This window comes from Myotis yumanensis, unplaced genomic scaffold (genome assembly GCF_028538775.1).
Source record: "Myotis yumanensis isolate MYYU_CA2020_CCGP unplaced genomic scaffold, mMyoYum1.0.hap1 SCAF_2, whole genome shotgun sequence".
Taxonomy (NCBI): Eukaryota; Metazoa; Chordata; class Mammalia; order Chiroptera; family Vespertilionidae; genus Myotis; species Myotis yumanensis.
The window spans coordinates 54608376-54680464 of NW_027223753.1; the positions used below are offsets into that span (position 1 = coordinate 54608376).

The 72089-nt window shown below is 40.1% G+C and overlaps 2 protein-coding genes across 3 annotated transcripts; one reads left to right on the forward strand and one right to left on the reverse strand.

Annotated features, from left to right (window-relative positions):
• Window positions 1-1995: 1995 nt before the first annotated feature.
• Window positions 1996-25078, reverse strand: CRYZ (crystallin zeta). Of its 2 annotated transcripts, none has more exons than XM_070405394.1 (9): window positions 24991-25078; window positions 19397-19520; window positions 17247-17399; window positions 13271-13434; window positions 9340-9391; window positions 4585-4734; window positions 3479-3580; window positions 3286-3381; window positions 1996-2876 (listed from the first exon to the last, which is right to left on the reverse strand). In XM_070405394.1, exons 2-9 carry the CDS (start codon window positions 19505-19507, stop codon window positions 2712-2714), a joined length of 993 nt encoding a protein of 330 aa, XP_070261495.1. In that variant the 5' UTR covers window positions 19508-19520; window positions 24991-25078; the 3' UTR covers window positions 1996-2711. The 2 variants fall into 2 exon arrangements, with proteins under 2 accessions (XP_070261495.1, XP_070261496.1); XM_070405395.1 differs by lacking the exon at window positions 1996-2876 and adding an exon at window positions 2922-3125.
• Window positions 25079-25173: 95 nt separating this feature from the next.
• Window positions 25174-42211, forward strand: TYW3 (tRNA-yW synthesizing protein 3 homolog). Its single transcript, XM_070403379.1, has 6 exons — window positions 25174-25414; window positions 26524-26604; window positions 28715-28813; window positions 29028-29099; window positions 31419-31552; window positions 41746-42211. Exons 1-6 carry the CDS (start codon window positions 25241-25243, stop codon window positions 41960-41962), a joined length of 777 nt encoding a protein of 258 aa, XP_070259480.1. The 5' UTR covers window positions 25174-25240; the 3' UTR covers window positions 41963-42211.
• The last annotated feature ends 29878 nt before the right edge of the window (window positions 42212-72089 follow it).

A 72089-nucleotide genomic window follows, 5' to 3' on the forward strand; every position in this document is an offset into this window, starting at 1 on the left:
TAATATGATCAGAAACTAGAAATCTCAGGCAAAATGAAACTCAAAAGCAGGCAGTCCCCTGAGTTATATCAAGTCAGGAAAGCCAATGGCCTGGAAATTTCAATTCAGGTTTTTATTTTTTAAAATATATTTTATTGATTTTTTACAGAGAGGAAGGGAGAGGGATAGAGAGTTAGAAACATTGATGAGAGAGAAACATCGATAAACTGCCTCCTGCACACCTCCTACTGGGGATGTGCCTGCAACCAAGGTACATGCCCTTGACCGGACTCGAACCTGGGACCTTTCAGTCCACAGGCCGACGCTCTATCCACTGAGCCAAACCGGTTAGGGCTAAATTCAGGTTTTTATATCAAAAGCCTACTAAACAATGCTGGCTGAGTTTGAATGTACTAGTCATGTGACCTTTAGCATGTCCTTTCACCTTCTTAAGCTCAGAGTGACTGATCTATTCATCTCTAACACATTATATGATTCTAAGGTCAAAGCAAATAGGAACAGAAATTCAGATGGTTGAGACATGACATAATCCTTATAGATTCTACAGGTTATTCTCCACTTTGCACCAGGGACAGCACAAGTCCCTGAGGCTGCAGGCACCAACAGTGCAGTAAATATGTTGGCTGAAAACTGGGACTAGAATAGAACTAGAACTACAAGGTGATTCATACAGGTAACATGTCCAATGCTATGAAATCATGAATGTGGTAGTTAATACAGAGAGTTTGGCTAGTAACTGAAGTGTATCAAGGGATTGTGAAGTGTGAAGTGGGCAGTATGCTACAGCTCATTCTATAGATGAGAGGTAATTATTCTGTAAAAGGCAGATTTAGAAAAGAGACAGAGGAAGATGGAGAAGAGTCACTTCAAGATCTGAAACTGCTGGTCATTGTGATCCTTGTAGTCCAGAGGATCCACAGGGTTGTAGGCGAGTTTCCAGGTGCCTGTGGGTCCTTGCATTCTAAGGGCTGTAGCTGTCATAGCTTTGGCCTGACAGGAAGGGGGAGACTGGGCCAGGAGGGTCCCAAAGAAGGGCCGAAAGGAGCTGAGAGCCAGGCCCTCCCACTGGGGCACCAAAAAGATTCTCACTTTTACAGAATAATGACTCCTACATCTTTTTGTATGGGAAGGAATCTTTCATTTTAGGATGTGTATAACATACTAGTTTCTAGAATCATGATATTGTTTTGTTTTTACTCCTCACCTAAAGATATGTTTTTGTTTTAATTGATTTTGGAGAGAGAGGAGGAGAGGGAGAGGGAGGGAGGGGGGGAAAAGAAAGAGAGAGAGAGAGAGAGAGAGAGAGAGAGAGAGAGAGAGAGATATTAATTGATTATCTCCCATACATGCCCAGACCGGGAATTGAACCTGCAATCTAGGTATGTGCCCTGACTAGAATTGAACCTGAAACATTTTGGTGTATGAGACAATACTCCAATCAACTGAGCCACCCTGCCAGGGCAACGTTGGTTTTTTAACACTTTTTCAAACATGTTATTTCACAGGGTGCTAATTTATAAAAGAAATAGTGAATGGACTTGAAAAATGCTAATAGCACAACACTTCAGCCATGGCACATACAGCCAGAAGCCAATGACAGCCTTCAATTATAGAAGTTAGCAGGGCTTTTTGTTCACTATTAAAGCAGAATTCCATGTTCAGACTAGAAACATGACTGTCATTCAACAGAACAAATCAGGTCAAGAGGACCAACCACATAATGCTACAGCAGATAAGAGGCTGTGTTCACAGGAAGAAAAAACAAGACAGAATTAGCAACCAAAACTCATTTCCTTGGACATAATGTTGATGGCAAGATTTCTAAGCAATCACTTCTTTAGTTTAGATAAAGACTTCCAGCACAGAACACTGTTAGAACGGGACCATTAGGAGCTATGTAAAAGTGAAGTAAGGCAAGTAAAATATACAAACACAGTTCTTAATATCCCACAGAATCATTGCAGGTTACCACGTTATGAAAACAAAAGCAGATCATTCTTAATGTGTCAAATTTATTTATTCATTTTTTAAAAATATGACCCCCATCACACAAATATATAATTCTAAATCTAATTTGAAAGCAAGTCAGTCAAGAAGTATCTATCTGGAGTCTATGCACCTAGGATCATATTACACCAAAAAAAGGCTGCTGTCCCAGAATGTACAGATCACTGGTAATCAACCATGAGCATAGTGAATGTTCTAGTATTTTGGTAAATATTAGAAATTTAACAAATATTGTTTATCTGGCCCTTCCAAGCAGCTTGTAGATCCAGATAAGATTAGCTTGGACAAGGGGTCTTGTTTAGTCCCCAAAATCTGCAGAGTCCAATACAGGTCTGGGCTAATCAGAGATGAAAGAAACTTTCTAAGGAGAAGTAGGCTTGGAAATCAAGCAGTCTTATTTCCAATTAGCACATTTTAATCAAAGGTATGAAACTAATGATCAGGTAACAGGAATATTGACAATGCACCGCAATGTCAATGACCACACATTCTACTTCCTACTGTGACTGCTTGATTACAGCATAGAGAATATCATCAGCTACAACATAAACTGTGCTCCAATGCCCAGGATCTCTAAAGACAAATCTTGTTTTTTAATATAAGAAACTCACTGAATTAAATGAATGCCAATTAAAGCAAAGATAGTGTAAGTAAAACTGGGATAAGAGACCTCTAATTACATAGGAAATACATGAAGAAATTAATTATGACACGAGAAGAATCATTTTTCCAGTAGCCCCACTACTATGGATGATGTTTTCATGAGCCTGGACCGCCTTCTCCAATGGATACTGAGAACCTATTACAGGTTTCAACCAACCAACTTCCATTCCAGCTTGAAGAGCTGCTGCAAATTGCTGAAATTCTTCCTAAAGTGAAAGAAAAAGGTTTTTGCTTTTTTTTGGTAGAGGAACATATGAGTTGATTTTCAGAAGCATTAAATATTTTCAGAATCTAAAAAAGCATAGTTCTTACAAATGTGTGGCTTTTGTCAACTTATCCAGAATTACAGAAAAAGAGTCCTCTATATTTGTTTGAGACAGTATCAGATTACAAAGTACTTACTGTTCTGAAGTGATTACAAATAGTATCTTCTTTTTCTCTCAAAAGTGTCCTGACTTGGAAAATAAATGATATTGTCACCCTCGTTATCTTCTGGTGACTAAGCCTTAATGCACACGTATAGTCAAATAACTAAGTTTAACATCTACTTAAACTTTCAGCCTGCCTGATTAGGCAAATTTAAGTTACCAAAATCACAATGACTTCTTTTCCTACCTTGGTTGATGAATATAGAGCAACTCCAATTATACTAGTTTCCTTTGCCATGGTGTCCCGGGGGTTTATTTCAATAGGACCTCTGCTGCCAACAATCTATTATGAAGAACAACATGCTACAGTTAAAGATTACTGCAACATAGTGTTAAATTATGATAAAACTTCAAAGTGGTAAAAAAAGGGAAACACTTACTATTACTCGTCCTCCATATGATAGAAGATTCAAATCATTACTAAGATTTACGTTAGCTAACATTTCAAGAATAATATCAATTCCTTTTTCGCCAACAGATTTCTATATAATATAAAAGAATGCAAAATAAGTTAAGAAAGCAAGTAAAAAAAAATCTATAAAAGTTATAATTGTCCCGTGTATTACAGAAATGTGTTTTGAATGATATAAGCTACAAGACCTCATGGTCCTAAAATTAGATTACTGCAAAACAAAAATATCTTCTTAAAATAACTGGCTGTTTTTCAAGTTTGTAAATACTCTTGGAAATGGATACCAGGAGTGAATACTCCATTAATTGTAGGTTTCCTAGACACATAACAAAGGAGTGCCTTTACTCAGTTTTGTGGCAAGTTGATTTAGTGGTAATAAACTCTCACTCATCCTTTCCTTAGTTTGTAATGACCTAGTTTACATAGTAATCAGTAACTAGAAAACTCTAATTCTTTCTCAATATGAGCAAGTAGTTTGAGGGTTAGCAAAGTAATAAGTGTTTAGTAAATTGCTACTAGAGCACAAATGGAGAACTTCAGAATCTGCTTGAATTCTATTGTAGCCACGGAACATATGCAACAATTCACTAAATGCTACCTCACTGCTTTGGAGGAAGTAGTGATTAGTCCTCCAAATTTTGGAGTCCAAAGCATCCGGTTAACAAATAAATATTCTTCCCTAGGCTAGACAGATCCAGTTTGTAATCTTAGGATACTTCACCTTCCATGAAAAATTTATACCAATAGAAATTATATTAATAACACCTAACAGATGCAAATATAGAGCTGTGGATTTACTTAAACTGTGACTGGCATTAAATTTTGATAGCTGGAGGACTTGAGAGGCAAAATTTTATTTGGCAAATATAAACAATACAGAAATAAGAGTGAAAGTTTAAAAATTAGACATCTCTGCTTTTTAAATGAAAACATTAAGACACACATAGGCAAAAAAACATATAGGCATTGAAAAAAGAGGCAAACAACTTTAAGAGAGTGGTTAAAAAGAACTTATAAAAATGTGTCTCTCAAGAAACAAAATTTTACTTTTATAAAACTGTAGAACAATTTTACCTTAATTTTATCAATATAATTAGCCTCTCTGTGATTAAACACTTCATGGGCTCCATTTTGCAAAACGATGTTTTTTCCTTCCTCGGTACCAGCTGTGCCCAAAACCTTTAAGCCATAAGCTCGAGCAATTTGGCATGCTGCTAGTCCTACCTGAAAAAAAAAATATGACCCAATAGTTTTATTTATTTTTTTAAGGGGAGGGTGTACATTTTTTATTTGTCAATTACAGCTGACATCAGTATTATTTTATATTGGTTTCAGGTGTACAGCCTAATGGTGAGACATATATGACAATTTATGAAGTGATCCTCCAATAAGTCTAGTACGCACCTGGCACCATACATAGTTATTACAATATACTGTATTATTGACTGTATTCCCTATACTTTACATCCACAAGACTATGTTGTAAATACCAATTTGTACTTCTTAATCCCTTTAGCTTTTTTGTCCAGCTCCCAACCCCCTCCCATCTGGCAACCATCAGTTTGTTTTCTTAACCCAGTATTTTTAGATTCTTTGCATCCTTGCAAACATTTGTTAAGTATAGATAATGAACTCAAGGTTCTTCTAAGTCCTATTCTATTATTAAGGAAGTTCAAGTATAAATGAGGAAATAAGGACAATAGGTAGCTTTTATTGAGCATTTATGAAATGCCAGGTTCCACACTAAATTATATGTATCACTCTGCTTCATCCTCACAAGAAGCCTATGATACAGATTGATTATTATCCTTAGTCTATAGATAAGAAAACTGAAATTATAAACTGTAAGTAACTTGCCCAGGTCACAGAGATGGAAACAAGAGCTGGACCAAATCAGACTGCAAATCTTGAGTTTTTAACCAATGCATCAAAATGTTTACTTAGTTTTGTGCAAAGGTACAGGGTTTAGAGATGATCAAAATATGTTCACAGACTTCATACTTTAATTATACATATAAAAACACTCTATAATAAATGTTAGGCCTCTACCATTTAAGTGGAAGAGACAGATACATGGGCAAATTAATTTATTCATCTATATGATAAACACTTATTGAGTGTTTACTATGTGCATGGCATGGTACTTGACCCAAGAAACTTACGTTCTAAAGAAGGGGGAAGATGATAAACACATAAACAAATACATGAACAACGTAAATTCAGAAAATAAAAAGTATGAAAAAAATAAAACAGCCTACTGGGTTAGAAAGAGATAGGGAGAGGAGGCAGTTCAGTCGTTAGGAAAAGCTGCTGTGAAGAGATGAGGCCTGAATGAAGTGAGGGACAAGCCACGTGTGACGATCTGGGAAGCCACGCGGAGAATGCTGCAGGCAGAATGGTCACGGCTAACTTGGTGGAGTGGGAATGAGCGTGGGGTGCTCAAAAGAAAGAGAGAAATGTGGCCTGAGGGGCACATGGGAGAGAGTAGAAGAGGCCAGAGGGGAACGGAGAGGCTGAGGCACACACGGCCTTGAGGGTGAAGGTTGGGATTATATTAAAGAACCATGCAGAGCTACCAGAGAGCTTAAATTGGGTGTGATTCGATTTAGGCCTTAAAAAGAACACTCAAATTATGTAAGAGGCAAAAAGAAGGTTTCGGGGAAATAAGAGTAGGAAGACCAGTTAGCAGCTGATAGAGTGGTCAAGATAAGAGGTGAAGCTGGCTTGGACTAAAGTGGCCACACTGGAAAGAATAACAAGCTCAGATACAATTTAGAGGTAACCTGAAGGGCCTTCCTCATAAATTGTGGGATGGAGGAAGAAGAAAAATCAAGGATGTCTCCTAGGTCTTTGGCCAGATTAACTGGGTAGATTAATGGGATAAGGAAGATTAGAGAGGATCAAGTTTGTGAAAGCATCAATAAATCACTTTGAACATTCTGAATTGCTCACCTAACTGGTGACATTGAGTAATCAGCTCAATATGGGTATGGACTCAAAAGAGTTTAGAGCTGGAAATAATAAACCTGAGATTTATCAGTTTACAAATGGTATTTAAAGCCATAGGATTAGATGAAATCATTAGATCGCCACAAAAAAAAAATGTGCTTAGGATAAAGAAGAAATAAACATATACAGATATAAGCAACTATTCAAATTACAATACTAGGCCATATATGTTTAATTACATGCTAAATGAATGGTACAGATAAGTGTCACAAACATTTACAGCAGCATTTCTCAAACTTGGCACTATTGACATTTTGGGCCACATAATTCTTCCCTGTGGGGCTATCCTGTGCATTGAAGGATGTTTAGCATAATGTCTGTCTGCCACCAACCAGATGCCAGAACCCTCTACCCAGATACAACAACCAAAAATGTCCCCAGATACTGCCAAATGTCCCTGAAGGAGGGGAGGGATGATGCAACATCACCCTTTATTGATAACAACTGGCTTAGAGGAAGGCAAAATCATTATGGATTGGGCATGATAGAAAACAAGTGAAATGATTATGGAACCTAATAAAAGTTGTCACAGCATCACAAACTCGCAGGCCTGAGATAGACCTGTCATGCATGCAGGCATGATAAGCCCGAACTCAGTTGGGTTACGACAGGAATTTGTTTGATTGAACCAAAACAAACATATGAAACTCACTGTCTGAGTGAGACAGACATTCAATTCCATGAAGTGAACTATGGGATTATTAGCATGATCAATTTTTACTATTTGAGTTTTTAATTTTCAATTAAAAACCTCAGTTAAAAAAGGCCTTTAATAAAACCACATTTTAACCTAGAATTTAATGTAACTGTTTCTCCTTAGCATCTAACTACTTTAAAGGGCACTCAACTGCTATCTTAAAGGCACTACTTATTCTATTCTTGTCAATTATGCTAGCCATACTCCCCCAGTAGAGTATGCAGCACTATGTGTCTACACTTTTCTTCTATTTACTATGCTGACATTATAATAGGGCATTTCCCACCAAAATATCTGGATAATAGCTGTGCTCATAAGTTCCACATCAGTTTAAATACACAACATAATCCAAAAGGAATTTGAATTAAATGAGGACAGAAAGTACAAACAGAAGCAAGAAAAGCCCTGTGGTGCTTCCCTCTAACAGGGCAGGGGGATCAGAAGCGCTTCACACACCAGGTCGCTGGCCGATCCCTGCCAGCCAAGGATGAACAAACTCAGCCAGCACAGAGAACAGCGTGGATTTTGCCTTAAAAAAAAAATCATGGTGAAGCGACTGGGCTTTTTACAAGAGGGTAAAGGGAATAAAAGAGATTTTCTCTCCCCTTCCTATTAAAATTTCTCCCTTCTCTACAGAGTATAAGGTGCGCTCTCTGAAAGCCAAAGCGATTTAAATAAATGTATGTTTGACAGAGCCTTTCATTATTTATGGTTGAATTTAATTTAACCCCAAAATAGCCTCTTCGGTGAAGCTAACCAATGAGAGCTCTTGACAAGATATATTTGTCATGTTTTCTCAAGCCCCATAAAGAGAATCTTGGTGTTTTTTAGCAAACAGTCTGATCTGTGAAATCCTTCAGAATTGATCTGTTTGAGGTACACACAGGATGCTGGGTGTGAAACCTTGCAATTCATCTATCTAAAGTAACAGAGACACAATGGACTGAATTGTCTGCATTACCTGGCCACCTTCAAAGGTAAATTTACATTTTCAGGACGCCACTCATTATTCTGGAGACAATGTACCACTTAATAGGTTACTTCTTTCAATCTCCTGTGCAGAATACCTAGTGCTCTGACAGGGTTAAGCAGCTTCCCAAGGTGAGTCTTCAAGTCCTAGCCAGTGATGGCGAACCTCTGACACGCAAACTCGTTTTTTTGGTTGATTTTTCTTTGTTAAATGGCATTTAAACATATAAAATAAATATCAAAATATAAATCTTTGCTTTACTATGGTTACAAATATCAAAAAATTTCTATATGTGACACGGCATCAGAGTTAAGTTAGGGTTTTTCAAAATGCTGACACGCCGAGCTCAAAAGGTTCGCCATCACTGCGTCCCTTTCTGTTAAGACTGCAAAATCCTGTCTCTAAAATTTCTAAACCTCTACTTGCAGGATAGAGGTTGTATGGATTTCTTGTTCAGTTCCGACCTCAGAGCTCTAACTTTTCCTCTAAGCTCCTCAAAGACAGATTGACAGCAGGTTTCTTGAAGTGGTTTCTGACAGCCCTGCGTTCGGTGACTTCACTAAAGGGCTTATTTCATACATTCTGAGTCCCCATTTCCTGCACCGCCACTAGCATTTTAAGCCACGGGTTGTGGTGTTAAGGACACAGCTGTATACTTTGCGTGGTGAATGTCATCAAAGCGCAGCAGGCAGGCCGCCGAAGAGAGACAGAAAGGACAAAGGGTTTAGTGTGGCTTTGCAGTGCTGTCTGGGGCAACATATGTAAAACTTTAATGAGCCTTAGTTCCTTATCTAAGGGAATAAGGAATTAGTATTCATCTTAAAGAACTGTTTACAATTCTACATAAGCATTCTTATAACATATGCCACTTGAAGGCAAAAACAAAGCCAGTTTATCTTGGTCCACACTCAACACAGGTGAAAAACCTAATAGATATATTTTCAATGGGGTAATCTGGTGAATTTATTAACCAAGAAATGCTAAACTAATGACAAGGAATCACCTTCAGAAGACAAAACTTATAGAAGCTTTACCACATGAAGGAAAAAAGCACCCCTGACGATATTTATAAATTTGTTTTTTAAAATGGACTTAGATGTGCAACCCAAAAACAAAAGCTCACTTAAAAATAAACTTAAAGAAAAATACTTACTCCTCCACTAGCCCCATGAACCAGAACACTCTCTCCAGCTTTCCCACGGGCTCTACAAAAGAAAGCACAGGTTCATCACCTCACCTTAAAGCTAATTAAGCTCAGGTACTTCCAATTATTCTCAAGGAACTCCTACCCTCAGTCCAGCTACCACTTACCCAGAGAGGAAACTGATTGTGAGACATTCTCCAGGCTCCAGAGGATCAAACAATGACTCTTCAGAGCCACAGATAAGAGAAAACCTCAGTTCATTTATTCATTCAACACCCATTTATGGGAGTCTATTGTGTGCCAGGCCCTGTGCTGGATGCGGGATCACCTCATGGTGCTATGCTGAGGGGCTGCAGTCCTTGGAGGCATGCTAGTGAAATTGCTGAAGCTAGAGGAACTGGAGTTTCTCCTTGATTCCCACAGGAAACATCCCAAATCAGGTGCATTATAGCCAGGCACAGAGCACTGCCCAAGTAAACACAGTGGCTAGACTATTTAAGAAAACATGTTTACTTTCCCATGTCTTCAAACATCAGGTTGCACCAGCCTTTAAGCCCTCATTTCAGGAAGCAATGTTGAGTCAGAATGATAAGACCATAATAAGTACAATAAATCTTGTCACAAAGGTTCCCATGTCACCCCTAAAATGTCCAGATCCTCTGAACTCACTGTTTTACTTCTGGTTCACACCACTACTTTTCTAATATACTGAAAACAAGGAATGCGCAGCAAGACAGAGAGGGGATCCTTTATTATTCCAGATGGACAAGTGCTAGTATCACAGCTGTGGTTGGTCCAGATCTGGCTCTGAGAGGATCTCTTGCTTCCTAGAACAATACAGGGTGGCCACAATCGTTCTGTTCAGTCTGGGAGTGAGAACACGGTAACCTGGAGTCCTGCTCAAGGCTGTGTGCCCACAGCTGACAAATGGCAATTATGAGCAGTAAATGAAGCTTTCTCCAGCCCTCTTGTGGGAGATGAGGGAATTGAGGGTAGTGAATTAAACTGAGGGTTTCACATGATAAACTACATAACTATTACTAAAAAACTTCAACATTTTAAAAGTTAAAATTCAAATGTAAGGGAATAGGACCACTAATGTTATACTATGGGATATGAAATACTTCCCAATGAATTTTTAAAAATTCTTAACCCCTCAAACACAATGAGCACATTCTCCTAAATCCCTGGACCTGTGGTGGGTGGAGAAAGGGCAGGCTAACCCTCTCCGAGATCCCCACTGCCATGATCCTTCTACCCTGGTGTGGAGTCACTGTGAAGGTTATTTATGTGTCAGCTTGGCTGGGCCAGGGTGCCAGCTTTAGGTCAAACATTGTTCTGAATGTTTCTTTCAAGGTGTTTTTTGGATAAGAGCAACATTTAAATCAGTAGACTGTGAGTAAAGCAGATTGCCTTCCATAAAATTGATGGGCTCATCTAATCAGTTGAAGGCATTAATAGAGCAAAAGACTGACTTCTCCCAAAGCAAGAAGGAACTCTTCCAGCAGATTGCTTTTGAGCTTAACTGAACTCTTTCCCGAGTCTTTTTAGACTTATCAAGTCTCCACAATCATGTGAGCCAATTCCTTAAAACCTCTCTCTCTCTCTCTCTCTCTCTCTCTCTCTCCCCCACCCTATATAATAAAAGGCTAATATGCAAATCAACAGAACCGTAGAATGACCGGTCTCTATGACTCGCACTGACCACTAGGCATCAGACACTCAATGCAGGAGCTGCCCCCTGGTGGTCAGTGCGCTCCTACAGGGGGAGTACAGCTCAGCCAGAAGCCAGGCTCACAGCTGGTGAATGCAGTGGTAGTGATGGGGAGCCTCTCCTCTCCTGCCTCCGCAGTAGCACTAAGGATGTCCATCAGTCAGACATCCCCCGAGGGCTCCCAGACTACAAGAGGGCGCAGGCCAGGCTGAGGGACCCCCCCCACCCCCCCATCCCCCCACCCCCTGAGTGCAAGAATTTCATGCACCAGGCCTCTAATATATAGAGAGAGATAGATAGATATAGATATAGATATAGATATAGATATAGATATAGATATAGATATATAGATATATACCCTTTTTAAAAGAATAGTCTCCATTCAAGGAACAGATTTCCTCTTCCTTCCTCAACCCAATCAGCTTCTGTTTCACAACTCTACTGAAAACAATCTGACTAAAGTTACCAATGACCTCTTAATTGCTAAGCCCAACTGCTATTTTCCAAATACACCTCGCTGCTGCTTCCCTCCTTAGAAGCAAAATCAACTATCAACCCTGAATTAGTGCTTACTCTGTGCCAGGCTCTATACTAAGAAGTATGCATTACTTCATTTAATTCTTGCCACATGCCTATGAGAAAGGTGCTATTAGTTTTTCAAATCAGTAAACTGAAGCTGAACAGGAAAGTAACGTGACCAAGGTCATATAGCTAGTAGTGGGTAAAGACAGGACTCCAACCCAGGTCTTCCTTTTTTCAAAGCCCATGAGCTTAACAAATGTTTAATGGACACCATGGCTTCTGGACTCCCTTTGTCTAAGAATAACTCCTTTTGGTTCTCTTGGGACTCTGTCTCATACCTCCCGACTATACCCTTAAATGTTGATATTCACTAAGGCTCCATGCTCACTCCACTGTTCTTCTCACTCCCTGAGGGATTTCAATCACTTTCATCTTGTCAGCTCTCACCCACATGCTGATATCCCCAAATGTACACCTCCAGCCTTCAAGCTTCCGACTCTTTCATCCAACAGCCTGCTGAACTTCTCCATTAGGATGTCTGTCTTAGTTTTAGGTCCAAAACTGAACTCAGCTTCCCTTTGAAACTTTTTCCTCTTTTTTTTTTTTTTTTTTTTTTTTTGGTCACAGTTAAACATTACTCAAGCTAGAAAGCTAGAAGTATTCTTAAGCTCTTCCTTTATCTCATTCTCCACATGTAGTCAACCAAGTATTCCCAATTTTACCTCTAAAATTTACCTTTTCTCTTCACCTCTTCCTCCATGACCCTTGCTCTGGCCTAGAAGATACTCCAATAAGACCCTCCCATCTCCTTCTCCTTTCCTATGGTCAAATCCATCCTCCATACAGCTGATAAGTGATACCAATAATACAAAAAGATGACAATATCAGTCTCCTGAATAAAACATTTCATGAACCCTCAATCCCTTACAAAACAATGTGTGAGCTTTATAATCTAGCTTTTACAATCTGAAACCTACAGATGTGGTGATAACAGCTAACATTTATTGAGAGATTACTTATTCTTTCCCAGTCTTTGCCTTAAAATCTTCTATCCAACAAAACCACATTGCTATAGCTCTCCCCAGATACCACGTTTTCTCACACACCAACTATCCCATTGTCTAGAATGCCCTCTCCCTTCCCAGCTCCTTCACCAGGCTAATTCCCTCTGATCTTTTTCAGATACCCAGGGAATTTGATTAAAATAGAGATTCTCAGGCCTCAGCTATGGAAACTGACCAGTGGGTCTAGGGTACAGCCCTATACTGTACTTTTAAACTGCAGTTTAAAAGTTTTCATGGTTGCATAATCATATTTTTGAACCATGGCTTTAAAATAATCCAAGCCTTATACCTTGCCAGGAAGACCTATCTCATCACCATAGGCACATCCCTTGAGATCTCATAAATCCCTATGCACATCTTCATCATGTACTTTTGACTACAGTATATAACTGTTATTCCTCTTATGTCTACCTCCCTTACTAGACTGTGAGCATCTTGAACACAAAGACAGTGTTTGCTCTTCTTATCCCCAGTAATTAGAACAATCTCCTGAGTTAGCAGTTTCCACTTCATAAAAGCTTAATGGTAACTAAATGGTACCCCAAAACGATAAACAGATGATAAGAAGAAAAGCAATTAATACTGCCCTCCTTTGTTGTTGCTGTGTTGTTGATGGTTGTATAGTTGGCAGTGTTAGTACCTGTGGAGCAGAGCTCGGTACGCAGTAAAATAGGGAACACCGAGGGCAGCTCCTTGCTGAAAGTCCAGTTTTTCTGGCAGTGTGTACACAGTGTCATCAGCCGCAACAGCAAACTCTGCATAGCCCCCCGAGATCGTGCCAGCAGTGAAAACTCTGTCACCTTTCTGGGGAAGCAATAAGTCAATACATGCTTCAGGGATTAAAAATGATATCGAAATGGGTACAATCTTTTTTAATGATTCCTTCAAACTTTTTTTTTCAATTACAGTATAATAAAATATAATATTAGTGTACAACATAGGGATTAAATATTTATGTTACTTATGAAGTGAACATCCTGAGCTACAACCCTTTTTAATGCAACTTTATAACAAGAAATAAGTATCTATATATTGTTTTCTACATCTTAGTGTCTCATAAAAATCATTTTAAAATACTGAATATTTAAAAATATTGTATTAATGGGAATCAGTGAGAAGAAAAAATTATAAGAAAGAGAAAAAAAATAAAAAGAAAGTGAACCCCCAGAATGGTATAATGATGATAATGACAATTAACCTTTATTGAGAGTGTACTGTGCTAGGTACTGTATTAAGTGTCTTATGAATATTATCAAATTTGATCTTTGCAACAGCTTAAGGGGTATTTTTATTATTTCCACTTTAGATTAATCCTACTATGTAGATAAGGAAATTGAGGGAAACAGTTCAGTAATTTGCTCAGACTAAAGAGTTAGTAAATGGCAGTTAATAAAACAATTTTTGCCCAAAATACTACGGAGAAGAAACAAATAAAAAGTAAGGTTTCTTCCACACACCAACTACCTGTGCTAAATCCTTTCCATAGATTTCTTCACCCCTGCATTTCCTCCATTTTTCATGTTTACAACAAAAAGCAGGCCACTATGCCTGGATGCTGACAGAGGATGAGCCGGGACAGGCTTCTTCACTTGCCACAGCCCCACGAACAGCAAACTCTCAATAAATGTCCCTGTGGCCCTTACTATTAGAGAGCAGATGCACCGGAGGTGAGATAAGGCACTGGATAAGCATCATAGGCCTGCCCAGAATGACCTGCACACTAGGGAATGAGACTGCCACTACACACACCTGCCCTAACTTCTCTTTTTGAAAAAAAAAAAAGTTAATGTTCCCTGGAATAAGCAAAACATTAAAGCAGTAATTCTCAAAATACTTCAATTCGTCCTTTAATTAAGATCTGAAAAGGTAACAGCAATATGCAGTGGGGTATAAACAAGCAAGATTCAAAAGGCACCTAGGAGTCAAAGACAAGCATTGCTGCTTAGCAGTGTTACCTGTAAATGGTCCAGTATGACTAGGTTAAGAGTAATCTTGTTTTTACAGCTTAAAAACATGTTTCGTTAATTTTAACATAATTCAAACATTTACTAAGAATCCACTATATAGAAAGCAGTACTTTAATTTCTGCAAAAGATCTTAGCAGCAAGAAACTCTCTTTAATCTCAAACATCTTACACTCTAGGAAGAGAGAAAAGCAAATAGCATGGAAATAATTACAAAGTAAGGTAAACATGCTGAGCCATCAAAGACAGAGACAAGAAAAAGAAAGGAATTATTTCTAAGATGAGAGAATCAAGCATACCTTTATTGAGAAGTTAATATTTGAAGTAGTTCTTGAAGAATAGAAAAATAATTGAAAACTAGAATTGGGAAGAGTCATTATGGGTGAAGGAAACAAAGTAAAGGAACAGTGGCAGGAAAAATAAAGCCAGCATTCATTCCCAATGGATTAGTAGTCTAATGTATGGACTGCAATAGTTAGATAAAAAGAAATAAAAGCTGGAGTGTGAAATCCCTTGAACCCATGTTTATAAGTTTCAGTTTAATTCTGCCAAACAGAAGAATCAATATGAATAAAGACACAGAGATGAAAGAGCATGGGCTATGTAGGGGAGAACAAAAAATTATTACTAAGCTCAGGGAGAGAAGGAATGGGGGATAATATGAAAGAAAAGATAGGTGGGAGAGAGAACAGAAAATAACATAACAAGCGGTTTCAACAATACCCTAAAATCTACATGAAACGAATACAGTAATTAATTGTGAAACAATCAGAATTATATTTTAGAATACGCCCCTTACAGAGCAAGGACAGATTCAAAGAGGAAGGAGGGAGGGTGGTAAGGTATGTGTCTATTACAGAAATCCAGGTAAGGGCCTACATAAGACAACCTAAACTAAACTACAGAGGAGGAATGGAAAGAGAGAGAAAACGGTTCTAATAAGGGAGAACTGAGTGAGGGAGAGGAAGAAATAAGCCTAAAACCCGGGAAGTCACCAAGACAGGCATCAGAGAGAGAGGAGCAGAGATGAAGTGAGAGAAGACAGGCTCAGTTGTAGACACACTGAGTAAGCAGTTCTGGAAGATGGACCAAGTGGGTGCCCTGTTCTCTCCTGCATGTCCAACGGGAAAGCCAGACACCTGGGACTAGTGAGCACTGGACAGGTTGCTAGTGTAACTGAGGAACTGATGAACTGATTTTTTTATTTTAAGTTAAATTTGAATTTTCAGTAACCATCAGCCATTTAAATGTGGCTACCACAGGTCCAGAGCTTAGTAGCTAGACGTATGGGGGGATCATTTTTAAAATTATATAAATGTCTAGCCACTATGCTATAAAGCTGAACCTAATATAACATACTGAATGTCAACTGTAATTGAAAAATAAAAAAAAAGTTTGTCTAATACAAAATAATATTTATTTTTTTAAAAAGGAGCCTAAATATTAGGAAAATGTTCATTACCTAAGAGACTTGACATGCCCCTTATGTAAGCATAGGAAATAATTCTTTTATGCAATTAATATTTGGTTGAGCTTAAAATACTACCTCAATAAAAAATTTAGAAAATGTTTATATTAAAAAAGGAAATTCTAAGCAAAAGATACCCATGTGATATGGAAAATGTGGGTGTCCATGAGATCATCTTAAAGAAGGTATCCAATAAAAACAGCAGAGGTTTAAGTATGGACAGGGAGCACTGGGCAAACCAAGATTTGAGGAGCATCTAGAGAAAAAGAGGCTTGAAAAAGGACGCTCCGAAAGGAAGGGCGGGGGAAGAACAGGAGCAATGATGTCACAGAAGCTGTAGAAAAAGTTTTTTTAAGAAACAGTAAGTGACTGAGAGTGTCAAATGTCACAGAAAAGTCAAGAGAGATAATGACATAAAAGGGCCCATTAACTCCAGTAGTATAGATGCTATTAGTGACATTAGCAAGAATCATTTTAGTGGAGCGATGGGGGCAGAAGCCAGATTGCCAGGGCTGAGGCGTGGAAAGCTGCAGGAATCTGCCTGTCTTCCGTTCAGGGGCCACGTTAATCTTCTGTCTCAGTCCAATTTTGGATAAATAAGTGGCCAAAGTTGAGCAGGTCAAGGAATTATGAGGAAAGATGCTAGAACATGAATATGCGCTCTCTGCTTTAAAAGTCTTTTAGAAAATAAATAACAAAGCCCTGATCATAACATTTTCATTGACTCCATCACCTTGTTCTGAGTCAGAGCTCAGAAAATGTAAAGTGACCTTGCAGTTTTTCATTTTTACTTATTATTAGCATTTTCTTTACTTTGTTAAGCTAAATTTAGAGAAAGTATTTAAAAATATGTTGGTTTGTGTATTATCAAGAGTTAGGGAATAGTATAATTTTCTTGCATGTTTTTTTCCTTTACATATTTCTGTTAAATTAAAAGGTTCACCGTTTATTTCTGTGGGGATGTGAAGATATAGAAATGACCTTGCACTTATTCCCAACAATACAAATAAACAGGGCCTCTGGCTAAAAGATAATTTCTTTTGTTACTAGAGGAGTCCCTCAAGTGGCAAAAATGGTGTAATGGGGCCTTTTAAAGCCTTAAATACAGACACATTTAAAAAGTATGTTGAAATCTTTTAAGGAAAAATATTAAGCTAAAATGGAAATAATAAAAAATGTAATACCTTGAAAGCAGATACATTTTCTCCAACAGCTTCTATTACCCCAGCCACATCTGAACCAGGAGTATAAGGTAAGGGTGGTTTCCTACTATAAGAACCAGAGCGAATGTATGTGTCCACTGGGTTTACTCCGCATGCATGGACTTTGATTAGAACCTGCAAAGACAATGTACTAGTTTACACAGAGTGTTCATGACTGCTGGGGCTGTCATGATTATGGGAGCTATAACAATGGAGGGGAAAACCTTGCCTTCCATGAGCTCACATTCCAGTTTTGCAAACCCACATATAAATAAAAGTCTAAGACATAGTAAAAACATTTTGAGAAAAGAGTGATGGAAGTAGCTGAGGGGGTGTGTGGCAGAGACGTCTATGTGCTCACCAGATCTATTTCCTCCTCCTGGGCTCATAGGAAGAACATTGTTTCCTGCCTCACTCACAGTGATGAGGAGCCAAGGGGATGTGAACAAAAGTGATGAGAGCCACTTCCAGGCCTGACCCATAAAGACCTTCCTGCTTCTGCCCTTTCATGTGACCCCAAAGACAGGTGTTGAAAGTGGCAGAGGAACATGATGGAGGAAGCGGGGGTCCCCAACTCACTGTTGAAGGAGAGCGACTCACCAATATTTTAGAATTTTGGAATTTAGTGAATAATAAATAATTTTCTATTGTTGACTCATTGAGATTTTGAGGTTACTGCTACGATAGAAGCTTACTTTACCTTAACTAATACAGAATTACTTCTGCTGTCAGAGTAAGGGAAGGCATTTGAAAGGATGTGGTACTTGTACTGGGCCTTAAAGAATGAGTAGAAATTCTTTGGGAATTGGAGAAAACTGATATTTCAAGTTAAAGGACTATGATGTGCAAAGACAGAAGGAATGAAAGGGCCTTATGGAGAAACCAGATAAAGCTTGATGTTGTTACAGCACAATCTATTGAGAAGGAGAGATAAGAGATAAATCTATAAAAATGGGTTATGGCCAAATTATAAAAACTCTCAGAAGGCTTGCTAAGGAAATTAGACTCAGGAGCCATGGAAGGTACAGTAATAAAAGTACATAATTTTTATCAAAAAAAGTATATGGTTAAAGTTATTGGAAATGATTAAGCTCTACATTTAAATTCTCTTAAAGCATATGTGAAAAGCAAACATGCAGAAGAAAATGGTTTTCTTATTGTACACAAAATAAAAATTGGGGAAGTTTGTAAAAGAATAACTATTCAAAACTACTTATGACTCCATTCAGAAAAATCCAACTATTGCACTGCATAGATGATTGTGAACTTCAAAAAACTCTTATATAGCCCTAACCATTTTGGCTCAGTGGATAGAGTGTCGGCCTGCGAACTGAAAGATCCCAGGTTCGATTCTGGTCAAGGGCATGTACCTTGGTTGCAGGCACATCCCCAGTTGAAGGTGTGCAGGAGGCAGCTGATCGATGTTTCTCTCTCATAGATGTTTCTAACTATCTATCTCTCTCCCTTCCTCTCTGTAAAAAATCAATAAAATATATTAAAACAACAACAACAACTCTTATAACAAGACTAGAGGCCTGCTGCACAAATTCATGCACAGGTGTGTCCCTTGGCCTGGCCAGCAATCGGGGTGATCAGGGCCAGGGAGAGGGACCACAGGAGGTTGGCCTGCTGTGGGAGGTTGGCTGTGGGAGCGCACTGACCACTGGGGCACAGCTCCTGAGGTGAGCATCTGCCCCCTGGTGGTCAGTGAGCATCATAGCGACCGGTTGTTTGGTCAACTGGTTGTAACAGTCACTTAGGCTTTTATATATATAGATGTTATTCCTTTTCATATATCTGCTCCACTAATTATTAGAATTATGTCATCTTTGTCAGAGCTCATAGATGTAAACAGTGTAAATTTTGTCCTAATTCAATGTCTTTATAATCATTGTGAGTCTGCTTCTTTTGAATATTAACTTAATGTACTACAGCAGTAGTTCTCAACCTTGGCTGCACATTAGAATCACCTGGGAATCTTTTTAAAATCCTGATTTCTGGGCCTCATTCCTCAGAAATCAGGATTTTAAAAAGATTCCCAGGTGATTCTAATGTGCAGCCAAGGTTGAGAACCACTATGCTAGAGACTCATACTCTGTAATTATTGACTTTTTTAAAGTAATTATTTCCACCTGGTGGTCTTTTGGAATTGGTACTGCAACATCCGACTGGAATTTCAGCACGTCTGGTCCACCAAATTCAAAAACTCTAATAGCTCTCATCAACTTCTGTCCAGTTGCCATGGTGATCTAGAGACTAAGAAAAAATATTAATGTATTGTCCTATTGTATCTAGGCTATCACTATGTTTTCTCCCCCTCCTGGAAGGTTAGATCAAACAATTTTTCATATGACAATTTAAATCACAAGATTACTACTGATTTCATTTCATGTTTAAACACCTTTCATCTTACAAATCCTTCAGCTACAAAGCAAAATGTTACTTCCTGTAGAGATTCAATGCTTTCAACAAGGGAATCAACATGCACACAAACATCTGGATAGGTATAGCATAATGAATATCATAGGCGTCCTTGTGTGTAAGCTTGGGCTGCAACATCTTGGACATTTTAGAAGTTCATGCAAGTTTTATTAACATTAGATAAATAGATCTTCTCTTGTTAGATTATTTCAAATACATAAAGAAATACAAAAGATATAATAGACACATTCACCTGCCACCCACCTTTAACAAATCTTAACATTTTAAAAACCTAAAACATTATAGATATCACTGAAGCCTCCGGTACCCATCCCCAAACCCACTTCTGTCCCACCCTTCCACGAGGTAACGAGGTAACTATTACCACAAACCCGGTGCTCATCACTCCCAGGCATGATGTTATCTCACTACTACTTGCGAATGCATTACCAAGCAATATATGCTATTGTTTTTGCATGTTTTCAAACTTTGTTTAGATTAGATTGTACTGTACTTAACTCTGCAACTTGCTTTTTCCTCTTAGCGTTATGTTTTTGGTATTTATCAATGCTAAAACACTTTGCTTTATGAAGTTCAGTCAGTTTAACAAAGGAGGAAAAACATTAAAAACTAAAAACACTGCTTTGTATGCCATCTTTTATAAATTACAAGGGTAATTTACAGTTAACCTTTCTGGCCTACCCCCATTAACATTAAAATGAAAAGAAAACTTAAAGTTTTAAAATAGAGTGGCAGAAACTAGAACTTGAGATGAAAGAATTCAGACTTTTATTGAATGGAAGTTCAACACAGGGCTACTCAGAACAGAGTCCATGCTGATTACAAAATGTCATTCCATGTATGGAGGGAGGGCAGGAATGGAGAGGTCAATGGGAAAAAGAGGAGACTTATGTAATACATTAAACAATAAAGAATTTAAATTTTTTTAAAAAAGCATTCTGATGGTGTTCTTAATAGACAGCTCTAAGTATAATTAGTCAAAAGTTGCATCATTAAAAAACCTTTATTTAAATGATTTAACATAGTACCCAGCACAGAGAATAAAGTAACACTTCCATTGCTGAAAGGTTGTTTAGCAATGATATATCCTGAAGGACAACCCTCGAATAAAAGGAGGCAGAAGCAGGCAAAAGGCACAAATCTAAGAGCATGGTAGGGCAGCTAAGCAGTCCCTGAGGGTGGGAAGACCTGTGCAGACTACTTACTCCACGGCCTCACTACCGTATTTCCATCTTCACTTAAGCTGGGTATTTCTTAGACAAAAATAATTATAAAAAAATAAAACAGGGGAAAAAAAGATTGCCTAGATCAGAGTTTACCATTCGGAAAATAAGAACACCACTTCCTTTTTTCATTTCTGCCTTCAGCATGGTGTTAGGGAAAGTGTGGGCTTAGAAATCTGACAGCTCTTAGTATGAATCCCAGCTCTATCGTTCACTGGCCATGTAGCCTTGGGCAAGGCAGTCAAGTTTTTTGAGCCTCTTCATCTGAACACTTTTTACTGTGCTAGTGACATGGCAAGCACCAAGTACAGAACCTGGCCGAGGTTTACTCCTATGTATAGAAGACACCATTATTCCTTTCCCATCTATTTTCTCCTTTCTAATTTATTAATGAAAACATTCTTGATTCTATAATTATATAATCACCTTTGATTTACTATTACAATATTTACAGGGTTATGGTTGTATAACCAAGTCCTTAGCCCCAGAGTTCAGAGTCTAGAGAATGATTTAAGTAAACATTAATACCAAATATTGGTCATTATTCGTTCAACATGTTTTGTTGGTTGTTTTTGTTTGTTTGTTTGTTTGTTTTAGCATCAATCATTAGGGAGGCACTGTGCTAAACTCAGAGAACACAAAGGGCAAAGAGAAAATGCCTCAGCTCCTCCCCGGCTCCTGCTCACTCCCACTCCCTCACATGTACACACACACTGGGTAAGATTTGTAGCTCCTTCTCCGCTTTCAGTATCTACTCACTTCTACCTATTCATTTCTTTCATGCACTCGCATTTATCTTTTCACCAACAGACATCACTATTATCTTCAAAAAACTGTAGCAATAATAAAAGCAAAATTACCCTGAAATAGAATCTGTCAAAAATATCTAGCACGTACATTTTTCCCCTCTACATTTTGACATTTTCTAAATGGGGAGAAAAGAACAAAGTAAGGAGGAGACTCATCCTTAATACTGGGTTTAGAAGATACCCTGCTTTGTCCCAAACTATCACATTATCCTGTGGCGCCGGTAAGGAGACAGGCATGACCTTGACAGCTCTGTCTTCCACTTTGCTTCTGGCCATCTTATTTCCCACTGAGCTTTTGCCACTATGATTGATCAGGCTCCAGTCTTTACTCCTTGCTTTTGAACACCCTCAGCTACCCACAGGGTCATGATCCACTTCATAATACAGGTGCTATGTCAGAAGGTATAATAAAAAGAATAAAATAACACAACACACAAACAGAAATTATGATAATTCTTAAGCCCCCGCAATACCTGATTTCTTCTCAGAAGCACATCTTTCACATCCATTGATGTAATTATTTTCACAATAGGAAGAGAAGCAATGGTTATTAAAACCATCACCTAATTGTATGAAAAAGTGGAAATAAAATCACCATCCATTTTATGGATGAGAACATATTCCAAGAGGTTAAGAGATTCACCAAGGTCACACAGAGACAATGCTAGAACCCAAGTCCTACGTCCTAAATTCTGTTGGATGATTTTATTCTCTTACTATATAATCCTTTTCATCTCACCCTTTGAAATGTTGACAAAGAGGACCTTAATTTCTTAGGAATGTACTTTATTATGATGATAGTGAGACAGACTGTTAGAAATATGAAATCTGGCCCAGCCGATGCGGTTTAGTGGTTGAGTGTCAACCTTTGAACCAGGAGGTCATGATTTGATTCCCAGTCAGGACACATGCCCAGGTTGCAGGCTCGATCTTGAGTGTGAGTGTGCAGGAGGCAGCCAATCAATGATTCTCTCTCTCCTGCTCTCTACCTCTCTGAAATTAATAAAAATATATTTTAAAAAATAAAAAATATATTTTAAAAAAATAAATATGAGCCCTGACCAGTTTGGCTCAGTGGCTAGAGTGTTGGCCTGTGGACTGAAGAGTCCTAGGTTCAATTCTGATCAAGGGCATGTACCTTGGTTGCGGGCACATCCCCAGTAGGGGGTGTGCAGGAGGCAGCTGATTGATGTTTCACTCTCATCGATATTTCTAACTCTCTATCCCTCTCCCTTCCTCTCTGTAAAAACTCAATAAAATATATTTTTTAAAAAAGAGAGATATGAAATTCAACTAACCTGCAGGTAGGATTGCGTATTTTATGACCAAAGCATCTGCTTACAATTTGAATGATCTCAAACGCCCATAAGTTAGAGGATCTACTAGAGATATACAGGACATTACTCTAAAAGGGGAACTAATAATTTCCTTATCTGTAAAATGGGGCCAATACTCCCTGGCATAGAATCCTTGTGAGGAGTAAGAGCAGCGGCCATGGTGTGTGTGTCACAGCACACCTAGCATGCAATAAGCTCTGTCATTCAGAGTAAATCACTTGCAGTCAGCAGATCTGTCACATTGCTTGTGTGTTTTTTTAATTAAAGTGTACTTCAAATGACTTTTTCTATTGATCAAATATAAACTTTTAAATTTTTCACCAGAGTAACTTGGTTTTCATTTTTATTGTTTAATCTGTGAAAGGTTGCTAACCATACTTTGCAAATCTAGGAAATTCAGAATTTAAAATTCTTCCCCAAACAGTGATCTTCTCCATGCAACACTTGAATCCATTAGGTTTAAATGAAAAGTAAAGGATAAAGAAAATGTTAGAAATCTATTTTAACATGGTCAATTTACAAAGCCAGAGCAAAGACACAGAAGTAACATTAAATAAAAATTTTAGGCAAGAAATAAAAAAACAAAACAAAACCTTGGGAAGATAATCAATCATTATATAACTAGAGGCCTGGTGCACAAGATTCGTTAACTGGGGGGAGGGGGAGTGTCCCTCAGCCTGGCCTGCGCCCTCTCACAGTCTGGGACCCCTTGGGGGATGTCCACCTGCTAGCTTAGGCCCAATCCCCCCAGGGGTTGAGTGTCAACCAGGGATTGGGCCTAAACTGGCAGTCAGACATCCCTCTCGCTGTCCAGGACCCCCTTGCTCCTTATGGCTAGCCTGCAGTGGAGGTGGGAGAGGCTTCTGCCACTGCTGCTTCTGGCTGAACGGCACTCCCCAGAGCTCACTGACCACCAGGGGGCAGCACTTGCATTGAGCGTCTGCCCCCTGGTGGTCAGTGCATGTCATAGCCACCAGTCATTTGGCCGTCAGGTCTATTTGCACATTAGGATATAATATATAGGATATAGGATAGGATGTCAGGGTACATGCCCAGTTTACTGCTTCATCCCCATTGAGGGGTGTGCAGGAGGGAGCCAATCAATTATTTTCTCTCATCATTGATGTTTCTCTTTCTCCCTCCCTTCTTCTCTGAAATCAATACAAATAAATAAAAACAAAATTTAAAAAGAAGAATGACTCATGTAAGCATATTATTTATTATTCCTAACCCCAAAGAAATTTTAAAAAGTTAGAAGTGGCCAAGGATAAGTCTCTTCCTGGCTGTGACGTGGGCGGGTGGGTGCTGGCCAGGACCTCCTCCTTCACCCCCCACAGGAGAGGGGGGAGGAGGAGTTAGTGACCTACAATTCTAACCTCCTCCGCCCCCCTTCCCGCCCCCAGGCTCTCCCGCGGGAACTGAACCGGGCAGGCCACCTGCCCTGCAACCTCGGGGAGCTGAGCTCGGTGGGGTTTGCTGCTGCTGACCAGGCCTTCCCACCGCCACCCGCTAGCTGCGGAGAGACAGTCCAAACTCCAGCCTTTCAGTGGTTCAATCATTAACACCCCTCCCTGGTCACGGCGGCAAGGCTCCTGGAGGGACCGGGTAAACATCCAACCATGTGTTAACAGCGTGTTTTGTACTTTTTTTTTCCTTTGAAGATTATTCTAGGTGGGGGAGATCGGAGGAAAAAGGTAAAAAACAAAAACAAACAAACAAACAAACAAACAAACAAACAAACAAAAACACAAACCACACATTCCTCTCCAAAAGTAAGATGGCAAACCTGATGGACAAGCAGGGGGAAGGCCCGGCAGACAGAGCTCGGGGCCCCTGCCGTTGCAGGAACCAGAGACAAACCAGCTCCCAACCAGCGCACAGCCTGAACCTCGGGGCGCTGTTTAAAACCACTTACCGGTTCCGGAGCGGGGAACCCACACCCGCCAGGGCTCCCCAGACCCCACCGAAGAGAGGGCGGGCCGGGCCGGCTCCCACGATCCCGGCTCCGCCCCGCGCGCCCGCCTCGCCCCGCCCCTAGGAGACGGCCTCCCGCGAGCGCGACGCCGCGGAAGTTTGGCCCTTCCCGGCACCCGTCGCTTCAAGATGGCTGCCCCCAGGGCAGGCGAGGGCCGCCGGCGAAGTGCAGACCCCACATCCCTCCCCGCATGGAGCGCCGCGCGGAGTTCAGCAGGTGGAAGGCGCAGTGTCTGAGCAAGGCGGACCTCAGCCGGAAGGGCAGCGTGGACGAGGATGTGGCCGAGCTCGTGCAGCTCCTGAATGGGCGAGAACAGTTCTTTACCACCAGCTCCTGCGCGGGGCGCATCCTCCTCTTGGATGCGGTGAGCCTGCTCGGTGCCCTCCCGGCGGCGCCTGCCGGCTAGTGGGAACCCACCCCGTGCGACACCCCGGTGCAGACTGCTTTTGTGTGTCCTAGTGGGTGGTCTCGGTTTCCTTATCGGTGAAATTTAGAGGATGGATTAGACCAGGGCCTTAAAAACGTAGGTGTGTCTGTGAGTCACCTGGAGATCTTTGGAAAGTCCGGAGTCTGATCCTGTAGGTGTAGCGCGGGGCCTGCTAGTCCGCCATTCTCACAAACCCCAGAGTGACGCCGAAGCTGCTGGCCCGGGAGTGACCTGGCGGTGCAAGGGCTGAGGATGTGATTTTTCCGAAATCGAAGGGAACGTACACTCCAGCCTGGCCCAGCTGGCGGCTGCACCGCGGCCTGCGGGCCTGGGGGGGCGTGGCCGGGTTAAGGTGGTCCCGGAAGCGCAATGTCTATTATCTATCTGTCTGTCATCTATCTATCTATCTATCTATCTATCTATCTATCTATCTATCTATCTATCAATCATCTGTCTATCTAATCTATTTATCTAGTGTGAGATGCGAAGCCCTGAGACTGTGGCGTGATGCCCCGTAGATTCCAGCCTGGTTCTGGGAATTCCTGGCCGTGTGACTTGACACTTATCTAAGCTCACGCCCTCCCTGGGTCATGAAGTGAGGACAATAAAGAGCAGCGATCCCCAGCGACGGGCACACCGGCGTGCCACACTAATTTGTAAAGCATGCACGACCTGGCTGGTCAGGGGCACTGACCTCTTTTCCCGAGGTTGTTAAATACAAAAATGACAACAGCCAGCACAACAATAGCCGTCAGTCGGTGTGAATGAATCAAAACTACACCTGGTTGTTGCTTTTTCAGATTGGCAAAAAAATATAATTTGTGTGTGTGTGTGTGTGTGCTGCAGAATTTTAGTAATTAGTTTATGTGTGCCATGAGATGAAAAAGGTTGAAAATCGCTGGTGTAGAGAAAATGGGGTCATTAATTTAAAAATCACCACTTGGGGATTATTAATTTAAGAAAGCCTACAATATGTTATGTATTCACTGTACTTGTTATTTTTGTAAATGTATGATTACATTGGATTATGTTACTTTTCATTTTAGAATATAAATGGCTTTGAGGTTCAGAAACAAAACTGTTGCTGGCTCCTAGTTACACACAAGCCTTGTGTAAAAGATGATGTGGTAAGTTTTTATATGTAAATTTAAAGAAATCACACTTTTTAATTCGTGGTCACTTTAAATACAGTTGAAAAATAGAAAATTCAAGGTGATTTTTGTACATAATTATAATGACTGAATATTATTCATAAAGCCTAAACAGAATTCATTATGATGGTTTTTCTGAGTTGTGGGAGATAAAAGTAAAAATATGTATGCTAGCATTACTACGGCCGCTCAACACAACACATCCTCTTGGACATAGCAGAAAGTTCATGGACATCGGACACATATTGGATCCAAAGATTGAATTTTATTTGAGCTATTCTATAACTCAGTAACCTGGTACAAATCATAGAAGGAAAAGGGAGAAAGGGAGCCAGGAATAAGTCATTAACATTATCTATGTACTAGAGGCCCGGTGCATGGATTCATGCACTGGTGGGTCACTTGGTCTGGCCTGCACCCTCTCGCAATCCAGGACTCCTCAGATGTCGGATAGCCAGTTTCGGCCCAGTCCCCACAGGCCCAATCTAGACAGGAGGGAGCCCGATCCTGTGCGTTGAGCATCTGTCCCCTGATGGTCAGTGCACGTCATAGCAACCAGTCGTTTGGTTGCTTAAGCTTTATATATATACTAGAGGCCCAGTGCACAAAATTCGTGTGTGTGTGGGCGGGGGGAGTCCCCTTAGCCTGGCCTGTACTCTCTCGTAATACAGTACCGCTGGCTCCTAACTGCTCGCCTGCCTGATAGCCCCTAACCACTCTGCATGCCTGCTTGATCGCCCCTAACTGCCTCTGCCTGCCTGCTTGATCGCCCCTAACCACCTCTGCCTGCCTGTCTGATCTCCCCTAACCCCTTTGCCTGCCTGCCTGATACCCCTAACTGCTCCTCTGCTGGCCTAATCTCTCCTAATCACTCTCCCCTGCCAGCCTGATCACCCCTAATCACCTCTGCCTCGGCCCCCGCCACCGTGGCTTTGTCTGGAAGACGTCCAGTCTATCCGGTCTAATTAGCATATTACCCTTTTATTAGTATAGATAGATTACCATTATACTGATATAAATAAATTATACATTACCTGAATTGCTTCTTGAAAATCTTTGTATCATGCTGAATGATTTAGTTGCCTAAATTGAAATGTTTAAATGAGTTCATATAAGTTTGTATTAATCAGGCACGTACATTACTGGTTCAGGTGCTCAAATGTACATAGGTTGAATGAGTACCTATGGGTACTTATTCTCTTCTGCTACAGATTATCTTTGTGTCAGGAAAGTTAGCTACTAGCAACCCCAGCAGAAAAAGACTTCAGAAGATTCATGTACCATTCCTAAAGGACTCTGAGCCATCCCCCGAGATCAATTATTTTTGCCAATAGAATGGAATGCTAGCCTTGATCAGACCTAGGCACTTGGCATCTCTGATATTATGATAGTGGGAGTGATGAGTGACAGGGCCATTATTAACAGTCCCTTGTGAAAGAGGGAGGCTGCTGCCCAGGAATATTAGGCAAACAGAAATAACAACTGCCCTATATAAATTCTAGCTCAGACATAACAGTCCAACTTCTGTCTAACAAGTATTTTTTTTTATTATATATATTTTATTGATTTTTTACAGAGAGGAAGGGAGAGAGATAGAGAGTTAGAAACATTGATGAGAGAGAAACATCGACCAGCTGCCTCCTGCACATCTCCCACTGGGGATATGCCCGCAACCAAGGTACATGCCCTTTTGACCGGAATCGAACCCGGGACCCCTCAGTCCGCAGGCCGACGCTCTATCCACCGAGCCAAACCGGTTTCGGCGTCTAACAATTATTTAAACAGACCTTCTACTATAGTCTTTACATACCCTGTTCCTTAATGGAAAAATCTGTTATGGAATTAAATACAGTAATAGTTTACTTTTGTAAAACGTGGTTGGAAAGAATGACACAGGAGGTATATGGGAGAATTAGAAATCAAGTCTTTTAAAAGAATAAGCAGATTAATAAGTTTTTGGAGAAAGGACCAAGAAAGCCAAGTGAAAAGTTATTTTGGGAACAGGATGCTGGAGGAATCTAAAAGTCCCGGGGTTCAAAAGAAGAGGGTCATATATTTGTGTCTGATACTAACATTTTTTATTTAGATTGCAGCTCTGAACAAAGCGAATGGTGATGCCACTTTGAAATTCGAACCCCTTATTCTTCATGTGCAGTGTCGAGAGTTACAGGATGCACAGATTCTGGTAAAACTTTGTAATTATGCTTGAATTTATTGGTATGTGGGTAGACTTAATCTTAAGCCTTAAAACTTCTGCCAAAATTTAATGCAGTAGTTTAATCAAGTAGTTTTTAATTAACTATAGGTTTGGGGTTATATATGTTTCTGCAGTTTGTAGAGTTTAATGGTTTGTCTGATTAGTCAGGTTATCAGAATCTAACAACTTTATTTTTTTACAGCATTCGGTGGCAATAGATTCTGGTTTCAGGAACTCTGGCATAACAGTGGGAAAGAGAGGAAAGACTATGTTGGTAAGATACCTTTTGGCAAAAAGCAGTTCTTTGAGCATGAAGTGATCCAGGTTATTGAAATAACTTAGACTTGTACTTAGACTCCTGCCTTTAGTATCTCCTGACTCAGATCTTCTTGCCATTCCCTGTGTCAGAAACCTTCAGTGATTTATTTATTCCTACAGGGCAAAGCCCCAGAGATATTAGATGTACATTTGCAGTCTTATTTCATAGTACTGTATACTCCTCCACTTTTAACCTGATTCTCTGTGCCCTCCTCATCTTAAATAGCCCCAATTTAATAAGCACCATGATATCATGGAAAGAATCACAGATAGGGGATCTGAAGTCCTCTGCACAAATACTGGCTGGCCCCCGGCTATGCTAAATGAACTTGGGTAAGCTCCCTCAGGGCCCGAATTTTCTCAGCCATACCAGGGGTCCAGCAAACTACTGCCATAGGGCCAAGTCCAGCCCACAGGGGTGTCGGATCCCACTACACCAATCGGATGAATCACTGTCTAAGATTGCTTTTGTGTTACAGTGGTAAAATTGAGTAGTTATGCCAGATACTATATGGTCCACAAAGTTGAAAATGTTTACTATCTGTCCTTTCTCAGAAAAAGTTTGCTGATCCCTGGACTGGATAATCGTTAAGGCGCCTTCTAAGCTCCACATCCTCTCTTAGTCTTTTCCTGGCCAAGCTAGCCCCTGGTGAATTTGCCTTATTCTGATCTGCTGTGTATTTACTGATTGCATTTATTGTTTGGCAGGACATGTATTATTTGCTCTTGAACTGGTTTCAGATTGTTCTCCATTCTAGCTCCTTAGACTTTCCTATTTTCTATCCTGCTCACATCCATATTTCTTTCTCCCTTTCTCTTCCTCTCTTTCTAATATCAACAAAAAAAAATACATATATTTTAAATTTAGGGAAAAAAGAAGACTCCTGTAAAGCATGACTAACTAGAAAAGCAGTGCCCATAGTACTGGTTTGTGTCCCCATCTCATTCCCTGCTGCATCTGGTGACCTAGCAAGAACAGAGCCATTCTTCTACCTTCCTCTCCTTTGTCTTCCATATTCAATTAGTTACAAGTCCTATCACATCTGCCTTTTATTTCTCACACCTGAGTCCACCTCTCCAAGCCCTCTGTCATTGCCCCTACTTAAGCCCTCAGTGTCCCTCCCCTGTCTTTACAGTGGGCTCCTGACTGGTCTTCCTGCTGTCCATCTTCTTCAGTCCCTCCACCTAGTACTGTCAGAATCTCCCCTTTTGAAAAAGTGAGGGTCTCCAAATATTTCCCCTGATATTCAAGGCCTTTCCCAAACTACTTTCCATCTGGCTTGTTGATGCTCTTCTGCTAGCATACTTATATCCCAGCCAAATAAAAAATGTATCGTGCTCTGTCACGTCTCCATAACTGTAGATCAGTTGTTCCTCGCCCATTTTACATGTGGTAAAATTGAACTTATCCTTTAAAATCCCAACTCAAATGCCACCTTCCCATGAAACTGAGGCCTGTCTCATTTAGTTGTATCTCTTCTACATTTCTTGAATGGTTTGTGCGTGCACGTGGGCGGACATGTTTGTGTTTTCCCTGTCATAGCACCTATGTCGTGTTACAATTTTTGTTCACTTGTTTATCTCTTATTCCAAAGTGTAAGCTCTTAAAGAAACCATGTTATATTCATCTTGTATCTTCACATCTTGCATAGGGCCTACATTGCAGATGCTCAGTAAACTTTCATTGAATTTATTTTTATTCCTCATGATAGTTTTGGTGGTTGTTCTTAATCTATATCCAGTGTTTGGATTTGCTTGTAACGTGCTGACTATTTCATCAACAGGATTACTAAGGCTGGCCCTAAAGCATCGAGAAAGCAGCCACTTTGTGAGATAGAACGGGCATGGCTTATTCTTATAACCACACTCCGCTCAGGCAGCACTAAGAGGCTCTTTCAAATCCAGTCCATTTTGATTTTCCCTTGAAGCTTCTGTTGAGATTTCATTTATTTCTTTTCTTTAAATAGTCTATTAAAGCTTTCTAAGCTTCAGTGAAATTGAAACTGTTAAAGTTATTGGCTTATTTGATAGTATCTGCTTCTCTGAAAACAATGTGTAGAATGACTTTTTTTAGAAATGACTTTACATGAAGGGAAAATCTATTTAATCTCCTGTGATCCAACTGTGTTTAGCTAACTTATATCAAAGCACAAACCTAAATGCTGTAATGGAGCTAAACTATGTTTAAACACAACCCTAACTTGGGATTTTCTTTAGTTATCTTCAGTATCTCTAGCACATGAGTCATCATGTCTGAATTGCTTGTTCCTTGAAGGCTGTCCGGAGCACACATGGCTTAGAAGTTCCATTAAGCCATAAGGGAAAACTGATGGTGACAGAGGAATATATCGACTTCCTATTAGAGATAGCAAATCAAAAAATGGAGGAAAACAAGAAGAGAATTGAAAGGTACATTTATTAGATATTTTCATGTTATTTTTCTATGCCTAGATCATCTTTGAAAATACTAATATACACTGTCTTCAGTTTAGACTCCCAACTGCTTTTCTATTTATAGCCTTATCGTGAATAATAAAAAGATGATTAAAGTAGGCCAGACTGTAAAGGGTACTAAATGGGAGCATAAGCTACATGGAGGAGAATGGGACGACTGACTTCCAGCAATGGGTATAAGGGAGCTAAACATAATCACTCAGGTAGGAAAGCCCAGTAGCCATGGGGACCATAACTGATCAAGTTAAAAGCAACCATGGAAGAGGTGCACACTGCCCCTTGGTGTGATCCCCTGGAGATGACCTAACCCAGAATCTCCTTTTTAGGAGAATATAGACTGGTTAATTTTTAGCCTGATAAATATTTTACATCTCTGGTGAGTTTACTACCCATCTCTTATCATGGATTAGATCTAGCATTGCCAGAATTGTCCTAGTAGTAAGGATTATGGCTATTAGTTCACATCTTTATACTTCTCCTGTTCTTAAATTTCACTCAGGATGAATACAATTTTTACAGTGCTTTCTTTTTTCAAAGAATGGTTTTTATATACAGAAGTGACTCTTATGTTGCCTTTCTTATATAAAAACTGGAGGGCCAGTGCATGAAATTCATGTACTTGGGGGGGGGGGGGGGGCATCCCTCAGCCCGGCCTGTGCCCTCTCACAATCCAGGAGCCCTCAGGGGATGTCTGACTGACGGCTTAGGCCTGCTTTTGGCTGAGCAGCACTCCCGCTGTGGGAGTGCACTGACCACCAGGGGGCAGCTCCGGCATTGAGTGTCTGCCCCCTGGTGGTCAGTGCGTGTCATAGCAACTGGTCGTTCCACAGTTCAGTCGATTTGCATATTAGCCTTTTATTATCTATATATACTAAACCCTACTATGCAAATAGACCAAACAGCAGAACAGCCAAACAACCAGTCACTATGACATACGCTGACCACCAGGAGGCGCACGAACCATGGCGGGCATTGTCAGGCGGCAGAGAGTAGAACATGGCAGGCATCAGCCACGGTGGGATGGTGGAGCAGGTGAGCGGGGGTGTCAGACCAAGGCAGGGCGCTGGTCACTGTCATTGGGCGAGCCTTTGCTGGTTACTGAAAATTATTTGCTCCCGTGCACCGCAGTCCCACCTGGCACTTGCACCTGCTGCCAACACTGACCCCACTCACACCCACTGCCAGCACCTGACGCCGGCCCCGATCACTTGGTGCCATCAGTGGGTGCAAGCGGCGGCTGCCTGCCCCAATAGCCCCTTAGGGCTTTTCCACCTCCCCCTGCTCCTGAGGGGCAATCAAGGCAGCAGCCACCACTCACACCTGCTGCTGGCGCTGGCCCCAATCACTCCACATCATCAGCTGGTACCAACGGCTGGCGCCGTCAGTGGGTGGGAGCGGGGCTGCCAGCAGACAGGGGACTGGGGGCTGCAGCAGGAGGGGCCGGGCGGGGGCGCAGAGGATGGGCCGAAACCTGCCCCTGTGCCCACCTCAACCTCACAGCCCACAGTTCCTTTCAAGGTGCACAAATTTGTGCACTGGGCTCCTAGTATAGGATAATACCACTGACCTACCATCAACAAGATGTGCATCTCTGAGTTACTCAGGCTGGTGTTGGCTGACTTGGTATCATTTATAATTTCCTTTTCCCCTTCTCCCCACTTCTCTTGGCCACCTCTTAATCAGTCAATCTCTACCCAAGTAACTCTTGAATCATTATCTCTCCCCATCTGCCACTTTCTTCATTCAAGACCATTGCAATATTCACTTGTCTCATTGTAGAATGCTTCCAGTGTGTTTCTCTGCTAAGCGATTCTCCATATCACCATCAGAATCCCATCTGTAAAATACAAAGCAATTCTATTGCTTAACTTGCCTGCTTAAGTTTTTTTTTTTAATACCTAGAATTTTTTTTTGAAGCAGCTAAGGCTGGAAGTGCTGATGGCGGCAGTCTTGTGGTGGAAAGAGGTAGATTTTTTCTCTGGAGGTAGAACTGAGTTCAGATCCAGATTCTACCACAACTTACTCAACTCCCTTGGCTTTGTCTTTCTTATATCTAACTAGGGGAAAATACTTATCTTAAAGAACAATTGTAGTATATATTCAATAGCATACCTATAATGATTAGTCCTGGCCCTGTCGTGTCATGGATTCTCCAGATCCAATAGCCCTTATTCAATGACACATGAAGAGAGTAAACCAATAATCACATCAGTATCACCATCCAGGCTTTCTCAACCAGGGCTCCTTATTTGAACAACAAGATTCACAAAATTATTCAAGTGACTATTTCTCAGTTCTCCCAACAACGGTACTTGTCCCATTCTCCATACATTGGAGAGAAATTAATTATTCTATACAGTGGATGTCTCAAGGCATTAAGCTTAATTTCTAACAGAACTGTGGCTGAGAAAAGGCTAGAGGTTACCTGGCCACAAAATGCTTTGAACAAACATTCTAAATAAAGTAATAATTTCAAGTAAGCAACTGAAGAGTACCCTGTCATCCCACCAGACTGTAGTGTTTGAAATCTATGTAGGTACTTATTGGCACCATTCCAAACACTTACCACATCCATTCGATAGTATTCCGGTGAGGTTGTTGCTAAAGCATAGGAGGTAGCAAATCAGTTTTTCTGTTTCCTTACTTGAATTTCAACAAGATTATAAATATAGCCCAAGATCAAGTAACTATATTAGTACACCTGGTGAAGTTAATTGAGCCATGTTCACCAGCTATAAAATCAAATTATGCTTTAAATCCATTGACTCAAAGATATGTTTTGAGATTATACTGTGCATGCTGCTATCAAGAGAGCCATGCTCATCACGTAAAATCAGTGAAAAATTAAAGAAGGGTAAAAAGTGTCTTAAGATACTGATTAGAAGATTACAAGTGAATTCAGAAAGGCTGTACAAATTAGGGAGCTCCTTTGGGAACAGCTGTACTTTCAACCAAATGCAGAGAAAAAGTTACTCTTCTGATGTTGAAAAGAGAAAAAAATAATAAATACTGGAGGTAATGAGTTCTGCAATCAGACATCGAGTACTAAATTTGGTTTGTCATAGGACCAAAGTTTCACAATTAAAATAGCTATAATAAGAGAATTTTTTAAAGTCAAGATCCAAATGAGTAATATTTCATCAACAAGAAATTTTCTGCCAATGTGAAAAATGAAAGCCAAAGGCTAAAATATTTTTAATAGATAAAAGGTCTTGTTTGTGAAAACTAATTTCCAAGCCCCTTTTATTGGGAAAAGTAAGATAATTTTGTACATAATGATTTCTAGGTGAAAAATGTAAAGTTTGAAGATCTACTTACCAATTACCAGAGGAAGGCTGTCTTTGATTCAGTTTATAAGAGACAGGACTGACGTGGGTCAGATGAAACCACCATTTGGCTATAAGCACAGTGAAAATAGCCATGTTCTTTTTACCAGCTATGTAATAAGAAAAATAAATGTTCAATAAACTATAGAATAAAAGGGCTGAATATATTAGCATATAATGTGGTTGGTAAAAATGAAGTAAATTGGAGAGAAGTAAATAAGTCTATTTTAGTGGTTGGGTGTTCTTTATTATTATTTTTAACTTTTTGTGGTTAAATATACATAACAAAATTTACCATATTAACCGTTTTAGTGTATAGTTCAGTGCCATTAAGTATGTTCAAATTGTTATGTAACCACCTATCACCACTATCCATCTCCAGAACCTTTACATCATCCCAAATTGAATCTCAGTACCCATCCTGTATAATAAAAGCCTAATATGCTAAGTGTCCAACCATTTGTTTGACCAGTCACTGTGATGCGCACTGACCACCAGGGGGCAAATGCTCCAACCAGTAGTTTAGCTTGCTGCTGGGATCCAGTGAATAGGGACTGGGTGAGATGGGCCAGACACGCCCTGGAGCCCTCCTGCATTCCCTCCCCAGCTCCGATTGTGCACCCCTGGGGTCCTTCAGCCTGGCCTGCACCCGCTCACAATTCAGGACCCCTCGGGGGATATCAGAGAGCCAGTGTCAGCGGACACCCAATCCCTGCAGGCCAGGCCGAGGGACCCCACCAGTGCACGAATCCATGCACCAGGCCTCTAGTTAAACAATAATTCCCCATTCTCCAAGCTCCCAGCCCCTATTAATCACTATTCTATTTTTACTCTCTGAATTTTAAATACTTCATATAAATGGAATTAAAATTTTTTCCCTTTTGTGTCTGCCTTATTTCACTTAGCAAAATGTCTTCAAGGTTCATCCATGTTGTAGCATATGTCAGAATTGCATTTGTTTTTAAGGCTGAATAATACTCCATTGTATTTATATACCATATTTTATTTATCGATTAATCTGTCAATGAAAAATCAGATTTTTCTTTTTTCTGTTCACCATTGTGAATAATACTGCTATGAACATGGGTGTATAAATATCTGTTTGAGTCCCTGCTCTTGAATCTTTTGGTGTATACCCAGAAGTGGAATTGCTGGATCATATGGTAATTTTACATTTAATTTTTTTTAAGAACCACCATACTGTTTCCCACAGGAACTGTACCATTTTACATTCCCACCAGCAATGAGCAAGGGTTCCCTTTTCTCAACATCCTTACAACATATGTTGTCTTTTTGTATGTGTGTGTTGTTTGTGTGTGTGTATGTGTGTGTGTTTAATAATGACCATTCTGACAGGTGAGTTGATACCTCATTTTGGTTTTGATTTGTATTTTTCTGGTGACTAGTGATATTGAGCTTTTTTTCATATACCAGTTGGTAAGAATTTCTATTATATCCTTTCTTTTCTGCGTCCCTTTCTTAGCTTCCTTCTGGATTTTTCTTACTATTCTACCTATTGGTAAAATATTGTTGTACTCTAGGATTCTCTCCCTTGGCCCATAGCTTCAGCTACTTCCCTGTATACTGATGGGTCTTCCAAATCTTCCCCAAGTCATAGGCCCATATACCCAATAATTTTTTGAAGATATGTAACTAAAATATCCTATCAGTCTTTCCTTAATCCCTTTCTTAGCCTAGTCTCAACCCCAAAGCAATTTCTTTGGTTCAGATTCATATTATCATTTAGCAGTATCATTACAGTTTATGCCTCAGTGAAAAAAGAAATATGAATCATATTGACTTGCAATTATTTAATTACATATATACCTTCTTTTTCCACTACATGGTCACACTGAAGATAGGACTGCCTTCTCCCTCACAACCAACTGCACATGCATGCATGCACAAACACACACACACACACACACACACACACATACACACACACACACACGCGCGCACAAAAATGTCTCTATATCTTATCCTAAAACCTTACATAGTGCCTGGCTCATGGTAGAAACTCAATAAGTATTTATAGAATTAATCATAAACAATAAAGGAATTTAAAAGTTAACACATATAGAGTTCCCCAAAAGCAAGGACAGTTTCATAAGAATAGTGGTTAATAGATGTTTGTAAAACTTAGTTAAGTGATTTTTTTCCATCCGTGTGCTACTTTTAAGGCTTCAAAGCCTTAGGATGATCATTCTGGAACACATGAAAGGTGGCTGAGACATAGGGGGAGCAGGCTCTGGCTACATGGTCCAGATAAAAGAAACAGGACCCTGAGTAACAAGCTGAATGGGCGTGATACTGCAGAATATCAACCCAAACAGATTAGATATGGCAGAAGAGAAGGAGGAGTCAGGATAGCAGATGTCATAGACTCCCCAGAGTTGCTAGTCTTTTTTTTTTTAATTTTTTTAAAATTGATTTCAGAGAGTAAGGGGAAGGGAGAGAGAAATAGAAGCATCAATGATGAGAGAGAATCATTGATTGGCTGCCTCCTGCACACCCGACCCTGGGGATCAAGCCCGCAACCCAGGCATGTGCCCTTGACCAGAATAGAACCTGGTACCCTTCAGTCCGCAGGCCAACGCTCTGTCCACCTAGCAAAAACAGCTAGGGAGGGCACTAGTCTTATTTTTAAAAGTGGAACTAAAGCAGGTAAATAAACAACTTGTACATTTCCCTGTATACTTAAGATCAAAAGGTAAATAATGTAAAGTGAAAAAATATATATTTTCTATTCTGATAATTTTTTCCCTCGATATCCTCTCCCCTTCTGTATGGCAAACTCCTGCCATAATTCCACTCCCGTCACCCAGCCAGCTTTGCATTCGCCCTTGCAATCAAATTGGGTTTTCCCAAAGAGCTTTTCATGATCTCACTTGGAGTAAAGTGCCCCCAGTGTGCTCCCACTTTAATTTATCTTTCTCATGGTGTGTTGGACGTGTCCTTACAGCTCTGCAGCTCCCGTTAGACCCTGCCCTCCTTAACTCTGTTTCCAGCACCTGAGACAGGCCTTTGCATACATGTTTTTAAATAAAAATGCTAGAGCTTAGTTAAAATCTAAATGTATAATATATGAAAATAGCCTTCTTTGTTACTTATGAATAATGGAAGCCTAAAATGGTATGAAATTGTGCCTAGATTTTATTAAAATTTCCTTCCTATTTCAGAAGTCAAAGAAATATCAGCTTTTTATTGTAAGTGGTCCTATAATTGATCTGAAAGACAAGGATTCATTTTCACAGTGCTGGCCTGAAAAGTTCTCTAATGAAGAGAACTGAGTACAAGTTGCCCTGTGGCATGATAATCTTGACTGCAGAGGTAGAAAATCTGAGGACAATTTGATTTTCTTTTCAGGAGAGAAAAGAAACAGTTGCCTGAGTATACATTTCTTTTTACACTCCAAGCTCTTTTTGTTGCCTGTGAGAGCTGAGGAAATTACACTTTGAGAAGTGAACTTTAGAATGCTGTGTAGAGGGTCATAGAATGAGTGGAGAGCATGCAATTGAAAAACAAATTTCTGACTTAATGTGTAAGATAGTTTCCCAAAAGACTTTTTGAAAGTTCCCTTAAAAAAGGAAAAGGAGAAAGTATTTGAAGTTTTTATTCTTGGCTTTTAGCACAAAAGTATCTTTGTTCCATTTACCAGTTGTTTTGTGGTACCTGAAGGATGTAGCTTTGAATTCTTAGGTTCTTTAGTGGAAGATTAAAGTAAAGCATTTGTTCCTCTTTAATTCCTTTTTTTATGTGTGATAGACAAGATATTTTACGCAAGCCATTAATTCTCTGTGGTCATAAAAGAGCAATTTAATCTTATCTATAATTTTATAGGAATAGAATATAGTCAAGAAAAAAAACCAACAACAAAAAATATGGTTGCCTGAGTCGAACGTTACAGGGTTGGGTGGAGAATGATAGAAGATGAAGTTGCATATCATGGATAGCCTCTTATGATCAGCAAGGATGATTCTCACCATTTTGTGGCATGCTTGCATTTGTGTTTTAGATTAAATGAGTCATTCTGTTGGGTCATTATATTAAGCCATTCTAAATAGGCAGTTTGGAAGATGAGACGAAAACCAGCCATTGAAGTCACCCAGGATGATGGTCAGACCTAGAGAGATCAAACCAAGTGTAGAAGTTTTCATAAACATAAGGGACTGAACAGAATTTTGGTAGGTGACCTAAGGGGCAGATGCAGGAGTTTAGTCTGGCAAAGTTTTGTTGAGCCTTTTGAATTCTGACCTTGTCTCAACTCTGTGGTGGTGGAGTCAGCAGCCTCCACTTGAAAGGAATGCAGGGCAAATGGTGTGTTTGTGGGAGAGCCAAGTTTCAGTTCAGTAAGATGTACAGGATGCATTTAATGAAGAGGTTACCATGGAACAGAGTCTACAGAATTGTATGTCAGTTAATATTTTTCAAAGCCTTTTGCTTGTAACTCTTACTGTACAGTTTTTCCTTTTATTATACCTCCACCACTGAGATTGATTTACTCATTGAAGTAATATCTATGAGCACCTATTACGCCAGGCTTAGTGCTAGATATCAAAGTGTAGAGTGTTGAGTATGTTAAGTTCTTGAAATATGGACAGGATGTGTAGCACTCATGTTAGGTATAATTAGAATTGTGTGGAGTATTTGGGAATAGGTGGATATCCTAGTTTTTTTAGGGAAATTTCAGAGCCTTTGCAAGTAGAACTAAGCCTGTTCATTGAATTAAAGAAAGAAGAAAATTGGTCCAAATAGCAATCTATTCTGTAGATGTCAAAAACTTCCTGTCATAGTCTCCCATTAAAATAGGACACATAAGCATGACAAGATCCCTACGATGGATTTCTCATTTGCGATGAGAGAACAAGGGAGGTCTCAACCTCCCAGGCTTTCTAATTTGGGACCTAGGCTAATAAGTTACCTTTTTTGAAAGGTATTTATTCACTTATTTGGCATATTTTTGCTGAGTGTATCAGCATTGTACTGTATGCTAAGAATATAACAGAAAACAAGATAGATGGGGAGTCTTGGTCTCATGGAGTTTATCATCTATAAAAATAGTCATTATAGAGAACTTATTCTGTGCCAGGCATTGTGCTAGGTACTTCCATGTATCCTCTATAACCTCTGACAACCCTTCTAGATACAGGGTAATGTCCAATTTTATAAATGAAAAAATCGGGACCAGGGAGGTTGGAATTAGTCAGCCTCAGCATTCCCAGGACAAGCTGGTGTGAAGCACATGCAGCACACCTGCCACCTCGATGCCTCCCACAGATGCTGAAGGCCACTGTCAGGCAGCATCTTGTCAGGTGTTAATGTGGGAGCAGAAAAGAAACAAAGCCCAATTTTCAGGGAGAAAACAGTACATCGGATGACAAAATTAACACTAAAACTCCGGTAGAAAAATGAGTAAAGGAAAAGAACAATTCACATTAAAAAAATAATAATTCAAATAGCTAATGCAAAACATTCAATTTCACTTGCCAACAAATAAATGAGAATTGAAATAATGAGCCATAGCCAGTTTGGCTCAGTGGATAGAGTGTAAGCCTGCAGACTGGGTTCAATTCCGGTCAAGGGCACATGCCTGGATTGAGGGCTCGATCCCCAGTGTGGGGTGTGCAGGAGGCAGCCAATCAATGATTCTCTCTCATCATTGATGTTTCTATTTCTCTCCCTCTCTGAAACCAATAAAAATATATTTTAAAAAAAGAAATAATGAGATACTGTTATCACCTATTCAAGTAAAACATGTATTTTTATGATAATATTCAGTATATGAGTGAAGTGGTCTCTCAGGTATTAATATTAGAAGCATACTAAGTAGCCATTCTGGAAAACAGTATTTTTCAAGAACCTTAAAATGTTTATACCTTTAATCATGTAGTTACATTTCTAGGTGTCTGTCCTCAGGGAAGAGCTAGAAATTCAGATCACATTGTTTTCAAAAATGTTTGTCACATTGTTTGTATTAGGGAAAATTTGAAAATAAATTACAACCAATGTAGATGACATAATGTTATACTATCATTAAAAAGCATTATTTTATAGCTCATTTGATTGATATAGAAAATGTTTTCAAGAAACTTTAAAAAACAGTATAAAACTATATGTAATACCACAATTGTATAAAAGACTGTAGGTATATGTGTACATGTATAAATACATTAATTCAGAATACATTAATAAACTAGAAAGAATAAAAATATTAAGAATCACTATTTGTATTTATAACTGCACATTATTTCCAAATTCTCTAAAATGAGTTTCTATTACATGTATGATTTTTTTTATAAAGAAAAAAATTGTTTTTACCTTCTTTGTTTGACAGGTATATGTGGAATAGAACATGAGGTAGAATAGAAATTGTCAAAAAGTGATTCCAGCCCTACCTCGTTTGCTCAGTGGATAGAGAGAACACTGGCCTGCGGACTTAAGGGTCCCAGGTTCAATTCCAGTCAAGGGCGTATGCCCGGGTTGCGGGCTTGATCCCCAGTATGGGGCATGCAGGAGGCAACCAATCAATATTTCTCTCTCATCATTGATTCTTCTACCTCTCCCTTCCTCTCTGAAATCAATAAAAATATATTTTTTTAAAAAAGAAGTGATTCCAACTCAATTTTCAAGACTGTTCTTAGAAAAAACATATTCTGTTCCCTAATTAAACAATAATAAAAGCAAAAATCATCATATTTCTTTGACTCGTTTTATATTAAGGTTAATATGAGATCAAATTTATATAATTTAAGTTCTAGGTGTATTTCAGTGATCCAGTTTCAAAACACTGATGTAACAGTAGTACTTATGTCTTTATAGGCTTTACAACTGCCTACAACATGCTTTGGAAAGAGAAAGTATTACTGACTTATATCCCAAAGAGAAAATCATCAAGAAAAGTAATCCATATTCTCATAAGAAAAAAAGAAACCGAGAAAAAGCAGATGGCAAATGTGTTACTGAAGACAATGATAAAGAATTTGAAAATGATGATGATCCTGGAGTCAATGTAACTATCTTCCCTGAAGATTACTGAAATTTGGTTCTACAGTGTCTTTGGTGGAATAATGTTTCTAATAATTGTTACAAAGCTGCTCTTTGTAAGAGTATTTTAGTTTATTGAGTGTATCAGACATTCAGAAAAGCAAAATTTAATTTTTCTCTATATTTTCTCTATATTTAGAGGCATCTTATAAACATAGATGCCTTTTTAAAATAGCTATGTATAGTATTTGTTCATTAAGTACCATCTTTTAAATCACTGAAATTCATTACAAAAATAAAATTATGATTGTTAATACATCTCCTCTTTTAAGTTTTAATTTATACTTCTGTAAAACAACTATCATACCCTTTCAAGAGAACCTGAACATTAGGAATATTTGAATAAAAATTATAGCAATGTTTAACTTATTTTTAACATTTATTGCACCTCAGAATCATCTGTAGATTATGAAAAAATACAGAAAGGAACTGAGAATCTCCAGGGACAGTTGGCATGTGTATTTTTTTTAAAGCTCTCAAGTGCTTTAATTGTCAACTACAGGCTGACAACCCCGTGAGCATTCCCAGCTTTCTGTTCAAGCCATCTCATCCATTCCATCAGCCTTCACTTCTGAAGCACTCCCAGCTCTCCGGCCTGCCCAGACTCTTATGCCCGGCTAACTGCTGAGCCCCTTCAGTAGAGCTGTTACTTGATGGAAGTTTTTGTTCCTTTCCTGGTTCTTTGGCTAGAGAGAGCAGGCCTTTATTGACTTTTTCTTCTTTTTTCTGAGCCCATTGGCATTTCTGGTTGCTGGCTTTTCCAGTGCTGGGGGTATGCAAGGCAAAAGGAAAACCCAGTGAACTCACTCTGTTGCTCTTCAGGTCCTGTGAACTCCAGCTGGTCCTCCCTCTCCAGCTTTTAGAGTCATCTTCATGACACTTAGTGGAAAGAACAGGAAAAAGTATATATACACCATCTTCCCAGAATCAGAAGTCTATGTTAAATTACTGCTAGTATCACATCAGGTTATGGTTGAGGACACTGGAACCCAGCCACATAGCCATGGATTCCTTTATTCAACGCTGCTCCCATCTCCCAGCTGGCCTGCTTGGCTGCTCTGGCTTTAGGCTGCTGGAGCCTCCACTCTAAAACAGAAGGAAGTGCCTAGAAGTCTGTTTGCTATCCCCCTGCCCTGACACCCACCACCTCACAGCCAATAATGACAAAGGCTGCACATGGTGACTTCATTGCCTAGAAAGGGGATGAACTTGGATGTGCAATTGCCAACTGAGCTCCGAGTGGCATCAGGCTGAGGCTGGGACTTCACCCGAATCCTATCACATGTTTTCTACTCCCTGATCCACATCTGGGAGCTCCTGATTAATCCATCACTTGCAGTGGTGTCTTCTGGAAGAACATGACCTAACACAGGTGTTGACATTATGTTGGATGTATTTTAAAAAGTGATGGCATATACTTATTTGAAAGAGTTGCTGTTTTAATATGCTAGAATTTATATTTTTGGTATTTAGACAACGCTGTAAACATGATGCAAATTTATGATGTTAAGCCCATGATTTTAAAAATTCTTTTGGGGCAGTAACTATTGAGGTTCACTTTTATAATACATCTACACTAATAAAAGAGAAACATGGTAATTAGCGTACAACCGCTACCCTTTTCATTGGCTAATCAGTGAGTATATGCAAATTAACTGTCAGCCAAGATGGCGGCCGGCAGCCAGGCAGCTGGAAGCGAACATGAGGCTTGCTTGCTTCAGTGAAGGAGGACTCCAACATTCCCCGCCTGCCTTGCCGGCCTCTGAGCTGGCAGTTTGAAACTTTGTAACAAATATAGAAGCTAAACAAAACTCCAGAAACCAGCTTTCAGCCCCCGGGATCTCAGAGCTGGAGTTACACATTGTTTTGATTATAGAACCCAAACAAACCAGATACCTGCTTTCAGCAGCCCAGGCCTCAGAGCTAGAGCCAGAGCTAAAGCTGGCCCAGAATGAAAAAAAAAAAAGAAAAAAAGGAACGGTTGGGAGCTTCAGTCAATCGCCAGCCTGAAGGCAGCCCTCAGCCCCTCACCCAGGCTGGCCAGGCACCCCAGTGGGGACCCCCACCCTGAAGGGTGTGTGACCAGCTGCAAACAGCCATCCCCTCATCCAGGCTGGCCAGGCACCCCAGTGGGGACCCTCACCCTGATCCAGGACACCCTTCAGGGCAAACCAGCCTGCCCCCAGGCCTCTATCCTATATAGTAAAAGGGTAATATGCCTCCCAGCACTGGGATCAGCGGAGCCACGAGGCCTCCTGGCACCGGATCAGCATAACAGGGGGCAGCGCCCAAACCCCCTGATCGCCCTGCGACTCTGTGTGTGACAGTGTGCGGCGCCCCAACCCCCTGATCGGCCCGGCTCTGTGTGTGACTGGGTGCAGCGCCCCAACCGCCCCCCGCCCCCCACAGGCCCTGCTCTGTGTGTGACAGGGTAGAGCCATAACCTCCCCATCGGCCCTGCCCTGAGTGTGACAGTGGCGGCGCCCCAACCCCCTGATCGGCCCTGCTCTGTGGGTGATAGAGGGCGGCGCCCCAACCCCCTGATCCGCCCAGCTCTGTGTGTGAGAGGGTGCGGCGCCCCAACCGCCCCCCCCCCCTCCCACAGGCCCTGCTCTGTATGTGACAGGGTAGAGCCATAACCTCCCCATCGGCCCTGCCCTGAGTGTGACAGTGGCGGCGCCCCAACCCCCTGATCGGCCCTGCTCTGTGGGTGATAGAGGGCGGTGCCCCAACCCCCTGATCCGCCCTGTTCTGTGTGTGACAGGGGGTGGTGCCCTAACTCCCCTATTAGCCCTACTCTGTGCGTGACGGGGGGAGCTCCCTAACCCCCTGATGGGCCCTACTCTGTGCATGACAGGGGGGAGCTCCCCAACCCCCTGATGGGCCCTGCTCTGTGCATGACAGGGGGCAGTGCCCCAACCCCCTGATTGGTCCTGCTCTGTGCGTGACAGGGGGTGGCACTGCAACCTCCCTATCGACCCTGCCTTGAGTGTGACAGGGGGCAGTGCCCCAACCCCCCAATCGGCTCTACCCTGAGCATGACTGAGGGTGGCATCGCAACCTCCCAATCCGCCCTGCTCTGTGCATGACAGGGGGCGGCGCCCCAACTCCCCAATCAGCCCTGCTCTGAGCCTGGCCAGGGGCTGCACCTAGGGATTGGGCCTGCCCTCTGCCACCCGGGAGCAGGCCTCAGCCAGCAGGTCGTTATCTCCCGAGGGGTCCCAGACTGCGAGAGGGCACAGGCCGGGCTGAGGGACCGCCCCCCTTCCTCCCCGAGTGCACAAATTTTTGTGCACCGGGCCTCTAGTCCTTTATAATAAAAGCCTAATATGCTAAGTGTCCAGTGGCCCGGTTGACTGTTCAATCAAAGTGTAATATGCTAGTGATATGCTAAGGCCTCTCAACCGCTTGCTGTGACCTGCACTTAACACCAGGGGGCAGACAGTCAACTGGTCGACCAGTTGCTATGACAGGCACTGACCACCAAGGTACAGACGCTCCGACCGGTAGGTTAGCTTGCTGCTGGGGTCCAGCCAATCAGGACCGAGTGAGATGGGCCAGACATGCCCTGGAGCCCTCCGCAGTCCCTCCTTAGCTGGCCAACCTCCCACTTCCCTCCCTGGCCCTAATTATGCACCGGTGGGGTCCCTCGGCCTGGCCTGTGCCCTTTCGCAATCTGGGACCCCTCAGGGGATGTTGGAGAGCCAGTTTCAGCCCGATCCTGCAGGCCAGGCCAAGGGACAACACTGGTGCATGAATTCGTGCACCGGGCCTCTAGTCCTATATAATAAAAGCCTAGGTGGCATTGCGTGATGTCGTCACAAGATGGCCGCCACCACATCATCACAAAGATGGCCGCCCCCATGTTATCACAAGATGGCTGCCACAATATGGCCACACCCCACATCATCACAAGATGGCCACCATAAGATGGTTACCCCCACGTTATCACAAGATGGTCACTACAAGATGGTCGCCACAGATGGTCATCACAAGATGTCTGCCACAAGATGATCACCACAAGATGGCCAGCAGGGGAGGGCAGTTGGGCACGACCAGGCCGGCAGGGGAGCAGTTAGGTTAGGAGCTAGTGGTCCCAGATTGTGAGGGGTTTGTCCCTGCAGGATCAGGCCTAAACCAGTAGTCAGACTTCCCCTGAGGGGCCCCAGATTGGACAGGGTGCAGGCCGGGCTGAGGGATAGCCCCTCCCCCCAGGGTACGAATTTTGTGCACCGGGCCTCCAGTACTATTATAGGAACCTAGTTGTGGGAATAATGGATTCTAGGTGAAGGAGTACTAGAAGTCCAATCAAGGAGATACCATATCGTTTAGGTCATAAAGAACAAGAGACAGGTTCACTTGACAGAGAAATAAATAAATAAATAAATAAATAAATAAATAATAAATTCAAAAAACCTCTTGCAGGCAGAGGAATGCGTAACATAATCAATGCACCTAACAGCATGATGTATATTCAGTAGTGTAAAGATTCCAGGAAAACTGAAATACAGCATGTGGTATGAAATCAGTGAAGCTGCTTGAAGCCCAATGGTGAAGCCTTGTGGTGTAGGGAGGAGGTAGACTTGTGTTTCCTAAACAGGGCTGTGCATCAGAATTACCCAGGGTAGGACAGAGCATGGGGGCTGTGTTCTAATCTAAACCACCTACTTCCAGGTTGTACCCTGTATCTCTCAAGCCACAATCTTCAATCTGGAGTCCAGAAATTTTCATTTATTTATTTATCTATTTATTTATTTAATTAATATTTTTATTGATTTCACAGAGGAAGTGAGAAGGAGAGAGAGTTAGAAACATCAATGATGAGAGAGAATCTTTGATCGGCTGCCTCCTGAACACCCCCTACTGGGGATTGAGCCCACAACCCAGGCATATGCCTTGAGCAGGAATCAAACCATGACCGCCTGGTTCATAGGTCAATGCTCAACCACTGAGCCACGCCGGCCAGGTGAGAAATCTTTACTTTTTAAACAACTCATCTAAGTGATTTGGATAAAATTAGACCAGCACTCTTAGAATTCACTGGTAACAGACTTAATCCTAAAGGAATGACGTGCCCTGACCACCAGGGGCCATACAGTCGACCGGTCGACCAGTCGCTATGATGTGCACTGACCACCAGGGGGCAGACACTCTGACTGGTAGGTTAGCTTGCTGCTGGGGTCTGGCCGATCGGGACTCAGTGAGATGGGCTGGACATGCCCTGGAGCCCTCCTGCAGTCCCTGCCTGCCTGATCTCCCCTAATTAGCATATTACGCTTCTAATATTTTGTAAATCTTTAATTACAAAAAAGGTAACATGACTAGATGTTGCAATGTATCTGTGAAGGCTAAGCAGAAGCTTCCAAAATATTAATTAGTGAAGTGGCTGTCCTTATCCTTAGGTCTAAGGCAGCGGCCAGGAGGAATGGCAGCCTATACAGCTGTGTAAGTTGAACTCTGCACAACTCCAGGAGGGGACATTCCCCATCGATGACAATATGAATGACACCCCATGAACTTGTGCAGTGCACATTCCTATATACTAACATATACAGCCGTTCTGCCAGAAGGGAATTGGGCCAGGAAAGAAATCTTAGTCTTTATATTCTTAGAATGTCTGGAACATTTCTTCTAATTTCATGAATAGAATATGGAAAAACCTGCAATGCAGGTAGATGGAAAAAGAAGAGAATTTAAAAATAAGTCCTACATACATGGGGACTATAGGAAAAGTGTTGGGGTGGGGTTGGGGAAGGGCATTTTGTGGTAGAATGACTATGCATTCTGCTATTTAGAAATATGTCTAAAGGGCTCATAATTCAGTGCCTTTCCTTCACTCATTTAAACGGATCCCTGAGGGACCTATGTATCCCAGAGGTCTATAACCTGAGTATATGCCTGAGAATCTGGAAGAGGGGAGCTGTCTCCTAATGCCTTTACCTAGGGTAACCTCTTAGGTTAGTAGAGAAGGGAGACCATGTGCTCGTCATCAAACCAAGGAGATATTGAATCCCATTCATTCCTTAACATCCCTAAATATATTTTATTTATATCTTCAATCCACATACCTTATCAAAAATAATAACCACAAGTGGGCAATTTAGTAACAACTTAATATATAAGATCTTATTTTCATTGTTGTTGATCTACCCCAAAATAAAAGAATTTTTTTTTCTTCCCCTAGGATGGAGGCAAGCATTTTTATTCCTAAAGCCTTGTTTCTCCATTTCTCTATATCATAATCTATGAATTAACTACAGTTAAATCTTGGACAATGCAGGAGTTAGGTCACCAACCCCTGCACAGTCAAAATTTGAATATAATTATTGACTCTTTAAAAACTTAAATAATAATAGCCTACAGTTGACTGGAAACTTACCAACAATATAAATAATAGATGAACACATATTTTGTAATATATATATATATATATATATATATATATCACATATTATATATTATATCTTACTAGAGGCCCGGTGCACGAAATTCGTGCACTTGGCGGGGGGGGGGGGGGGTCCCTCAGCCCGGCCTGCGCCCTCTCGCAGTCAGAGAGCCCTCAGAGGATGTCCAACTGAAGGCTTAGGCCCACTCCTCACGTCATAGTGACCAGACATTCCAACATCAGGCCAAAAACGGCTCTCCGACATCCCCCGAGGGGTCCCAAATTGCAAGAAGGCGCAGGCCAGGCCAAGGGACCCACTGGTGCACGATCAGGGCTGGGGAGGGATGTGGGAGGTTGGCCAGCTGGGGAGGGACTGCAGGCGGGCTCCAGGGCATGTCTGGCCCATCTCACTCGGTCCCGATTGGCCAGATCCCAGTAGCAAGCTAACCTACCAGTCGGAGCGTCTGCCCCTTGGTGGTCAGTGCACATCATAGCGACCGGTCGACCTGTCGACTGTATGCCCCCTGGTGGTCAGGGCACTTCATAGCAAGTGGTTGAGTGGCCTTAGCATATCATTAGCATATTACGCTTTGATTGGTTGAAAGGCCGACCAGGTGACCAAACACTTAGCATATTAGGCTTTTATTATATAGGACTAGAGGCCCAGTGCATGAAATTCTTGCACTGAGGGGGGAGGTCCCTCAGACCGACCTGAACCCTCTTGCAATCCAGGACCCCCTTGGGGGATGTCCAACTGCCCCCTCAGGGATCAGGCCTAAACCGGCAGTTGGACTTCTCTTTAGCAATCCAGGACAGCTGACTCCTAACTGCTCGCCTGCCTGCCTGATTGCCCCTAACTACTCTGCCTGCCTGCCTGATTGCCCCTAACTGCCTCTGCCTCAGCCCCTGCCACCACAGCATCGTCCGGAATGACGTCTGGAAGGTCATTCGGCTGTCCGGTCTAATTAGCATATTACGCTTCTAATATATAGATAATAAAGTATGCTAGAGAAAAGAAAATGTTATTAAGAAAATTATAAGAGGAAATACATTTACACTATTTGTTGAAAAAAAATCCACATATAAGTGGAACCATGTTTTTCAAAGGGTCACTTGTAGTTTTGTGTTCTAGAAGAGAAAAAAAAAGTCAGATTTGTTGAGAAATGGAGATGGAAACTAAGAAACATGCCTTTGTTTTTGAAATTCTGAGCCAAGGTCATAAACTAGTGGCCAAGGGATGGGCAAGCAGATGTGTTTTGTTTGGCCCACACAGAGGGTATTTTTCCTAATTGAGCCAATTATTTTAAAATATGATGATTTCATGTTTTTAAGTACATCTCTAGCTTTTCTTTAAAAATTAGAAGATCTGGCTACACTAGACCCACATGACAACACTTAGCAGAGCCAAGTACCGGCTTTCCCTTTGGACAAGACTTGTTTTCCTGCTCAGCACAGTCGCAGCACCCCCTACTGGCTCCCTGGCTTACCTGCTGCAGTCATTCCACCTTCAAAGCCTGGTCCTATGGGCCCCAGTGCTAGCAACTCCTGGTTAGAACTTTGGGGAGAACTAAACTATGTCATGACGTTGGTATATTATACAATAAATGTTTGAGAAGGACTGGCTACATTGCAAAGGCCAGTTCAAAGTGAAAATGTGGGACCCCTTGTTAAAAAATTGTTTAAGAATTACAAAATGACAATATAGCATTTAGTCAGGGGGTGGGGGGCGCACGTCTAAGCATGGGGCCCTGTGCAACGGCACAGGCTATGCACCCAGGAAGCCAGCCATGTTTCTCATGTTTATCTACTAGTTTTGCCATCTAGTCACAATTTTTGTCATAATCAGCTATTACTGTGATGACTTTGCTGGCAAAATAGTAAATTGCTATTTTCATTATTCCTTCTACATTTACTAACTGACATTCTATAGGATGTCCCAAAAATGTACACACACTTTAACAGTGGATGGCTCAATTTTGAAAATGAAATGTATTTAATAAACACTGCTTTTAAAATTATTCAAAGTGTGTGTATACATTTTGGGGGGGACACTCTATAAAGAAAGCTTCCCCTTCCCCGTGTATGTGTGTGATCAATATGGACACATGGACTCTTATTTTATTCATTGGGCTCTAATTCATGCTATCATTCTTTATGTTAATGCTTCTACTGTCCCAGATGTGGACAGTGGAGGGGGGGGTGTCACTTCAAATTGGCTTCTGTGCTCTTTTCATGCCGCCTTCAGGTTTTGAGCATTTCCTTATTATTTCACACAAAATGTTCCAGGTTCAGCCCAGCCATAGAAAAAGTGGAAGAGCTTTCGTTCCTTTTATTGAGAAACTATGTTCTGAACCCTAGGCGTGTTTATGACAGCAAGTTTTTTTTTAATAATTATGAAATGATTCATCAGTGTATAATAGTCAGTACGTGATAATTATTCAAAAGTTGCATCTTGCAGTTTACATGACCCATAAGTTATGTTGACATAAATGACATCTAAGATTGTCTACTAAGTTCATTTCTCTGTGAGGTATCAGCAGGAATGTTCATATAATTACACAGAAATGCTGTCTCATTATAATTAATTTAATGAATTCCTTTGTTCCTCAGATTTTCAGGACTCAATACTACCTATTTTCCAGGATATGGTGAGACTTAAATAAACTGTTCTTAAACCCTTGGAGAAAAGCACTATGTAGAGATCAAGAAATTCTGGCTCATTTCATTTTACTTAACAATTGCCAATAACTTATTCAAACTGCCTGTTAATGTTGCAGCTAATTTGTACGAATAGTTTAAAATGGGGCAAAAGCAAATTAGTAAGTCACATGAACTAGCCAATGTTTCCCACAGCAACAGGCATGTAGTCAAATTGAAGATTAAGTCATTAGTTCTATACAGGGTAAAGAAAGAATTCCCAAACACACGGTCTGGCTTTTTCACAAGCAGCCACCAGGTGGCAGAGCACTACACACAGTGGACCCGGCAGAGCAGCTTGAACCTCATTTAAGACTGAGGCAGTAAGTGTGGGCTTTGGTTTGATTTATTTTCTTTATAAAACCAATTCCAGAATACCTTAATATTTCAATTTTTAACTGCTATTTAGAAAAAATATTTCTTCCTCTTATTCTTCTAAAAAATGACGCCATGTTATGTCAAATTATATTTTCATCACTTGGCATTATAATAAAACCCACATATCCGGAAGTTTTCACCTTTGTTGTTCTAGTGTGCCAGTAAAATTATAGTCTATCTAATTATAGTATAAAATAAAATAAATATTTGGAACAAGCTTTACTTCAAATTTTAGTAGGTTTGAGTTTAAAATCTATATGTAGTTAGAATTGTCATATCTTTAAGTATTTTCAAACATGAATAAAATGTATGTATACAGAATTCATAACAAACATCATTGTTTTACAAATTCAAAAGATGAATCTATACATTGATTTGTGTATAGGCCTCTAAGGAAATTGCTACCTCCCTCTGTACATGTGTATGAAATCTACAGGTGTCCTAGAAAAAGAGTGAGTAATTGTAGTTAAATTGATCAGGATTACAGAGTTCCATGTCAAATTTTTTCTTTAGAATTTTGAATGTTACTACTCCTCATGCTGTTATGTTTGTTCTTTATGTTAAATATAATGTTCAATACTTAGACAAGTCATTATAAAATTTAAATATCTACATTCAATCACCAAGTCTGTAATATATAATCCACTGCTGTTGGTTTAAAACAATCATTCTAACATTGATGTTCACTGATTCAGATGACAACGGATTCTTGATTTTATACAACTGTTGACAGATTATTTTGGATCCCTTGCTTTTGAAGGACTTTTATGACACTGAATTTTCTTTAGGATCATGTATGTAAAATGTAAACAGTACACTTTCAATTTAGAGAGCCATGCTGAGGATTTCAAAATACAGCACAGCTGCATACTTAAGACGATAATTGTGGTTTGGTGGTGAAAAAGTAGAGGTGAATTAAGAGAATCTCTAAGTGAAGGCTGATAGGACATGGTGTCCCTTAATACACAAATAAAGATAATCAAATGCTGAGAAATTTTAACAATTGTTTTCCTGCTACTGCTAGTGTGTGTTAGATGCAGTGGCAGTAACATCCGGTTTATCCCTTTAATCTCTAGTTTACACTTTGCACTTGAAAAACAAAGGGACATTTTTTCTTAAATATTCCATTTGTGTTTTCACTTACAAACTTCTGGAGGTACTTGACACGTGTTCCTCCGCGAATTTACATTTTTCTTTCTTGCTTGGATCTCCTTTTTGGATCCTAAACTTAACTGTTTACCCAGACTTCTCTATAATGCACTCTAAGCAAATCAGTCCTCTAAATGAGAAAATACTATTTGTGGGGACATTCTTCCACTCAAGGAATGAAGAATGGTTCTTTAGAAGGGTTGCATTTCACAAGCCGTATTGATAGTCCCTTCTTTTTTCTCTTTCCATATTTTTAAAGCTGAAAAGCTCCATCTGATGCCTTAATCCTTGGCTGGTCGGTCAGCGGGCTGCTGCCCTGTTGATGTTGAGCAATCTAAATACAGAAATGAGCGTATAGCTTGCATCAGTTCCAGTATCATGCCTTGTTTCTATGGAAAATACATGATTTGATTTAATTACATAATCTGTCGTTCTCTTAGCCAGGGCTTCCAACAGGGCCAAACAATTCTGAAGCAGGTTTGTCTTTTTCTTTTCTTTTCTTTTTTTAAGAGGGCTAATCAGAAGGGATTTGTGATATGGAAATCACTAAGAGGTAATTATGAATGATTTTGTGCAATTCAAAAGTGAAAAATTCCTCCCAAAGCCCCAACTCTTTGAGCCTATTTTGTTTTAAAATAATGGAAGTTTGTTGCTTACTTCCCTTTCACACTAGTGTCGTGCATGGATATCTCAAATCCAAAAGTGAAAATATGCTCCTGTAAAGAAAGATGAATAGATTACAAGTGACAATAAGGAATGACACATAATATACCTCTAGAAGGAGAAATTTCCACATGATGACAGACAAGGGAATTTATTCCATGAAAATAATATTAATAGCGGGTTTTGATACAGAGATTTTTTTCATTGTTTCTTTATAATCAGAGAAGAAAAACGTTTTTCAGGAAACTTTCCATAGTCTGTTGACATGAACATTATTTTTTCCTATTAAAGTAGAAACTAGTAATTACATTTTTTAAATGACACTCTGGTAATTATGTATTTTAAATGTGAATCCTGATGTTTAATTAGGTCATATGACTGTAATATCAGCTTGCGTTGGCAGCAGATTATCAAATCCTAGCAATGCCTCCTTAGAGAAATGCAAGAAGAAAAGGCTGTTATAATTGTGATACTTAAATAGAATAAACCACAATGCAGTACAGTATTCTTTAACTATTTTAATGTTTACTAATGTTATTAAGTAATGCAGTTTATTATCATGGCATGTTCTTAGATAATTACTCTGGTGGCAATAAGCACATAGGAATAAGCATGCTGTTTTTTTGCGTGTGTTTTTTTCCTCCCAGGAAAGCTTTCAATTTAAGCACAGAGTAGAATTAAGAATACATATTTGAAAGTGGTGTTGTGTATTGTGTATTTTTATCACACAGAAATATATATATATATATATATATATATATATATATATATAGTACATAGTGGTAATTTTTTCTGAAATTACATTGTGATTGGATGTTAGATAAGTAATTTTTAATTTTTAACTTATATCAGAAATCTGTATTCTATTAACTCTTACTTTCACTTTTTTCTAATTTTCACTAATAAATCATGCAGTGTAAATTAAATCTCTTATTTTTAATATAATTATATATTATTTACAATCAATAGTTTCCAAAAAGCTTAAACATATACTAAGATTTTGTATTTTAATGTTTGATTTTGCACTTATTACAATAAGTTCGGGTTTTTACTTCCTTTTCGTTCTAATCCCTCCTTGCTTCTATAAACCACACTGACTGGTATTTACTAGTTTTATTTATTTGGCACAAACACAAGAAAGGTATAACAGAGTTTAGGTATTCAAGGGTTCATGCAGCCTTCTTTCAGGAGCATTTTTCTTATTAAAGAGATCCCTTTACAAGGTACGTGTTGCACTTCTTCGATACCTGTGGGAACTGTATTCCTTAATATTATATTCCTCCCCAAAATTTGCTCTTTAAGATACAAAAGTTAACTGTTAAATAGCTACCAAATTCATTTGTGCAGATTTAATGATACAAATGCTTTTGAATACTTATGAATTTTAAAGTCTCCTTATAACGTGTCTAATGAATTACACAGTTAAAACAACTTGAGTACTTTTCCATTTAGTCCATAAAAGCTAGGATTTCCTATATACAGGTAACTTTACTGCTCAAGAAGTCTGCCTTGAAATTGTTCCACACACATTGCCCTTGACGATGCTACCAGAATTTTTATTAAAAAATCCTGCCTTTTTCCCTTGTAGGTATATCTGTTGTAACTCATAGCTATAAATATATGTATTTTGTAATGAGAGAAAAATTCCTTTCTGAATGACAAAAATCTAATATTGCTTGAGTGGATTTGAAGATTAGATATTTTATTGAATGGGAAAAATAAAAGAAATTGCTTTTATCATTCACTTTGTGTCCTTTTGCGTTGAAAGCCGTTAACTGTATTACAAGCAGTGACAAAATGTGTGCACTAATGTTACTGTATTTATAAACAATATTTGGAGCCTATGATTTGCTTCAAGAAATCTATTTCTTAACACTAGGGGTCATTTTAGCTTGTGGTAATATTGTAAGATATTTAGTTTTAATGAAAGAGAAGGTCAGGAATATGATATTTCCTAGAAAAGTGCTATCCTGGAAAAACATTTTCCTGGGCTTAGATCCCTAATTTTTCCCCTAGTTGGACTATGAATAGATTCCATTCCTTGGTCTAATTTTTAAAATGTCAAACAAAATGTGCTCTGAGTTTCTTATCGAAAGTTCATTTTTGTTACTTCTACTAAAATGTTCAGGCTGCTTTTGAGGTTCAGATCCTGTTTTTTGGCTGTGTTCACTATTTAATATTTTGTCAGCTTTTGGGTTTGCTTGGTCCTTTTCTTCAGGACCACATTCCCGTCCTCCTGAGCCTCAGTGAAAGTCTTCCATATTTTTCACTGACTTTCAAAATGCTATGAAGGATAGCAAAAAGCATCCATTAGAGTGGAGGTGTTTGTTTTTTCCCCCCACATAACAAAATGAATACTTCCCATTACTATAGCTCAGATTTCCCTACTCTGAAGTTTTTAAAATTGCAAGCCCCTTCCTGGAAGTACTTTGTGTCCTCCCTTTGGCACTTAATAATATATCAATTCCTTATTTTTTGTGTGAAAATTCACTCTAAGGCCATGGTACTGGACATGAAAGATGATATAAGGAAATGCCGTGTTCTTTTTCAGAGTAGCGTTATGTATTTTAGAATGCACTATAGATTATGTAATATGAATTATGATTTTGTTTATATTGAATGGAGTGTGTAATTGCAAGCTATAAATCATTTCTGGGTATCTGAAAAATGTAGCCTTCCTACTCTAGTTACACACATAAATAAAGATAGTTGTATTTGTTTTTCTAAATCCAGTTTTAAAAATCTGCTTAAAATCTGTTGTGCTTCAGAAAGCATAGTGTATTCTGTTTAACATTTTCAATTGAAAGTCAAAGTATTTCCTTTGATTCAAAAACTAGATATATTTTCTATTTCTAGTATGTTTATACCTGTGGAATATACCAAGAGAAAGGTATGTTTTCTACTAAAAATGAGCATATAATAAAAATGTCCACTAAGCTTAATTGATATGATAGGGAGTTCCGCTTTTTCTTAGAATTATGGCCTGAATTTCCAGACATGTCAATGATGCTGTTCAGAGCTATGGCTGCACAGGCCTGTGTTCTGCTCACAAGACTCGCCTACCTGAAAAGAAAAATGAAAGAACAATACTGTGTTTTGGTTCTGCTCCTAATTGTCCATTCTGTTTCAAGTAACTGGGGAAAATAAAAGAGACTAAAGTATATTTTTAGTAGATAAAGTTTTAATGTTCTCATACCTAAGGACCAAAGGGTTCTAAACTGCAGGGAAGTTTTATGACAAGCTTAATGGAAAATGGCAAAACATGCATAAACAATATTAGTGCTCACACTATAGGCTTAAAGTTACACGTTGATGGTTAACATATCTTGTTGCAAAAATCCGGATGTCTGTACTAGATGAAGCTAACATGCCACATTCCTAAAAAGTCCATCATTTAAAGTCATTTGGAAGAATGGTGTTGAAAGAATAGGATGTAGTGCAAAAGGTGTGGTGGTGGGAGTTTTAATTTAGCCAAGTTTTAACTTAATCTCTGTCTTTCACCAGCTGTGTGACCTTTAGGAGGTTACTACCCTTTCTCAGCTTTTGTTCCCTCACCTACATAATAATTAAGAGGCTGAAAATTGTGGTCTCCACTATCTTCCCTGTGTTGGTGATTCAATGTATATTTCTGGCCTATAGTCTTAACAACCAATTTTCTTTCTCAGAAGGCAGCATGGCCCTACGCTCTTTTAGACAGTATTAGATAGACATGCTCAGCTGCTTTGTAATGAGAATGTTGTGTACACACAGTGTGTGTCTTCCTCAGTAGATATAATTACATTAATCTTCAAAATAGTACCTCTGTGAAAGGTACCTCACTGTTATGGATGTAACATGTTAATGAAGGGATTAGCACATAGATAGTCATTCTAATGTAGAAGCTCTAAAATAAGAGTGTAGAAGATAACTGTATTATTACTATGTTTCTAGTAACAGAAACCTTACTGGAGCCAAATTCATCAACACTGCAACTCTGAAAGAAAAACCCAATGGAGCCGTTAACAGTATTATTTTTTATGAAGTCAAATTCTCTGAAAGGTCAAAGTCTTTTCCAAAACAGTGATACTCATGGATATTCACTCAAACTTATTTGTAAATGTGTATTAAAAAATTTGACAACTCCTCTTTTTCCCTTTTTCTTTGGAGACTCATAACTCTGACCTTATTGGAATAGGTGACATGGCATAAAATATCACCATTTAAAAAAACATATTTCCAATATCTATTAGTTGCTATTCTTGAATGGCAGCAATAAGATTTGGTGTCATAAAAATGGTAGCCCCCAAGAGAAACACATTACAAGAGCAACTCCTTTCCACCCTCCTCCCTCCCCCGAAATAATAACAATTTGCTAAATTGTTGGGAAGTTGTTATAATTCCTTTTCCAAATTATTACTCGCCCTTTAGGTTAGAAATGAGGCCAGGGTTAGCAATCAGCTATAAATGGTAGGATTTTTCAAGTAAGAAGCACTTGTCTGATTGTGAAGTGGAGGCCATTACTGTCTTGATTGGGCCTTTTTTTTTTTTTTTCAGCTTGCTTGATTTGTGGTTGAGAGCGAACATTCACTCCTGTACTGTGAGCAATCAGAGCCTCCCTCTCATTTTTTGCTTAGCGATTTAGGGTCCACTACTTTGGCACAGCTGCCACCTTTTAGCCTCCATCATGCAGAATATATTCTTTAAAAAGGGTGGGGGATGGGAGCAGGTAACTAATGTACATTTGGCTTCTTGATGTACCTATTTTATATTTTCAGAGAGAACTTTTTCATTCAAGAACAATCATGTAGGAACTTGGACTTCTACACTCAATAAATAAGTTTGGATGGAGACTTGAAGCTTGTTAGAGTTTATTTTCCATTTCTTTATTTATCCCACCAAAAACAAACAAACAAACAAACAAACAAACAAACAAAACAGGTTTGGGAGACAAAGCTGACACTAAGGCATTATAGGGCACTTTTAGCTTTGCACTAGCGTAGTCTTTGTTCTCTGGGAAATGATACAGAAACAAGGGCTTTTTCTTTGCTTCTGTTTTTGGAGGGCAATTCATAAGTTTCACACCAAATTTAAGGTCTCTAGGCTCTACTAAGAATATAAATGAGTCTTAAGATACCTAGGAATAGAATTGCTGAGTCATACAGTAAATTTATGTTTAACTTAGAAACTGCCAAACTGTTTTTGCAAAATGGGTGCATCATTTTCTATTCCCAACAGCCAGGTATGAGAGTTCCAATTTCCCCATGTTCTTGCCAACACTTGTTACTGTCCATTGTTTTCATTATAACCATTGTAGTGGGTGAAAAATTTACCTCGTTGTGGTTTTGGTTTGTATTTCCCTAATGACTAATGATGATAACAATCTTTTCATGGGCTTATTTGCTATTTATATATTTCTTTTGAGAAATGTCTATTCAAATCTTTTGTCTATTTTCAATCAGGTTGTTTTCTTTTTTTTTAAAATATATTTTATTGATTTTATACAGAGAGGAAGGGAGAGGGATAGAGAGTTAGAAACATCGATGAGAGAGATTGATCAGCTGCCTCTTGCACGCCCCCCAGTAGAGATGTGCCCACAACCAAGGTACATGCCCCTGACCGGAATCGAACCCGGGACCCTTCAGTCTGCAGGCCGACGCTCCATCCACTGAGCCAAACCGGTTCGGCTAGGTTGTTTTCTTATTATTGACCCGTAAGAAACTCTTTATATATTCTGGATACAAGTGCCTTATTGGATTTATGATTTGCAAATATTTTCCTTCAAGTCTGTGGATTAAGTTTTCAGTCTCTTGCTAATGTATTTAAACCACAAAAAAATTTTAATTTAGAGCAATTCACTTTTGAACTCCTAATGGAGCACAACACTGCATCAGTTCTGAATGTAATTCTTTAAAGAGTCAGAGAGAAAGAGAAATAAAAGCTTAAAAACAAAATCAATAAGTATACTTGGGTCAGTGTGAGAAAAGGAATAAATTGTCTTGCTAATCCATTGCCTTTAAAGTAATCTGAAAGCTTTCACCAAGAGAGAAAAGTTTTGTGTGTTTTTTAACTCTTCATTGCTAACTTTATGTGGGTTATTTGAATCTTATCCTAGCTAGGGTTGAGGAATTCAAAATTCAGCCTTGCCCTGGTGACAAATGGTTTTGAACAATGGACATATCTGAGGGAACCCAAAGCCACAAACAAGACTCCTTGTGCACCCACCTCTGAGTGACAGTAAATGGCTGAAGAAAAAAGTTAGGATGCAAAGAGGCTTGTTCTCAGGCAGGAGCCCCTGAACTTTTCCCTCCCAGGACCACAGCTTTACCTTATTTGTGAAATGCCTTCTTCTTAGGTCCACCCACATAAGTGATTAGTAACAACAGCAACTTTACAACCATTGCTGAATGCCATGTTTTCCGGACAAATTTGGTAGAGATGTAGATAAACGACTACCAATAAATGCATCTGTTTGGGAGTTCCTCTAGGGGAAAGAGGAAGAAAACAGGAGCCTACTTTGAGGCAGACCTAGAACTTGTTTGCACTGCCCATGGCTTAGCTCTAGTGCAGCAGAGGTGTATGTGCCATGCTTTTAGCAATAAAATGGCAAGCACTTTGATGCTTTTCAGAGTCTATAGTTTCAAAGTACGCAGCAATGCAATCTTCAGAAAATTAAATAATTGACTGTTAAGTTTTCTTTGCAAGTCCAGATTTTCATCTGGCATTTGTTGAGCATCATAAACAAGATATGCCCATAATGCTGTTTGGTTACATCTTGATTCTTTCCCACCTTTGTACCATTATGAACTTAATCATCAATATCCAAAAAGCACATCTAATTACAAAACTATTGAGGAGTAGTCCCATTTGACTTTATATTAAACTTCAGATGTTTGTTATTTTTTTTTTAAACAAAAACTCTGGATATAATTAAAAATTCAATAACAATCATTGTTACATTTTATCTTATAGATGCTAATGTTGTTGCAAATATAGTGTTAAAAAAACGGTAAGTGTTGTGTGGCCTAAATGTTTCCGTCAAATTCTCTTGCACATAAGAAGTCATTACCTGTATCATTTTTACACTTAATTTAGCACTATGTGTCACCTGAAAATTCTCTTTTAAAAAGTGACTTTCGCCAAAACCGGTTTGGCTCAGTGGATAGAGCGTCGGCCTGCGGACTGAAAGGTCCCAGGTTCGATTCCAGTCAAGGGCATGTACCTGGGTTGTGGGCACATCCCCAGTAGGAGATGTGCAGCAGGCAGCTAATTGATGTTTCTCTCTCATCGATGTTTCTAACTCTCTATCTCTCTCCCTTCCTCTCTATAAAAAATCAATAAAATATATTTTAAAAAAATAAAATAAAAAGTGACTTTCAATTGAAACTCCTCTAAGAATATAACTGAGTCCTAAGAACACAATCTATTTTTGACAGGGTTGCCTATTTGTTCAAATTAACACTGAAAACTGAACTAAAGGATGGTGAAGTTAAGGCTATTGATTGCAATCAACCTAGTGAAGTTGAAATGCAGTGCTAATAAGTAATTAATTAGAAAAAAAAACAGAAAGGCCTATTAAGTATAGTCAAGTTCCACCAGGAATAAAAACAGTGAGTTGAGAACAAGAAATTGTCTAGATAAATGTCCGGTCACTGAAGCAGTTCCCAGTAGCATTCATAAAATGAAAATAGGAAAGGCACAGCCCCACACAATAAGCTGTGCTCTGGAAAGAAGAGAAGGCCGAAGAGAAGGAGGGCAGTAGTGTTGATTTCTCCTAGGAACAAATGGAACCTTAGTAGAATCCACCTACATCTGTGGTTTAGATCAATAAGATTTACTGTAAAACAAGGTGAATATTCTTTGATCTCTTAAGAGACTGTCAACTAAGCAACTTTACAATGGAAGGAATTAAGCCACTTTTGCTATCATGAAAGTTCTAGAGAAATGGAAATAGACTTGTTATAATTTATCAAAACCTGAGGGTAAGCAGGCCTCATCAGCCTAATTTATAGCTGGAATATTAACAGTATTCACCCAGGTTTCATTGTTTTCTGCTCACACATGCTCTGTAAGACCTCAGAGCCCTGCAAAGGACTCATCCAGTTTGTTTTGGTAATTAGGTAGCGAGCAATGGTTTCTTACAACTTTTTACATCCTACCCAGAAATCTCCCCAAATTGGTTAGCAAATTTGAAAAATCTTTTTTCACTTTCATATTTCATAAGCTTATATAATAGTCAACTAAGTTAGGTGATTGCTACAACTGTATACCAGTAGCTGTCATGATCAGCTTGAGGACAAACAAAGCTGAATTTGGGTAAACACCGTACTTAACTGGTAGAAAAAGAAATGCCAGGGCACTATTAACCCCAAGTACTTATGGCATAGGGGCTAGTAAATATGCTTTGGGTTATGGAGACTCTCAAACAATGAAAACAAACAAACAAACAAAGAAAACAAAGCCCAGTATATTCTGTGTTCCCTGTAGCAAATTTGATCCTGTATAAGATGGACATAAAGTAGCACTTTAAATAAATGAAAACTCCCCATTAGGAGTGCTAATTATGTATACAACTCAAACTAACAAACAGGTTTAAACACTTTGCTCATCCAACTCAAATGTCAGCTTATTCAGCAAACGTTTTTATGCTTTCTATATTGCTAACTCATTCTAATCAGACTTTCTACTGTAAGGACATTGATTATCCATCTCTATCTTGCATACCTGTTAACTAGCACCTCCCAACTGCTTTAATCTTTTTTTAATCTTAAACAGTTTCATTATTTTATCAATTAATTTTCAGCAATGACTATTCTGTTCACTGTCGTTAATAATTTATCCCCTAATTTCATAATGATGTTTTAATTATCAATTTGTTTTCTCCAGTAAATAGTGCCTCTCTTTTCCCATTTTCTTTGAATTCATAAGAAACTCAGTCTCATGATACACACATACAATTTTTTAGGTTGGAAAAAAAAGAACAAAAAAGTCACCTGTGAGTTTCCTATCTAGAGACATATTACCATTGATATCCTTGATTTATAGCTTTCCAGCTTTTGTTTTCTGTATATACATTTTAAAATATTATTTATTATTTTAGTGAATCTGATCATACCATTCTTAATTTTCATAGCTTTCTTTTTTCACTCAACAATAAGATGATGATTTTCTCATTTCATTTAATGTTTTTATCTCTCTCTATAAAAGTCTAATATGCAAAGTGTCCCCTTGGGAGTTCTACCGGGAGACTGGGAGTTCAATCGCTCGCTATGATGTGCACTGACCACCAGGGGGTGGCATGGAGTGAAGGAAGGTCCTGGCCGGCAGCCGGAAGGCCCTGATCAGCTCTGATCACCAGCCAGGCCTAGAGATCCTATCAGTGCACGACTTTCATGCACCAGGCCTCTAGTAAGAATATATGTGCTCAATCCTGACCAGTGTGGCTCAGTTGGTTGAAGCATTGTCCCATATACCCAAAGCTTATGGGTTCAGTTCCAGGTCACAAGATGTTTGGGGCGCATCTTTTACTTTCTTTACCCCAGTTGTAGAATCAGTACTTTCACCAAGAAACCCTGGATCCTTCCCTCATAGGTTGGACAATCTATTCAATGCTTCTATGACTCTGGTTCTAATTTTGCTCATCAGTTTATTTTGTTCATTATTTTCCACAAATGAGTGAGATCATGTGATATTTATCTTTCTCTGACTGACTTATTTCACTTAGCATAATGCTCTCCAGCTCCATCCATGCTGTTGCAAATGGTAGGAGAGCCTTCCTTGTTACAGCAGCATAGTATTCCATTGTGTAGATGTACCACAGTTTTCTAATTCACTCATCAGCTGATGGGCACTTAGGTTGTTTCCAAATCTTAGCTATTGTAAATTGTGCTACTATGAACATAGGGGTGCATATATCATTTCTGATTGGTGTATCTGTTTTCTTGGGATATATTCCTAGAAGTGGGATCACTGGGTAAAACGGAGGTTCCATTTTTAGTTTTCTGAGGAAACGCCACACTATTTTTCACAATGGCTGCACCAGTCTGCATTCCCACCAGCAGTGCACGAGGGTTCCTTTTCTCCACATCCTCTCCAGCACTTGTCCTTTGTTGATTTGTTGATGATAGCCATTCTGACAGGTGTGAGATGGTACCTCATTGTTGTTTTGATTTGTATCTCTTGAATGATTAGTGACTTCGGGCATGTTTTCATATGTCTCTTGGCTTTCTGAATGTCCTCTTTTGAAAAGTATCTATTTAAATCCTTTGCCCATTTTTTATGTATTTATTTATTAAATCTTTATTGTTCAGATTATTACAGTTGTTCCTCTTTTTTCCCACCATAGTGCCTCCCCTCCACCTGGTTCCCACCCCACCCTCTGCCCTTACCGCCCCCCCCCCCCCACTGTCCTCATCCATAGGTGTAAGATTTTTGTCCAGTCTCTTCCCGTACCCCCGATATCCCTTTCCCCACGAGAATTGTCAGTCCACTCCCCTTCTATGCCCCTGATTCTATTATATTCAACAGTTTATTCTGTTCATCAGATTTTTTATTCACTTGATTTTTAGATTCACTTGTTGATAGATATGTAATTGTTGTTCATAATTTTTATCTTTACCTTTTTCTTCTTCTTCCTCTTCTTAAAGAATACCTTTCAGCATTTCATATAATACTGGTTTGGTGGTGATAAAAACTCCTTTAGCTTTTTCTTATCAGTGAAGCTCTTTATCTGACCTTCAATTCTGAATGATAGCTTTGCTGGGTAAAGTAATCTTGGTTGTAGGTTCTTGCTATTCATCACTTTGAATATTTCTTGCCACTCCCTTCTGGCCTGCATAGTTTCTGTTGAGAAATCAGCTGACAATCGTATGGGTACTCCCTTGTAGGTAACTGACTGTCTTTCTCTTGCTGCTTTTAAGATTCTCTCTTTGTCTTTTGCTCTTGGCATTTTAATTATGATGTGTTTTGGTGTGGTCCTCTTTGGATTCCTTTTGTTTGGGTTCTCTGCGCGTCCTGAACTTGTAAGTCTACTTGTTTCACGAGGTATGGGAAGTTTTCTGTCATTATTTCTTCAAATAGGTTTTCAATATCTTGCTCTCTCTCTTCTGGCACCTCCATAATTCAGATGTTCATACACTTGAAGTTGTCCCAGAGGCTCCTTACACTATCTTCATATTTTTGGATTCTTTTTTTCTTTTTTCTTTTCCAGTTGGGTGTTTTTTAAGTCTTCGTATTTCAAATCTTTGACTTGATTCTTGTGATCCTCTAGTCTGCTGTTGGATCTCTGTATAATATTCTTTATTTCAGTCAGTGTATGCTTAATTTCTAGTTGGTCCTTTTTCATATCCTCGAGGGTCTCACTAGATTTATCAAGGGTCTCACTAAATTTATTGGCAGTTTCTAGAAAATTATTGAAAAACCTTATAACCATGGTTGTGAACTCTATATCAAGTAGTTTGCTTTCCTCCATTTCTGTCATTTGTGACCTGTTTCTTTGTCTCCGCATTTTGGCCGCTTCCTTGTGTTGATAGAGTGGCTTTCTGTGCTAGGTGTTCTATAGGGCCCAGTAGCTCAGCCTCCCCAGTTACCTGAGGTGGACACTCTTGATGCACCCCTTTGTGGGCTTTGTGCACAGTCTTGTTGTAGTTAAGCCTTGATTGTAGTTGGTATCACTGGGAGGAATTGACCTCCAGGCCAATTGGCTGTGAGAATAGGCTGTGTCTATGGTGGGAGAACTTCTGTGCTGGAGACACTCTTCTGGGGCAAGACTTGCCTCAGTGGGGCTTTGGTGCTCACTGAGTCTGCCCCCTGAATGTGTCCCTTATGAATCCAAGGAGTTGTAATCTGGATGGTCCAACTCTGACCACTGGGTACACTGGCACTTGGATCTCTAAGGAGGTGCTAATTTAGCCTCTGCCTGAGGCTACCCAGCAGGAGCTATGGAGAGATCTGCAGATTTCTCTTCTTTGGGGTTTGGAGGTGCCCAGATGAGGCCCAGCTGTGAAGCAATGCAAGCTGCTGTGGGGCCTTGGGCCTTCTTTTGGAAGTTCTGGGTCTCTCTGACCCTGCTGCAGTTTGTTAGGTAATTTTCAGTTTGCAAAGGGCCAGGCCTTTCATATGCAAAAGCCTCTGCGCACAGCTTGGGTGGGGCGGGGTCTCAGGGAATCAATAGGGCGCAGCAAACAGCTATGGCTGATCCTCAGCCCTGCCTTAAGAGGCTCTGGGTCTCAGTGTCCCATGGTAATCGCTGCAAGCACCTCTGAGAGAAAGCCACCCTCGAGTTCCCACCGATGCCAGACAGTCCAGTTTCTCTCCGTATGAGTCTGGGTCCCCAGAGACTCCCTGGAACTGGAGTTCAGAGCAGTCGGGAGCTTGTGTCTCCCTCCCGATTAAAAAAGACAACCGAGTCCTCAGTTGCCAGCCCTTTCCATGCACACCTCTGTACTTCTTCACTTTACTTCTGCACCTCCTCTGAGTCTCAGTGTGCTTTTCTCTTTCCTTCTAATTGTAGAATTTCCACTCAGCCAGCCTTCCTGTGGTTCTGGATGATGCCTGTTTTGTCTTTTTGTTGTAGTTTTGAAGTGGTTGTGCAAGATAGCAATTTCAGGTGTTTACCTATGCCGCCATCTTGGTTTCTCCCCTTTGCCCATTTTTTGTTTGGATTGTTTATCTTCCCTTTGTTAAGTTGTATGAGTTCCCTATAAGTTTTGGAGGTTAAACCCTTATCGGAGTTAACATTAGCAAATATGTTCTCCCATGCCCCTCTATTCTTTATATTTTACTTATATGACTAATAAAACCAATCTTCTTTCCCAAAAGTGTTCCAACCCCTCCCCCCCCACAATAGTCCACCCACTCCCAGCCCCTCTCAGCCCTGTAGCATGGAGCTCTGTAGCATGTATTGGGCTGTCCATCCACAGTGATGCCCTTCCTCCTCTCCTTGCTCCAGCTGACTCCCCATGTAAGGCAGCCCTATGAAAACACCCTTCTACTCCCTCTAGGACTTCAAGAGGATGGTGTAAGGAGACACCCTGCTCTGGGCCATTGCACCTTCCCACCCCCAGGCACAGGTGCCTGCTCGGTTTCACTAAGTGGCTGGCTCTACAGTCCAATTGGCCAGGGAGGAGAAAGGAAAGAGGAATAGGATGAGAATTGAAGTTTTTAAAATATTTTGCAAAGTATTACTTTTATAAATTTTAAAGGGTGATATTTGGGGTATTTTTTTTTATTTGAAAGATCAGAGTCTGAGACATTAGACCAAGGGTTAGCAAACTTTTTCCATAAAGGGCCGGATATTAAACATTTTTGGCTATGTGGGCTATACAGTATCTACTGCAACTACTCAACTCTGCCACTGTAGAGGAAAAACAAATGGCCATAGCTATGCTCCAATATGACTTCATTTACAAAAGCAGCCTGCTGTATTTGGCCCCCGGGCCGTAGTGTGCCAACCCCTGCACACGTATGTAGGGTTTGGATGCAATAAGCCAAGGTTCAAGCCTGAGCACTCTCCCTCAATATCTGTGAGACCTTGGAAAGTTACTTAACCTCTCTGAGCTTCTGCTGAGGATTTTACGAGGCTCGCCTGGGCTATCGGATGTGAAATACATTGTAAACAGTAAAGTGTTACCTGATACTTACCTAGAAATCAATTCTAAGAGGGTGAGGTGATGGAACACCTTATAAGCGGTTGGATTTTATAGTAGTGAATATGAAAATGGAAGAAGAGGAAGATTAATTTGGCAGTGATGCAGGAGATGAAAAAAATAAACCAAAAGTTAAGAGCTGAGGAGTATGCTAGAGCCTGGGTATGATCATAGAAACAGGTCCAGCACAGACTAAGGAGGAAGAGGCTGTGGGTTTTTATGAGCAAGATATCAAGGAAAACAAATGGTGGGAGGAGAAATGAGGGAGAGGAGAAAAGGAAAGAGAGTGAGACTGAGGATGAGAGAGAGAAGAAGGAGAGGGAGAAGGAGAGCTAGAAAGAGATGTTTTTAGACTCGTTTACCAAAAAACACTATTAACAGGCTGTAGCCAGTCACACTGAAATCTTAGAAATACTTAGGCTTAAACTGAACATTACACTTTTTGATCAAGTATATGAAGTAGGAAAGATTTGCCTAAGACTTCAAGGAAATTAATTTAAAAGCCTCAAAAGCCAAGAAAGGGAACACCTGCCTACAGGATTTGGTAAGAAATGCTTAATATGATATTGCTATAAGAATAAGCAAGTTTGTCTCCATCTCTTACCGCATGACTTCCCAGGGATCCAGGAGGACTGACCGGTCTTGAGAACGTCTTGTTGATATTTCCCCATTGATTGTTCAGCTTCACCTTTTCATGACCTTTGAAGCTCTTTAGCATCACTCGCCTTTAGTACTAGCTTGTTAGTGGGAAATTACTGAAGATGAGACGTTTGCCATTAACTTCTAACTCTGCCACTGTATAAGAAAAACAAACAGTCACAGCTATGTTCCAATACTCTGAAAATTATCACAAAATTTCCACTGGGCCTAAAATTGGGTTAGAAATTCCTGGCTTCTTAAAAGAAATCTGTTCTAGCAATAACAGGATTTGTTTTTCAGTGCCAGCAAAATATTAGTTGTGAATCTCAGGCAAATACAATTATCATGAGGTGGTGGGATAATACTTTGGAAAAATGAATTTTATGATTATCCTCTATGATTATCCCCCTTCCTGCCTGCAGAAATATGACTATCTTCTACACATGGGGTTGTCAAAATAGAACCAGAACGTGACAGAAAATCCTTTAATGCTTAAAAACAACGAGTTCAGGTGTGTGTATATGTGGTGATGGTGGTAGTGGTAAGGGTGGAATATCAGAAGTAGAAGCAGAAGCAGTGTTGTTGTTTTTTTCTGCTCCTAAATTTCTAGTATTGGCTCCATTAAATATGGTAAGATCCCCCTTTTTTAGGACAGGGGATCTTACCTTATTCCTGCTCTATTACAAACATCAAACACAGTGCCCAGTGATCATTGGTGCTCAGTAAATGAATGAACAAATATAAGACCTTGGGTAAGTCACTTACCCTACCTGGATCCATTTTTAAATTTCTAAATAATATTACCATTTTGATTTGATACAAAGAAATAAAATGTGCTCTATCACTAGTTAGACTTATGTTGACTTAATGTGATGATGATGATGAACAGGAAATGGTATTGTGATGCACCCAGATTTCTCTGCACATTTTTTCTTTTACCCAGGAAAATCTGGACCCTTTGACTAGCCAGAGGAAACAGAATTGAGACATTGTGTAAAAACCTGGAAGTAAATATTTTTCTCTAAGTTAGAGAAAGAATGATATTCAGGTCTCATGATAATCCCAGACCCAACACTATTCTAGATGGAGTGAAGATGAGGGGTCCATTGGGAGAAGGGTTGAAACATTCATCTGTAGGTGACAGAGAGGCCATTAAAATTCTTCAAAAAAGGCAAGGACAAGAATGCTAATGGACTGGCTTGGCGCTTGCTTTGAAGCTTGAACATAGCAAGGAAGACATCAGAAATCACCAGATTCCCAGCCCAATGCTACAGCCCTTTCTCACTTACTATACATACTTCCTCTTTAATGAAGTTCTAATTTAAGGGTCTATGTCAGATGGGGATGATTTGGAAACATTTTAGGGACCCAAGGCTTATCAAAGTACTTAAATGGTCATGGGATGATGAAAAGGAATGTGTGTGTTCAAATACAAATGAAGAATGATTTGAAGGTTGGGCACAAGGGATAGCAGATGGTAACTATTAATTATTAGCCTATTACCAAAGCTTCAGTGCAGTAAGGAAGAAGGTATTCTATGTCTGACTCATTATCATGTAACCCTTGTAATGCTTTGATTTCTTGTAAGAACAGTAAAGGAAGACATTTCCTCCCTCTGTTGATGGCAAGAGATCTCTCTGATGTTCAAGAGAGAAGAACTGTGTGGCCACTGATGGGATAATATTGCATTAAATTCCTGAGCACATGTATTAAAGGCTCCATAGAGGAAAAAAAGGCCAGCGATATTACTCCTAATGCACCATTCTTAAGGAATTATTCCGTATCTCTTGTTTCTTAACTAACAGCAGTTCTACGGGACAAAGCTGGGCATGTGGGGATTTGAGACCCCCCTCTCAGCTTCGTCTGCATTTAGGTAGCACACATAATAAGCGTGTAGTCGGTTTGTGCCCTAGTCAAGCGGTTTTAATAAACCCCTACAAGCATTTCAGATCTGAAGCCGGCCAGGGTGTGTGTGGGGGGGTAATGCTAGATATGGGTCGAGCCCGACTTTATGAATGAAGTGCCTACATGTCATTAATGTTTCAATAGGTCCCCTAACAAGGGTAATTGGGCCTCCAGGGAGCTTCCCCGAGCCTCCAAGTTAAATCTGCCGGTGGTGAGGATGCTCAGGCCTTGAAGGTAAGCGGAACCATTCCTGTTTTACCCTGAACCCAAGGGTCAAACAGGCCTCGGGGAAATAGTAGGGAGCTGTCATTTAACATTATCACCGACATGTACTGTATTTCCAAGCAGCCTGCACAGGGAGCCAGCGGCGTGCGTGCATGGCCCCGAGCTGCAGGGTGGTAGCATGTCACATGCCTGGTAACAGAAGGGATAAGCATCCCGGTACAAACTTGACATATATAAATTGATTACATAAGTGGGCAGTGGTGGTCCTTTCAAGTACACTCCTTTTGTTTGAGCTTTACAGTAAAATTACCAGCAGCAGTTTACAATTAAGGGGAATAATAATAACTGAATATGCTTTCATCTGCACATACAATTACAATGAACTGCATGCCTTAATAGGATTGTGAAAAATCTGCGTTTGACCCATACAAAAAAGTAAACATTCTTGTTCTGGATACTATATCATTATCACAACAAAGAGAAACTCCTGAAATCTGATGATTTAAACATCTGGAGAATGTTAATCACTTCAAAATGACGGATGTTTTTTATTTCGGCTTTTGACAGACACACTCCTTTCATAGATAGATGATTATTTACATAAATTACATCATCAATGTGAAAAAGAATCAGAATAACTTCAAAGGATAAAATGCTTAATTAAAAAGAGACTTGCATTTCTATTTTTCTCCCTTTCTCTGTGTTTTTTTTCCCCCCCTTCAAAGGAGGAGGAAAATACCCACTTACTTGGCAAAGCCACCAGTTCCTTTGTAGGTGACTATGAACTACATTGATTGTCCTTCTGAATTGTTTCATGGAGAAGACAATCACCTTTAAGAATAAATCACTCTGCTGTTAGTGCCCTGAAACCTATTCATTGCTTTGAGCTCACTGCTGACTTCACGTTCCCCTGGAGCCAAAATGACTGTGCAGTTCACGCCTCCACCCCAGTGGGTGAAACCCAGCAGATTCAAGCTCAAGTTGTCTGAGACTCACCCTGACTCCCCATTCAGACTCCCACGTTAGCCTTTGTAGATGGAGGGAAATAAAAAAGCCACTCAGCTCTGAACCATTTCGTTTCCTTGTGGACGGGGGTGGGGAAGGGAGAGAGAAGACTCAAGAGCAGCCCAAGCAAAAACCTGGTTTTTGCTTATTAAGGAAAGGCCCCCCGGCGCAGTGGCTGCAGTCCCTCAGGGCGGCCTCTGACTGGCCGTGTGCTGTCTGATGCCGGTGGGGAGAGCTGGTGCAATTTGGCTGATCCACTACAATTTCCTCCTACACTCGGAGCTGATCTGCAGGCTGACCTTAGACAATTTGTCTTCTTTCAGGGAGAAATGTCACCCGAAAGGAAGCTATTAAGTCAAGAAGGTAATTCTCTCAGAACAGTCCACTGTATAAACAGAACTTGACCTCAGGTAATTTATTGCTGGTCCCTAACAAAGAGACTTAAGATATAGGCCTGATAGAGTCGAGATCAGAATCTGTCAATGGAAAGGGCAAGCCAGAGCCTCCTAGGGTTTCTTCTGAGAGGCCATATTTAGAGTAAGAGCCAGATTACTAGAGTCTTCAAACAAGAAGAGCGCCGTTTGGTCATTCAGAATGGAAGTTTGCTAGTAAATCGATAGTCGGTGCTTGCACAGCGAAGCCACTAACTGTCTTGTTCAGTATATATTCTTATTCATTTGTATTAGGCTAATATCTAACCATGACATACAGGTTATATTTTCTTAAAAACCCAGATTGCTAAGGGACTGGTTTTTAGTTTTAAAACTGAGTGGAAAATGAAAAGTTACATTTCTGAACTGAGCGAATGAATCCTTACTCGGGGTCTCAGAGAACAATCGAGAGCAGCTCATGGTTCAGGACCAAAGAAGGTCGGACTGCTGAGCTGTTTCCTGACGATATGACATGGATCCTGCCTATCGGATAATAGAGAGTCTTCTAAAAACAGAGGAAAGAAAGGAAGAGAAGCAGAAAGCAGGGAAGGAGGGCAACACGATTATTAAGAGAACTGATTAACTCACGTTTAAGCTCCTTGCTTTATGATTACTTAGCCAGTGGTTCTCAACCTTGGCCGCACATTAGAATCACCTGGAAATCTTTTTAAAATCCTGATATCTGGGCCTCATCCTCCGGAAGTTCTGTTTCTTTGTTATGGGGTGGGGCCACAACATTAGTACCAAAGAAACAGAATTTCCGGAGGATAAGGCCCAGAAATCAGGATTTTAAAAAGATTCCTAGGTGATTCTAATGTGCAGCCAAGGTTGAGAACCACTGATTAGGCGAACTTTTCCATTTCCTATGCTCAATAAGAATTTCCCGCCTTTTCTCTTACAATTCTAAATACCAGCACCTTAGTTAATTAATGATGTCTTGTTTGTAAAACCTACTTTCCCTTCTAAGGTCCAGCCTTTCCACTCTAGTGTATAGTTTCAGTGGGAAAAGGCTTCCCTCAC

Bases quoted from the DNA above. Each gene is read 5' to 3' on its own strand.
- TYW3 (XM_070403379.1), top strand. From the start codon at position 25,241: ATGGAGCGCCGCGCGGAGTTCAGCAGGTGGAAGGCGCAGTGTCTGAGC. The intron at 25,415-26,523 runs GTGAGCCTGCTC...TTTTCATTTTAG, and splicing joins GCATCCTCCTCTTGGATGCG to AATATAAATGGCTTTGAGGT. The intron at 26,605-28,714 runs GTAAGTTTTTAT...TTTTTTATTTAG, and splicing joins CTTGTGTAAAAGATGATGTG to ATTGCAGCTCTGAACAAAGC.
- CRYZ (XM_070405394.1), bottom strand. From the start codon at position 19,507: ATGGCAACTGGACAGAAGTTGATGAGAGCTATTAGAGTTTTTGAATTT. The intron at 17,400-19,396 runs GTGGAAATAATT...TTGTCTTTGCAG, and splicing joins CAATTCCAAAAGACCACCAG to GTTCTAATCAAAGTCCATGC. The intron at 2,877-3,285 runs GTAGGAAAAGAA...CTTTCACTTTAG, and splicing joins CTCTATATTCATCAACCAAG to GAAGAATTTCAGCAATTTGC.